Source organism: Carassius carassius, unplaced genomic scaffold (genome assembly GCF_963082965.1).
Source record: "Carassius carassius unplaced genomic scaffold, fCarCar2.1 SCAFFOLD_81, whole genome shotgun sequence".
Taxonomy (NCBI): Eukaryota; Metazoa; Chordata; class Actinopteri; order Cypriniformes; family Cyprinidae; genus Carassius; species Carassius carassius.
In genome coordinates this window covers 160,264-232,352 of record NW_026775057.1, presented here as the reverse complement: position 1 = coordinate 232,352, position 72,089 = coordinate 160,264, and positions in this window count along the sequence as shown.

The following is a 72,089-nucleotide window of genomic DNA, read 5'->3' as shown; positions in this document are numbered from 1 at the left end:
CTCTCTATGAGAGAAAGCTGCTTCATTCAATATTCAGTGCAAATCTTGCCAAACTGAAAGATGCTTATGCCTTATGAAAGACAATGTTTTTGCAATGCTGTAAAACAGTTTTTAATGTGTTTGTAGTTATATGCACAAAAACTTATGTTAGACCTTCAATGCTCAAGATTGTCAGTTTACAGGTTTCTGAGACCAGTAATGTTGAAATAGTGCTTCTGTTCAAATGAAGTGAAATCTAGCCCAAATCTGCATAAAAGCTTCTATCTCCATGCAAAAGCTGCTTCATTCAATGTTTAGTGCAAAACTTCCCAAACTGAAAGATGCTTATGTCTAATGAAATAAAATGTTTTCTGCAATGCTGTAAGACAGTTTTTAATGTGTTAGAAGTTATATGCACAAAAACATATGTCAGGACTTCAATGCTCAAGATTGTCAGTTTACAGGTTTCTGAGACCAGTAATGTTGAAATAGTGCTTATGTTCAAATGAAGTGAAATCTAGCCCAAATCTGCCCAAAAGCTTGTCTCTGTATGAGAGAAAGCTGCTTCATTCAATATTCAGTCCAAATCTTGCCAAACTGAAAGATGCTTATGTCTAATGAAATAAAATGTTTTCTGCAATGCAGTGAGACAGTTTTTAATGTGTTAGAAGTTATATGCACAAAAAAATATGTCAGGACTTCAATGCTCAAGATTGTCAGTTTACAGGTTTCTGAGACCAGTTATGTTGAAATAGTGCTTCTGTTCAAATGAAGTGAAATTTAGCCCAAATCTGCTCAAAAGCTTGTTTCTCTATGAGAGAAAGCTTTTTCATTCAATATTCAGTGCAAATCTTGCCAAACTGAAAGAAGCGTATGTCTAATGAAATAAAATGTTTTCTGCAATGCAGTGAGACAGTTTTTAATGTGTTAGAAGTTATATGCACAAAAACTTATGTTAGGACTTTAATGCTCAAGGTTGTCAGTTTACAGGTTTCTGAGACCAGTAATGTTGAAATAGTGCTTATGTTCAAATGAAGTGAAATCTAGCCCAAATCTGCTCAAAAGCTTGTCTTTCTTTGAGAGAAAGCTACTTCATTCAATATTCAGTGCAAATCTTGCCAAACTGAAAGATCCTTATACCTTATGAAATACAATGTTTTTGCAATGCTGTAAGACAGTTTTTAATGTGTTAGAAGTTATATGCACAAACACTTATGTTAGGACTTAAATGCTCAAGATTGTCAGTTTACAGGTTTCTGAGACCAGTAATGTTGAAATAGTGCTTCTGTTCAAATGAAGTGAAATCTAGCCCAAATCTGCTCTAAAGCTTGTCTCTCTATGAGAGAAAGCTGCTTCATTCAATATTCAGTGCAAATCTTGCCAAACTGAAAGATGCTTATGCCTTATGAAATACAATGTTTTTGCAATGCTGTAAGACAGTTTTTAATGTGTTAGAAGTTATATGCACAAAAACATATGTTAGGACTTCAATGCTCAAGATTGTCAGTTTACAGGTTTCTGAGACCAGTAATGTTGAAATAGTGCTTCTGTTCAAATGAAGTGAAATCTAGCCCAAATCTGCTCAAAAGCTTGTCTCTCTATGAGAGAAAGCTGCTTCATTCAATATTCAAGTGCAAATCTTGCCAAACTGAAAGATCCTTATACCTTATGAAATACAATGTTTTTGCAATGCTGTAAGACAGTTTTTAATGTGTTAGAAATTATATGCACAAAAACTTATGTTAGGACTTCAATGCTCAAGATTGTCAGTTTACAGGTTTCTGAAACCAGTAATGTTGAAATAGTGCTTCTGTTCAAATGAAGTGAAATCTAGCCCAAATCTGCTCAAAAACTTGTCTCTCTATGAGAGAAAGCTGCTTCATTCAATATTCAGTGCAAATCTTGCCAAACTGAAAGATCCTTATGCCTTTTGAAGTACAATGATTTTGCAATGCTGTAAGACAGTTTTTAATGTGTTAGAAGTTATATGCACAAAAACATATGTCAGGACTTCAATGCTCAAGATTGTCAGTTTACAGGTTTCTGAGACCAGTAATGTTGAAATAGTGCTTCTGTTCAAATGAAGTGAAATCTAGCCCAAATCTGCCCAAAAGCTTGTCTCTCTATGAGAGAAAGCTGCTTCATTCAATATTCAGTCCAAATCTTGCCAAACTGAAAGATGCTTATGTCTAATGAAATAAAATGTTTTCTGCAATGCAGTGAGACAGTTTTTAATGTATTAGAAGTTATATGCACAAAAACATATGTCAGGACTTCAATGCTCAAGATTGTCAGTTTACAGGTTTCTGAGACCAGTTATGTTGAAATAGTGCTTCTGTTTAAATGAAGTGAAATTTAGCCCAAATCTGCTCAAAAGCTTGTCTCTCTATGAGAGAAAGCTTTTTCATTCAATATTCAGTGCAAATCTTGCCAAACTGAAAGATGCGTATGTCTAATGAAATAAAATGTTTTCTGCAATGCAGTGAGACAGTTTTTAATGTGTTAGAAGTTATATGCACAAAAACTTATGTTAGGACTTTAATGCTCAAGATTGTCAGTTTACAGGTTTCTGAGACCAGTAATGTTGAAATAGTGCTTATGTTCAAATGAAGTGAAATCTAGCCCAAATCTGCTCAAAAGCTTGTCTCTCTTTGAGAGAAAGCTACTTCATTCAATATTCAGTGCAAATCTTGCCAAAACTGAAAGATGCTTATGCCTTATGAAATACAATGTTTTTGCAATGCTGTAAGACAGTTTTTAATGTGTTAGAAGTTATATGCACAAAAACATATGTTAGGACTTCAATGCTCAAGATTGTCAGTTTACAGGTTTCTGAGACTAGTAATGTTCAAATAGTGCTTCTGTTCAAGTGAAGTGAAATCTAGCCCAAATCTGCTCAAAAACTTGTCTCTCTATGAGAGAAAGCTGCTTCATTCAATATTTAGTGCAAATCTTGCCAAACTGAAATATGCTTATGCCTTATGAAATACAATGTTTTTGCAATGCAGTAAGACAGTATTTAATGTGTTAGAAGTTATATGTACAAAAACATATGTTAGGACTTCAATGCTCAAGATTGTCAGTTTACAGATTTCTGAGACCAGTAATGTTGAAATAGTAATTCTGTTCAGATGAAGTGAAATCTAGCCCAAATCTGCTCAAAAACTTGTCTCTCTATGAGAGAAAGCTACTTCATTCAATATTCAGTTCAAATCTGGCCAAACTGAAAGATCCTTATACCTTATGAAATACAATGTTTTTGCAATGCTGTAAGACAGTTTTTAATGTGTTAGAAATTATATGCACAAAAACTTATGTTAGGACTTCAATGCTCAAGATTGTCAGTTTACAGGTTTCTGAAACCAGTAATGTTGAAATAGTGCTTCTGTTCAAATGAAGTGAAATCTAGCCCAAATCTGCTCAAAAACTTGTCTCTCTATGAGAGAAAGCTGCTTCATTCAATATTCAGTGCAAATCTTGCCAAACTGAAAGATCCTTATGCCTTTTGAAGTACAATGATTTTGCAATGCTGTAAGACAGTTTTTAATGTGTTAGAAGTTATATGCACAAAAACATATGTCAGGACTTCAATGCTCAAGATTGTCAGTTTACAGGTTTCTGAGACCAGTAATGTTGAAATAGTGCTTATGTTCAAATGAAGTGAAATCTAGCCCAAATCTGCCCAAAAGCTTGTCTCTCTATGAGAGAAAGCTGCTTCATTCAATATTCAGTGCAAATCTTGCCAAACTGAAAGATGCTTATGTCTAATGAAATAAAATGTTTTCTGCAATGCAGTGAGACAGTTTTTAATGTGTTAGAAGTTATATGCACAAAAACTTATGTTAGGACTTCAATGCTCAAGATTGTCAGTTTACAGGTTTCTGAGACCAGTAATGTTGAAATAGTGCTTCTGTTCAAATGAAGTGAAATCTAGCCCAAATCTGCCCAAAAGCTTGTCTCTCTATGAGAAAAAGCTGCTTCATTCAATATTCAGTCCAAATCTTGCCAAACTGAAAGATGCTTATGTCTAATGAAATAAAATGTTTTCTGCAATGCAGTGAGACAGTTTTTAATGTGTTAGAAGTTATATGCACAAAAATATATGTCAGGACTTCAATGCTCAAGATTGTCAGTTTACAGGTTTCTGAGACCAGTTATGTTGAAATAGTGCTTCTGTTTAAATGAAGTGAAATTTAGCCCAAATCTGCTCAAAAGCTTGTCTCTCTATGAGAGAGAGCTTTTTCATTCAATATTCAGTGCAAATCTTGCCAAACTGAAAGATGCGTATGTCTAATGAAATAAAATGTTTTCTGCAATGCAGTGAGACAGTTTTTAATGTGTTAGAAGTTATATGCACAAAAACATATGTTAGGACTTCAATGCTCAAGATTGTCAGTTTACAGGTTTCTGAGACTAGTAATGTTCAAATAGTGCTTCTGTTCAAGTGAAGTGAAATCTAGCCCAAATCTGCTCAAAAACTTGTCTCTCTATGAGAGAAAGCTGCTTCATTCAATATTTAGTGCAAATCTTGCCAAACTGAAATATGCTTATGCCTTATGAAATACAATGTTTTTGCAATGCTGTAAGACAGTATTTAATGTGTTAGAAGTTATATGTACAAAAACATATGTTAGGACTTCAATGCTCAAGATTGTCAGTTTACAGATTTCTGAGACCAGTAATGTTGAAATAGTAATTCTGTTCAAATGAAGTGAAATATAGCCCAAATCTGCTCAAAAGCTTGTCTCTCTATGAGAGAAAGCTGCTTCATTCAATACTCAGTGCAAATCTTGCCAAACTAAAATATGCTTATGCCTTATGAAATACAATGTTTTTGCAATGCAGTAAGACAGTATTTAATGTGTTAGAAGTTATATGTACAAAAACATATGTTAGGACTTCAATGCTCAAGATTGTCAGTTTACAGATTTCTGAGACCAGTAATGTTGAAATAGTAATTCTGTTCAGATGAAGTGAAATCTAGCCCAAATCTGCTCAAAAACTTGTCTCTCTATGAGAGAAAGCTGCTTCATTCAATATTTAGTGCAAATCTTGCCAAACTGAAAGATCCTTATACCTTATGAAATACAATGTTTTTGCAAAGCTGTAAGACAGTTTTTAATGTGTTAGGAGTTATATGCACAAAAACATATGTCAGGACTTCAATGCTCAAGATTGTCAGTTTACAGGTTTCTGAGACCAGTTATGTTGAAATAGTGCTTATGTTCAAATGAAGTGAAATCCAGCCCAAATCTGCTCAAAAGCTTGTCTCTCTATGAGAGAAAGCTACTTCATTCAATATTCAGTTCAAATCTGGCCAAACTGAAAGATCCTTATACCTTATGAAATACAATGTTTTTGCAATGCTGTAAGACAGTTTTTAATGTGTTAGAAGTTATATGCACAAAAACATATGTTAGGACTTCAATGCTCAAGATTGTCAGTTTACAGGTTTCTGAGACCAGTAATGTTGAAATAGTGCTTCTGTTCAAATGAAGTGAAATCTAGCCCAAATCTGCTCAAAAGCTTGTCTCTCTATGAGAAAAAGCTGCTTCATTCAATATTCAGTGCAAATTTTGCCAAACTGAAAGATGCTTATGCCTTATGAAATAAAATGTTTTCTGCAATGCTGTAAGACAGTTTTTAATGTGTTAGAAGTTATATGCACAAAAACTTATGTTAGAGCTTCCATGCACAAGATTGTCAGTTTACAGGTTTCTGAGACCAGTAATGTTGAAATAGTGCTTCTGTTCAAATGAAGTGAAATCTAGCCCAAATCTGCTTAAAACCTTCTCTCTCTATGAGAGAAAGCTGCTTCATTCAATATTCAGTGCAAATCTTGCCAAACTGAAAGATCCTTATGCCTTTTGAAGTACAATGTTTTTGCAATGCTGTAAGACAGTTTTTAATGTGTTAGAAGTTATATGCACAAAAACTTATGTCAGGACTTCAATGCTCAAGATTGTCAGTTTACAGGTTTCTGAGACCAGTAATGTTGAAATAGTGCTTATGTTCAAATGAAGTGAAATCTAGCCCAAATCTGCCCAAAAGCTTGTCTCTCTATGAGAGAAAGCTGCTTCATTCAATATTCAGTCCAAATCTTGCCAAACTGAAAGATGCTTATGTCTAATGAAATAAAATGTTTTCTGCAATGCAGTGAGACAGTTTTTAATGTGTTAGAAGTTATATGCACAAAAAAATATGTCAGGACTTCAATGCTCAAGATTGTCAGTTTACAGGTTTCTGAGACCAGTTATGTTGAAATAGTGCTTCTGTTCAAATGAAGTGAAATTTAGCCCAAATCTGCTCAAAAGCTTGTTTCTCTATGAGAGAAAGCTTTTTCATTCAATATTCAGTGAAAATCTTGCCAAACTGAAAGATGCGTATGTCTAATGAAATAAAATGTTTTCTGCAATGCAGTGAGACAGTTTTTAATGTGTTAGAAGTTATATGCACAAAAACTTATGTTAGGACTTTATTGCTCAAGATTGTCAGTTTACAGGTTTCTGAGACCAGTAATGTTGAAATAGTGCTTATGTTCAAATGAAGTGAAATCTAGCCCAAATCTGCTTAAAACCTTCTCTCTCTATGAGAGAAAGCTGCTTCATTCAATATTCAGTGCAAATCTTGCCAAACTGAAAGATCCTTATGCCTTTTGAAGTACAATGTTTTTGCAATGCTGTAAGACAGTTTTTAATGTGTTAGAAGTTATATGCACAAAAACATATGTCAGGACTTCTATGCTCAAGATTGTCAGTTTACAGGTTTCTGAGACCAGTAATGTTGAAATAGTGCTTATGTTCAAATGAAGTGAAATCTAGCCCAAATCTGCCCAAAAGCTTGTCTCTATATGAGAGAAAGCTGCTTCATTCAATATTCAGTCCAAATCTTGCCAAACTGAAAGATGCTTATGTCTAATGAAATAAAATGTTTTCTGCAATGCAGTGAGACAGTTTTTAATGTGTTAGAAGTTATATGCACAAAAAAAATATGTCAGGACTTCAAAGCTCAAGATTGTCAGTTTACAGGTTTCTGAGACCAGTTATGTTGAAATAGTGCTTCTGTTCAAATGAAGTGAAATTTAGCCCAAATCTGCTCAAAAGCTTGTTTCTCTATGAGAGAAAGCTTTTTCATTCAATATTCAGTGCAAATCTTGCCAAACTGAAAGATGCGTATGTCTAATGAAATAAAATGTTTTCTGCAATGCAGTGAGACAGTTTTTAATGTGTTAGAAGTTATATGCACAAAAACTTATGTTAGGACTTTAATGCTCAAGATTGTCAGTTTACAGGTTTCTGAGACCAGTAATGTTGAAATAGTGCTTATGTTCAAATGAAGTGAAATCTAGCCCAAATCTGCTCAAAAGCTTGTCTTTCTTTGAGAGAAAGCTACTTCATTCAATATTCAGTGCAAATCTTGCCAAACTGAAAGATCCTTATACCTTATGAAATACAATGTTTTTGCAATGCTGTAAGACAGTTTTTAATGTGTTAGAAGTTATATGCACAAACACTTATGTTAGGACTTAAATGCTCAAGATTGTCAGTTTACAGGTTTCTGAGACCAGTAATGTTGAAATAGTGCTTCTGTTCAAATGAAGTGAAATCTAGCCCAAATCTGCTCTAAAGCTTGTCTCTCTATGAGAGAAAGCTGCTTCATTCAATATTCAGTGCAAATCTTGCCAAACTGAAAGATGCTTATGCCTTATGAAATACAATGTTTTTGCAATGCTGTAAGACAGTTTTTAATGTGTTAGAAGTTATATGCACAAAAACATATGTTAGGACTTCAATGCTCAAGATTGTCAGTTTACAGGTTTCTGAGACCAGTAATGTTGAAATAGTGCTTCTGTTCAAATGAAGTGAAATCTAGCCCAAATCTGCTCAAAAGCTTGTCTCTCTATGAGAGAAAGCTGCTTCATTCAATATTCAGTGCAAATCTTGCCAAACTGAAAGATCCTTATACCTTATGAAATACAATGTTTTTGCAATGCTGTAAGACAGTTTTTAATGTGTTAGAAATTATATGCACAAAAACTTATGTTAGGACTTCAATGCTCAAGATTGTCAGTTTACAGGTTTCTGAGACCAGTAATGTTGAAATAGTGCTTCTGTTCAAATGAAGTGAAATCTAGCCCAAATCTGCTCAAAAACTTGTCTCTCTATGAGAGAAAGCTGCTTCATTCAATATTCAGTGCAAATCTTGCCAAACTGAAAGATCCTTATGCCTTTTGAATTACAATGATTTTGCAATGCTGTAAGACAGTTTTTAATGTGTTAGAAGTTATATGCACAAAAACATATGTCAGGACTTCAATGCTCAAGATTGTCAGTTTACAGGTTTCTGAGACCAGTAATGTTGAAATAGTGCTTCTGTTCAAATGAAGTGAAATCTAGCCCAAATCTGCTCAAAAGCTTGTCTCTCTATGAGAGAAAGCTGCTTCATTCAATATTCAGTGCAAATCTTGCCAAACTGAAAGATCCTTATACCTTATGAAATACAATGTTTTTGCAATGCTGTAAGACAGTTTTTAATGTGTTAGAAATTATATGCACAAAAACTTATGTTAGGGCTTCAATGCTCAAGATTGTCAGTTTACAGGTTTCTGAGACCAGTAATGTTGAAATAGTGCTTCTGTTCAAATGAAGTGAAATCTAGCCCAAATCTGCTCAAAAACTTGTATCTCTATGAGAGAAAGCTGCTTCATTCAATATTCAGTGCAAATCTTGCCAAACTGAAAGATCCTTATGCCTTTTGAAGTACAATGTTTTTGCAATGCTGTAAGACAGTTTTTAATGTGTTAGAAGTTATATGCACAAAAACATATGTCAGGACTTTAATGCTCAAGATTGTCAGTTTACAGGTTTCTGAGACCAGTAATGTTGAAATAGTGCTTATGTTCAAATGAAGTGAAATCTAGCCCAAATCTGCCCAAAAGCTTGTCTCTCTATGAGAGAAAGCTGCTTCATTCAATATTCAGTGCAAATCTTGCCAAACTGAAAGATGCTTATGTCTAATGAAATAAAATGTTTTCTGCAATGCAGTGAGACAGTGTTTAATGTGTTAGAAGTTATATGCACAAAAACTTATGTCAGGACTTCAATGCTCAAGATTGTCAGTTTACAGGTTTCTGAGACCAGTTATGTTGAAATAGTGCTTATGTTCAAATGAAGTGAAATCCAGCCCAAATCTGCTCAAAAGCTTGTCTCTCTATGAGAGAAAGCTACTTCATTCAATATTCAGTTCAAATCTGGCCAAACTGAAAGATCCTTATACCTTATGAAATACAATGTTTTTGCAATGCTGTAAGACAGTTTTTAATGTGTTAGAAGTTATATGCACAAAAACATATGTTAGGACTTCAATGCTCAAGATTGTCAGTTTACAGGTTTCTGAGACCAGTAATGTTGAAATAGTGCTTCTGTTCAAATTAAGTGAAATCTAGCCCAAATCTGCTCAAAAGCTTGTCTCTCTATGAGAGAAAGCTGCTTCATTCAATATTCAGTGCAAATCTTGCCAAACTAAAATATGCTTATGCCTTATGAAATACAATGTTTTTGCAATGCTGTAAGACAGTATTTAATGTGTTAGAAGTTATATGTACAAAAACATATGTTAGGACTTCAATGCTCAAGATTGTCAGTTTACAGATTTCTGAGACCAGTAATGTTGAAATAGTAATTCTGTTCAAATGAAGTGAAATATAGCCCAAATCTGCTCAAAAGCTTGTCTCTCTATGAGAAAAAGCTGCTTCATTCAATATTCAGTGCAAATTTTGCCAAACTGAAAGATGCTTATGCCTTATGAAATACAATGTTTTTGCAATGCTGTTAGACAGTTTTTAATGTGTTAGAAGTTATATGCATAAAAACATATGTTAGGACTTCAATGCTCAAGATTGTCAGTTTACAGGTTTCTGAGACCAGTAATGTTGAAATAGTGCTTCTGTTCAAATGAAGTGAAATCTATCCCAAATCTGCTCAAAAGCTTGTCTCTCTATGAGAGAAAGCTGCTTCATTCAATATTCAGTGCAAATCTTGCCAAACTGAAAGATGCTTATGCCTTATGAAAGACAATGTTTTTGCAATGCTGTAAGACAGTTTTTAATGTGTTTGTAGTTATATGCACAAAAACTTATGTTAGACCTTCAATGCTCAAGATTGTCAGTTTACAGGTTTCTGAGACCAGTAATGTTGAAATAGTGCTTCTGTTCAAATGAAGTGAAATCTAGCCCAAATCTGCATAAAAGCTTCTCTCTCCATGCAAAAGCTGCTTCATTCAATGTTTAGTGCAAAACTTCCCAAACTGAAAGATGCTTATGTCTAATGAAATAAAATGTTTTCTGCAATGCTGTAAGACAGTTTTTAATGTGTTAGAAGTTATATGCACAAAAACTTATGTTAGAGCTTCCATGCACAAGATTGTCAGTTTACAGATTTCTGAGACCAGTAATGTTGAAATAGTAATTCTGTTCAAATGAAGTGAAATATAGCCCAAATCTGCTCAAAAGCTTGTCTCTCTATGAGAAAAAGCTGCTTCATTCAATATTCAGTGCAAATCTTGCCAAACTGAAAGATCCTTATACCTTATGAAATACAATGTTTTTGCAATGCTGTAAGACAGTTTTTAATGTGTTAGAAGTTATATGCACAAAAACATATGTTAGGACTTCAATGCTCAAGATTGTCAGTTTACAGGTTTCTGAGACCAGTAATGTTGAAATAGTGCTTCTGTTCAAATGAAGTGAAATCTAGCCCAAATCTGCTCAAAAGCTTGTCTCTCTATGAGAGAAAGCTGCTTCATTCAAAATTCAGTTCAAATCTTGCCAAACTGAAAGATGCTTATGCCTTATGAAATACAATGTTTTTGCAATGCTGTAAGACAGTTTTTAATGTGTTAGAAGTTATATGCATAAAAACATATGTTAGGACTTCAATGCTCAAGATTGTCAGTTTACAGGTTTCTGAGACCAGTAATGTTGAAATAGTGCTTATGTTCAAATGAAGTGAAATCTAGCCCAAATCTGCTCAAAAGCTTGTCTCTCTATGAGAGAAAGCTGCTTCATTCAATATTCAGTGCAAATCTTGCCAAACTGAAAGATCCTTATACCTTATGAAAGACAATGTTTTTGCAATGCTGTAAGACAGTTTTTAATGTGTTTGTAGTTATATGCACAAAAACTTATGTTAGACCTTCAATGCTCAAGATTGTCAGTTTACAGGTTTCTGAGACCAGTAATGTTGAAATAGTGCTTCTGTTCAAATGAAGTGAAATCTAGCCCAAATCTGCTCAAAAACTTGTCTCTCTATGAGAGAAAGCTGCTTCATTCAATATTTAGTGCAAATCCTGCCAAACTGAAAGATCCTTATACCTTATGAAATACAATGTTTTTGCAAAGCTGTAAGACAGTTTTTAATGTGTTAGGAGTTATATGCACAAAAACATATGTCAGGACTTCAATGCTCAAGATTGTCAGTTTACAGGTTTCTGAGACCAGTTATGTTGAAATAGTGCTTATGTTCAAATGAAGTGAAATCTAGCCCAAATCTGCTCAAAAGCTTGTCTCTCTATGAGAGAAAGCTATTTCATTCAATATTCAGTGCAAATCTGGCCAAACTGAAAGATCCTTATACCTTATGAAATACAATGTTTTTGGAATGCTGTAAGACAGTTTTTAATGTGTTAGAAGTTATATGCACAAAAACATATGTTAGGACTTCAATGCTCAAGATTGTCAGTTTACAGGTTTCTGAGACCAGTAATGTTGAAATAGTGCTTATGTTCAAATGAAGTGAAATCTAGCCCAAATCTGCTCAAAAGCTTGTCTCTCTTTGAGAGAAAGCTACTTCATTCAATATTCAGTGCAAATCTTGCCAAACTGAAAGATGCTTATGCCTTATGAAATACAATGTTTTTGCAATGCTGTAAGACAGTTTTTAATGTGTTAGAAGTTATATGCACAAAAACATATGTTAGGACTTCAATGCTCAAGATTGTCAGTTTACAGATTTCTGAGACCAGTAATGTTGAAATAGTAATTCTGTTCAAATGAAGTGAAATATAGCCCAAATCTGCTCAAAAGCTTGTCTCTCTATGAGAAAAAGCTGCTTCATTCAATATTCAGTGCAAATCTTGCCAAACTGAAAGATCCTTATACCTTATGAAATACAATGTTTTTGCAATGCTGTAAGACAGTTTTTAATGTGTTAGAAGTTATATGCACAAAAACATATGTTAGGACTTCAATGCTCAAGATTGTCAGTTTACAGGTTTCTGAGACCAGTAATGTTGAAATAGTGCTTCTGTTCAAATGAAGTGAAATCTAGCCCAAATCTGCTCAAAAGCTTGTCTCTCTATGAGAGAAAGCTGCTTCATTCAAAATTCAGTTCAAATCTTGCCAAACTGAAAGATGCTTATGCCTTATGAAATACAATGTTTTTGCAATGCTGTAAGACAGTTTTTAATGTGTTAGAAGTTATATGCATAAAAACATATGTTAGGACTTCAATGCTCAAGATTGTCAGTTTACAGGTTTCTGAGACCAGTAATGTTGAAATAGTGCTTATGTTCAAATGAAGTGAAATCTAGCCCAAATCTGCTCAAAAGCTTGTCTCTCTATGAGAGAAAGCTACTTCATTCAATATTCAGTGCAAATCTTGCCAAACTGAAAGATCCTTATACCTTATGAAATACAATGTTTTTGCAATGCTGTAAGACAGTTTTTAATGTGTTAGAAGTTATATGCACAAAAACATATGTTAGGACTTCAATGCTCAAGATTGTCAGTTTACAGGTTTCTGAGACCAGTAATGTTGAAATAGTGCTTCTGTTCAAATGAAGTGAAATCTAGCCCAAATCTGCTCAAAAACTTGTCTCTCTATGAGAGAAAGCTGCTTCATTCAATATTTAGTGCAAATCTTGCCAAACTGAAAGATCCTTATACCTTATGAAATACAATGTTTTTGCAAAGCTGTAAGACAGTTTTTAATGTGTTAGGAGTTATATGCACAAAAACATATGTCAGGACTTCAATGCTCAAGATTGTCAGTTTACAGGTTTCTGAGACCAGTAATGTTGAAATAGTGCTTCTGTTCAAATTAAGTGAAATCTAGCCCAAATCTGCTCAAAAGCTTGTCTCTCTATGAGAGAAAGCTGCTTCATTCAATACTCAGTGCAAATCTTGCCAAACTAAAATATGCTTATGCCTTATGAAATACAATGTTTTTGCAATGCAGTAAGACAGTATTTAATGTGTTAGAAGTTATATGTACAAAAACATATGTTAGGACTTCAATGCTCAAGATTGTCAGTTTACAGATTTCTGAGACCAGTTATGTTGAAATAGTGCTTCTGTTCAAATGAAGTGAAATTTAGCCCAAATCTGCTCAAAAGCTTGTTTCTCTATGAGAGAAAGCTATTTCATTCAATATTCAGTGCAAATCTGGCCAAACTGAAAGATCCTTATACCTTATGAAATACAATGTTTTTGGAATGCTGTAAGACAGTTTTTAATGTGTTAGAAGTTATATGCACAAAAACATATGTTAGGACTTCAATGCTCAAGATTGTCAGTTTACAGGTTTCTGAGACCAGTAATGTTGAAATAGTGCTTATGTTCAAATGAAGTGAAATCTAGCCCAAATCTGCTCAAAAACTTGTCTCTCTTTGAGAGAAAGCTACTTCATTCAATATTCAGTGCAAATCTTGCCAAACTGAAAGATGCTTATGCCTTATGAAATACAATGTTTTTGCAATGCTGTTAGACAGTTTTTAATGTGTTAGAAGTTATATGCACAAAAACATATGTTAGGACTTCAATGCTCAAGATTGTCAGTTTACAGATTTCTGAGACCAGTAATGTTGAAATAGTAATTCTGTTCAAATGAAGTGAAATATAGCCCAAATCTGCTCAAAAGCTTGTCTCTCTATGAGAAAAAGCTGCTTCATTCAATATTCAGTGCAAATCTTGCCAAACTGAAAGATCCTTATACCTTATGAAATACAATGTTTTTGCAATGCTGTAAGACAGTTTTTAATGTGTTAGAAGTTATATGCACAAAAACATATGTTAGGACTTCAATGCTCAAGATGGTCAATTTACAGGTTTGAGACCAGTAATGTTGAGATAGTGCTTCTGTTCAAATGAAGTGAAATCTAGCCCAAATCTGCTCAAAAGCTTGTCTCTCTATGAGAGAAAGCTGCTTCATTCAAAATTCAGTTCAAATCTTGCCAAACTGAAAGATGCTTATGCCTTATGAAATACAATGTTTTTGCAATGCTGTAAGACAGTTTTTAATGTGTTAGAAGTTATATGCATAAAAACATATGTTAGGACTTCAATGCTCAAGATTGTCAGTTTACAGGTTTCTGAGACCAGTAATGTTGAAATAGTGCTTATGTTCAAATGAAGTGAAATCTAGCCCAAATCTGCTCAAAAGCTTGTCTCTCTATGAGAGAAAGCTACTTCATTCAATATTCAGTGCAAATCTTGCCAAACTGAAAGATCCTTATACCTTATGAAATACAATGTTTTTGCAATGCTGTAAGACAGTTTTTAATGTGTTAGAAGTTATATGCACAAAAACATATGTTAGGACTTCAATGCTCAAGATTGTCAGTTTACAGGTTTCTGAGACCAGTAATGTTGAAATAGTGCTTCTGTTCAAATGAAGTGAAATCTAGCCCAAATCTGCTCAAAAGCTTGTCTCTCTATGAGAGAAAGCTACTTCATTCAATATTCAGTGCAAATCTGGCCAAACTGAAAGATCCTTATACCTTATGAAATACAATGTTTTTGCAATGCTGTAAGACAGTTTTTAATGTGTTAGAAGTTGTATGCACAAAAACATATGTTAGGACTTCAATGCTCAAGATTGTCAGTTTACAGGTTTCTGAGACCAGTAATGTTGAAATAGTGCTTCTGTTCAAATTAAGTGAAATCTAGCCCAAATCTGCTCAAAAGCTTGTCTCTCTATGAGAGAAAGCTGCTTCATTCAATATTCAGTGAAAATCTTGCCAAACTAAAATATGCTTATGCCTTATGAAATACAATGTTTTTGCAATGCTGTAAGACAGTATTTAATGTGTTAGAAGTTATATGTACAAAAACATATGTTAGGACTTCAATGCTCAAGATTGTCAGTTTACAGATTTCTGAGACCAGTAATGTTGAAATAGTAATTCTGTTCAGATGAAGTGAAATCTAGCCCAAATCTGCTGAAAAACTTGTCTCTCTATGAGAGAAAGCTGCTTCATTCAATTTTTAGTGCAAATCTTGCCAAACTGAAAGATCCTTATACCTTATGAAATACAATGTTTTTGCAAAGCTGTAAGACAGTTTTTAATGTGTTAGGAGTTATATGCACAAAAACATATGTCAGGACTTCAATGCTCAAGATTGTCAGTTTACAGGTTTCTGAGACCAGTTATGTTGAAATAGTGCTTATGTTCAAATGAAGTGAAATCCAGCCCAAATCTGCTCAAAAGCTTGTCTCTCTATGAGAGAAAGCTACTTCATTCAATATTCAGTTCAAATCTGGCCAAACTGAAAGATCCTTATACCTTATGAAATACAATGTTTTTGCAATGCTGTAAGACAGTTTTTAATGTGTTAGAAGTTATATGCACAAAAACATATGTTAGGACTTCAATGCTCAAGATTGTCAGTTTACAGGTTTCTGAGACCAGTAATGTTGAAATAGTGCTTCTGTTCAAATTAAGTGAAATCTAGCCCAAATCTGCTCAAAAGCTTGTCTCTCTATGAGAGAAAGCTGCTTCATTCAATATTCAGTGCAAATCTTGCCAAACTAAAATATGCTTATGCCTTATGAAATACAATGTTTTTGCAATGCTGTAAGACAGTATTTAATGTGTTAGAAGTTATATGTACAAAAACATATGTTAGGACTTCAATGCTCAAGATTGTCAGTTTACAGATTTCTGAGACCAGTAATGTTGAAATAGTAATTCTGTTCAAATGAAGTGAAATATAGCCCAAATCTGCTCAAAAGCTTGTCTCTCTATGAGAAAAAGCTGCTTCATTCAATATTCAGTGCAAATTTTGCCAAACTGAAAGATGCTTATGCCTTATGAAATACAATGTTTTTGCAATGCTGTTAGACAGTTTTTAATGTGTTAGAAGTTATATGCATAAAAACACATGTTAGGACTTCAATGCTCAAGATTGTCAGTTTACAGGTTTCTGAGACCAGTAATGTTGAAATAGTGCTTCTGTTCAAATGAAGTGAAATCTATCCCAAATCTGCTCAAAAGCTTGTCTCTCTATGAGAGAAAGCTGCTTCATTCAATATTCAGTGCAAATCTTGCCAAACTGAAAGATGCTTATGCCTTATGAAAGACAATGTTTTTGCAATGCTGTAAGACAGTTTTTAATGTGTTTGTAGTTATATGCACAAAAACTTATGTTAGACCTTCAATGCTCAAGATTGTCAGTTTACAGGTTTCTGAGACCAGTAATGTTGAAATAGTGCTTCTGTTCAAATGAAGTGAAATCTAGCCCAAATCTGCATAAAAGCTTCTCTCTCCATGCAAAAGCTGCTTCATTCAATGTTTAGTGCAAAACTTCCCAAACTGAAAGATGCTTATGTCTAATGAAATAAAATGTTTTCTGCAATGCTGTAAGACAGTTTTTAATGTGTTAGAAGTTATATGCACAAAAACTTATGTTAGAGCTTCCATGCACAAGATTGTCAGTTTACAGATTTCTGAGACCAGTAATGTTGAAATAGTAATTCTGTTCAAATGAAGTGAAATATAGCCCAAATCTGCTCAAAAGCTTGTCTCTCTATGAGAAAAAGCTGCTTCATTCAATATTCAGTGCAAATCTTGCCAAACTGAAAGATCCTTATACCTTATGAAATACAATGTTTTTGCAATGCTGTAAGACAGTTTTTAATGTGTTAGAAGTTATATGCACAAAAACATATGTTAGGACTTCAATGCTCAAGATTGTCAGTTTACAGGTTTCTGAGACCAGTAATGTTGAAATAGTGCTTCTGTTCAAATGAAGTGAAATCTAGCCCAAATCTGCTCAAAAGCTTGTCTCTCTATGAGAGAAAGCTGCTTCATTCAAAATTCAGTTCAAATCTTGCCAAACTGAAAGATGCTTATGCCTTATGAAATACAATGTTTTTGCAATGCTGTAAGACAGTTTTTAATGTGTTAGAAGTTATATGCATAAAAACATATGTTAGGACTTCAATGCTCAAGATTGTCAGTTTACAGGTTTCTGAGACCAGTAATGTTGAAATAGTGCTTATGTTCAAATGAAGTGAAATCTAGCCCAAATCTGCTCAAAAGCTTGTCTCTCTATGAGAGAAAGCTGCTTCATTCAATATTCAGTGCAAATCTTGCCAAACTGAAAGATCCTTATACCTTATGAAAGACAATGTTTTTGCAATGCTGTAAGACAGTTTTTAATGTGTTTGTAGTTATATGCACAAAAACTTATGTTAGACCTTCAATGCTCAAGATTGTCAGTTTACAGGTTTCTGAGACCAGTAATGTTGAAATAGTGCTTCTGTTCAAATGAAGTGAAATCTAGCCCAAATCTGCTCAAAAACTTGTCTCTCTATGAGAGAAAGCTGCTTCATTCAATATTTAGTGCAAATCCTGCCAAACTGAAAGATCCTTATACCTTATGAAATACAATGTTTTTGCAAAGCTGTAAGACAGTTTTTAATGTGTTAGGAGTTATATGCACAAAAACATATGTCAGGACTTCAATGCTCAAGATTGTCAGTTTACAGGTTTCTGAGACCAGTTATGTTGAAATAGTGCTTATGTTCAAATGAAGTGAAATCTAGCCCAAATCTGCTCAAAAGCTTGTCTCTCTATGAGAGAAAGCTATTTCATTCAATATTCAGTGCAAATCTGGCCAAACTGAAAGATCCTTATACCTTATGAAATACAATGTTTTTGGAATGCTGTAAGACAGTTTTTAATGTGTTAGAAGTTATATGCACAAAAACATATGTTAGGACTTCAATGCTCAAGATTGTCAGTTTACAGGTTTCTGAGACCAGTAATGTTGAAATAGTGCTTATGTTCAAATGAAGTGAAATCTAGCCCAAATCTGCTCAAAAGCTTGTCTCTCTTTGAGAGAAAGCTACTTCATTCAATATTCAGTGCAAATCTTGCCAAACTGAAAGATGCTTATGCCTTATGAAATACAATGTTTTTGCAATGCTGTAAGACAGTTTTTAATGTGTTAGAAGTTATATGCACAAAAACATATGTTAGGACTTCAATGCTCAAGATTGTCAGTTTACAGATTTCTGAGACCAGTAATGTTGAAATAGTAATTCTGTTCAAATGAAGTGAAATATAGCCCAAATCTGCTCAAAAGCTTGTCTCTCTATGAGAAAAAGCTGCTTCATTCAATATTCAGTGCAAATCTTGCCAAACTGAAAGATCCTTATACCTTATGAAATACAATGTTTTTGCAATGCTGTAAGACAGTTTTTAATGTGTTAGAAGTTATATGCACAAAAACATATGTTAGGACTTCAATGCTCAAGATTGTCAGTTTACAGGTTTCTGAGACCAGTAATGTTGAAATAGTGCTTCTGTTCAAATGAAGTGAAATCTAGCCCAAATCTGCTCAAAAGCTTGTCTCTCTATGAGAGAAAGCTGCTTCATTCAAAATTCAGTTCAAATCTTGCCAAACTGAAAGATGCTTATGCCTTATGAAATACAATGTTTTTGCAATGCTGTAAGACAGTTTTTAATGTGTTAGAAGTTATATGCATAAAAACATATGTTAGGACTTCAATGCTCAAGATTGTCAGTTTACAGGTTTCTGAGACCAGTAATGTTGAAATAGTGCTTATGTTCAAATGAAGTGAAATCTAGCCCAAATCTGCTCAAAAGCTTGTCTCTCTATGAGAGAAAGCTACTTCATTCAATATTCAGTGCAAATCTTGCCAAACTGAAAGATCCTTATACCTTATGAAATACAATGTTTTTGCAATGCTGTAAGACAGTTTTTAATGTGTTAGAAGTTATATGCACAAAAACATATGTTAGGACTTCAATGCTCAAGATTGTCAGTTTACAGGTTTCTGAGACCAGTAATGTTGAAATAGTGCTTCTGTTCAAATGAAGTGAAATCTAGCCCAAATCTGCTCAAAAACTTGTCTCTCTATGAGAGAAAGCTGCTTCATTCAATATTTAGTGCAAATCTTGCCAAACTGAAAGATCCTTATACCTTATGAAATACAATGTTTTTGCAAAGCTGTAAGACAGTTTTTAATGTGTTAGGAGTTATATGCACAAAAACATATGTCAGGACTTCAATGCTCAAGATTGTCAGTTTACAGGTTTCTGAGACCAGTAATGTTGAAATAGTGCTTCTGTTCAAATTAAGTGAAATCTAGCCCAAATCTGCTCAAAAGCTTGTCTCTCTATGAGAGAAAGCTGCTTCATTCAATACTCAGTGCAAATCTTGCCAAACTAAAATATGCTTATGCCTTATGAAATACAATGTTTTTGCAATGCAGTAAGACAGTATTTAATGTGTTAGAAGTTATATGTACAAAAACATATGTTAGGACTTAAATGCTCAAGATTGTCAGTTTACAGATTTCTGAGACCAGTTATGTTGAAATAGTGCTTCTGTTCAAATGAAGTGAAATTTAGCCCAAATCTGCTCAAAAGCTTGTTTCTCTATGAGAGAAAGCTATTTCATTCAATATTCAGTGCAAATCTGGCCAAACTGAAAGATCCTTATACCTTATGAAATACAATGTTTTTGGAATGCTGTAAGACAGTTTTTAATGTGTTAGAAGTTATATGCACAAAAACATATGTTAGGACTTCAATGCTCAAGATTGTCAGTTTACAGGTTTCTGAGACCAGTAATGTTGAAATAGTGCTTATGTTCAAATGAAGTGAAATCTAGCCCAAATCTGCTCAAAAACTTGTCTCTCTTTGAGAGAAAGCTACTTCATTCAATATTCAGTGCAAATCTTGCCAAACTGAAAGATGCTTATGCCTTATGAAATACAATGTTTTTGCAATGCTGTTAGACAGTTTTTAATGTGTTAGAAGTTATATGCACAAAAACATATGTTAGGACTTCAATGCTCAAGATTGTCAGTTTACAGATTTCTGAGACCAGTAATGTTGAAATAGTAATTCTGTTCAAATGAAGTGAAATATAGCCCAAATCTGCTCAAAAGCTTGTCTCTCTATGAGAAAAAGCTGCTTCATTCAATATTCAGTGCAAATCTTGCCAAACTGAAAGATCCTTATACCTTATGAAATACAATGTTTTTGCAATGCTGTAAGACAGTTTTTAATGTGTTAGAAGTTATATGCACAAAAACATATGTTAGGACTTCAATGCTCAAGATGGTCAATTTACAGGTTTGAGACCAGTAATGTTGAGATAGTGCTTCTGTTCAAATGAAGTGAAATCTAGCCCAAATCTGCTCAAAAGCTTGTCTCTCTATGAGAGAAAGCTGCTTCATTCAAAATTCAGTTCAAATCTTGCCAAACTGAAAGATGCTTATGCCTTATGAAATACAATGTTTTTGCAATGCTGTAAGACAGTTTTTAATGTGTTAGAAGTTATATGCATAAAAACATATGTTAGGACTTCAATGCTCAAGATTGTCAGTTTACAGGTTTCTGAGACCAGTAATGTTGAAATAGTGCTTATGTTCAAATGAAGTGAAATCTAGCCCAAATCTGCTCAAAAGCTTGTCTCTCTATGAGAGAAAGCTACTTCATTCAATATTCAGTGCAAATCTTGCCAAACTGAAAGATCCTTATACCTTATGAAATACAATGTTTTTGCAATGCTGTAAGACAGTTTTTAATGTGTTAGAAGTTATATGCACAAAAACATATGTTAGGACTTCAATGCTCAAGATTGTCAGTTTACAGGTTTCTGAGACCAGTAATGTTAAAATAGTGCTTCTGTTCAAATGAAGTGAAATCTAGCCCAAATCTGCTCAAAAGCTTGTCTCTCTATGAGAGAAAGCTACTTCATTCAATATTCAGTGCAAATCTGGCCAAACTGAAAGATCCTTATACCTTATGAAATACAATGTTTTTGCAATGCTGTAAGACAGTTTTTAATGTGTTAGAAGTTGTATGCACAAAAACATATGTTAGGACTTCAATGCTCAAGATTGTCAGTTTACAGGTTTCTGAGACCAGTAATGTTGAAATAGTGCTTCTGTTCAAATTAAGTGAAATCTAGCCCAAATCTGCTCAAAAGCTTGTCTCTCTATGAGAGAAAGCTGCTTCATTCAATATTCAGTGAAAATCTTGCCAAACTAAAATATGCTTATGCCTTATGAAATACAATGTTTTTGCAATGCTGTAAGACAGTATTTAATGTGTTAGAAGTTATATGTACAAAAACTTATGTTAGGACTTCAATGCTCAAGATTGTCAGTTTACAGATTTCTGAGACCAGTAATGTTGAAATAGTAATTCTGTTCAGATGAAGTGAAATCTAGCCCAAATCTGCTGAAAAACTTGTCTCTCTATGAGAGAAAGCTGCTTCATTCAATTTTTAGTGCAAATCTTGCCAAACTGAAAGATCCTTATACCTTATGAAATACAATGTTTTTGCAAAGCTGTAAGACAGTTTTTAATGTGTTAGGAGTTATATGCACAAAAACATATGTCAGGACTTCAATGCTCAAGATTGTCAGTTTACAGGTTTCTGAGACCAGTTATGTTGAAATAGTGCTTATGTTCAAATGAAGTGAAATCCAGCCCAAATCTGCTCAAAAGCTTGTCTCTCTATGAGAGAAAGCTACTTCATTCAATATTCAGTTCAAATCTGGCCAAACTGAAAGATCCTTATACCTTATGAAATACAATGTTTTTGCAATGCTGTAAGACAGTTTTTAATGTGTTAGAAGTTATATGCACAAAAACATATGTTAGGACTTCAATGCTCAAGATTGTCAGTTTACAGGTTTCTGAGACCAGTAATGTTGAAATAGTGCTTCTGTTCAAATTAAGTGAAATCTAGCCCAAATCTGCTCAAAATCTTGTCTCTCTATGAGAGAAAGCTGCTTCATTCAATATTCAGTGCAAATCTTGCCAAACTAAAATATGCTTATGCCTTATGAAATACAATGTTTTTGCAATGCTGTAAGACAGTATTTAATGTGTTAGAAGTTATATGTACAAAAACATATGTTAGGACTTTAATGCTCAAGATTGTCAGTTTACAGATTTCTGAGACCAGTAATGTTGAAATAGTAATTCTGTTCAAATGAAGTGAAATATAGCCCAAATCTGCTCAAAAGCTTGTCTCTCTATGAGAGAAAGCTGCTTCATTCAATATTCAGTGCAAATCTTGCCAAACTGAAAGATGCTTATGCCTTATGAAAGACAATGTTTTTGCAATGCTGTAAGACAGTTTTTAATGTTTTTGTAGTTATATGCACAAAAACTTATGTTAGACCTTCAATGCTCAAGATTGTCAGTTTACAGGTTTCTGAGACCAGTAATGTTGAAATAGTGCTTCTGTTCAAATGAAGTGAAATCTAGCCCAAATCTGCATAAAAGCTTCTCTCTCCATGCAAAAGCTGCTTCATTCAATGTTTAGTGCAAAACTTCCCAAACTGAAAGATGCTTATGTCTAATGAAATAAAATGTTTTCTGCAATGCTGTAAGACAGTTTTTAATGTGTTAGAAGTTATATGCACAAAAACTTATGTTAGAGCTTCCATGCACAAGATTGTCAGTTTACAGGTTTCTGAGACCAGTAATGTTGAAATAGTGCTTCTGTTCAAATGAAGTGAAACCTAGCCCAAATCTGCCCAAAAGCTTGTCTCTCTATGAGAGAAAGCTGCTTCATTCAATATTCAGTCCAAATCTTGCCAAACTGAAAGATGCTTATGTCTAATGAAATAAAATGTTTTCTGCAATGCAGTGAGACAGTTTTTAATGTGTTACAAGTTATATGCACAAAAAAATATGTCAGGACTTCAATGCTCAAGATTGTCAGTTTACAGGTTTCTGAGACCAGTTATGTTGAAATAGTGCTTCTGTTCAAATGAAGTGAAATTTAGCCCAAATCTGCTCAAAAGCTTGTTTCTCTATGAGAGAAAGCTTTTTCATTCAATATTCAGTGCAAATCTTGCCAAACTGAAAGATGCGTATGTCTAATGAAATAAAATGTTTTCTGCAATGCAGTGAGACAGTTTTTAATGTGTTAGAAGTTATATGCACAAAAACTTATGTTAGGACTTCAATGCTCAAGATTGTCAGTTTACAGGTTTCTGAGACCAGTTATGTTGAAATAGTGCTTCTGTTCAAATGAAGTGAAATCTAGCCCAAATCTGCTCAAAAGCTTGTCTCTCTATGAGAGAAAGCTGCTTCATTCAATATTCAGTGCAAATCTTGCCAAACTGAAAGATGCTTATGCCTTATGAAATACAATGTTTTTGCAATGCTGTAAGACAGTTTTTAATGTGTTAGAAGTTATATGCACAAAAACATATGTTAGGACTTCAATGCTCAAGATTGTCAGTTTACAGGTTTCTGAGACCAGTAATGTTGAAATAGTGCTTCTGTTCAAATGAAGTGAAATCTAGCCCAAATCTGCTCAAAAGCTTGTCTCTCTATGAGAGAAAGCTGCTTCATTCAATATTCAGTGCAAATCTTGCCAAACTGAAAGATCCTTATACCTTATGAAATACAATGTTTTTGCAATGCTGTAAGACAGTTTTTAATGTGTTAGAAATTATATGCACAAAAACTTATGTTAGGACTTCAATGCTCAAGATTGTCAGTTTACAGGTTTCTGAGACCAGTAATGTTGAAATAGTGCTTCTGTTCAAATGAAGTGAAATCTAGCCCAAATCTGCTCAAAAGCTTGTCTCTCTATGAGAGAAAGCTGCTTCATTCAAAATTCAGTTCAAATCTTGCCAAACTGAAAGATGCTTATGCCTTATGAAATACAATGTTTTTGCAATGCTGTAAGACAGTTTTTAATGTGTTAGAAGTTATATGCACAAAAACTTATGTTAGACCTTCAATGCTCAAGATTGTCAGTTTACAGGTTTCTGAGACCAGTAATGTTGAAATAGTGCTTCTGTTCAAATGAAGTGAAATCTAGCCCAAATCTGCATAAAAGCTTCTCTCTCAATGCAAAAGCTGCTTCATTCAATGTTTAGTGCAAAATTTCCCAAACTGAAAGATGCTTATGTCTAATGAAATAAAATGTTTTCTGCAATGCTGTAAGACAGTTTTTAATGTGTTAGAAGTTATATGCACAAAAACATATGTTAGGACTTCAATGCTCAAGATTGTCAGTTTACAGGTTTCTGAGACCAGTAATGTTGAAATAGTGCTTCTGTTCAAATGAAGTGAAATCTAGCCCAAATCTGCTCAAAAGCTTGTCTCTCTATGAGAGAAAGCTGCTTCATTCAATATTCAGTGCAAATCTTGCCAAACTGAAAGATCCTTATACCTTATGAAATACAATGTTTTTGCAATGCTGTAAGACAGTTTTTAATGTGTTAGAAATTATATGCACAAAAACTTATGTTAGGACTTCAATGCTCAAGATTGTCAGTTTACAGGTTTCTGAGACCAGTAATGTTGAAATAGTGCTTCTGTTCAAATGAAGTGAAATCTAGCCCAAATCTGCTCAAAAAATTGTCTCTCTATGAGAGAAAGCTGCTTCATTCAATATTCAGTGCAAATCTTGCCAAACTGAAAGATCCTTATGCCTTTTGAAGTACAATGATTTTGCAATGCTGTAAGACAGTTTTTAATGTGTTAGAAGTTATATGCACAAAAACATATGTCAGGACTTCAATGCTCAAGATTGTCAGTTTACAGGTTTCTGAGACCAGTAATGTTGAAATAGTGCTTATGTTCAAATGAAGTGAAATCTAGCCCAAATCTGCCCAAAAGCTTGTCTCTCTATGAGAGAAAGCTGCTTCATTCAATATTCAGTGCAAATCTTGCCAAACTGAAAGATGATTATGTCTAATGAAATAAAATGTTTTCTGCAATGCAGTGAGACAGTTTTTAATGTGTTAGAAGTTATATGCACAAAAACTTATGTTAGGACTCTCTATGAGAGAAAGCTGCTTCATTCAATATTCAGCGCAAATCTTGCCAAACTGAAAGATCCTTATACCTTATAAAAGACAATGTTTTTGCAATGCTGTAAGACAGTTTTTAATGTGTTAGAAATTATATGCACAAAAACTTATGTTAGGACTTCAATGCTCAAGATTGTCAGTTTACAGGTTTCTGAGACCAGTAATGTTGAAATAGTGCTTCTGTTCAAATGAAGTGAAATCTAGCCCAAATCTGCTCAAAAACTTGTCTCTCTATGAGAGAAAGCTGCTTCATTCAATATTCAGTGCAAATCTTGCCAAACTGAAAGATCCTTATGCCTTTTGAAGTACAATGATTTTGCAATGCTGTAAGACAGTTTTTAATGTGTTAGAAGTTATATGCACAAAAACATATGTGAGGACTTCAATGCTCAAGATTGTCAGTTTACAGGTTTCTGAGACCAGTAATGTTGAAATAGTGCTTATGTTCAAATGAAGTGAAATCTAGCCCAAATCTGCCCAAAAGCTTGTCTCTCTATGAGAGAAAGCTGCTTCATTCAATATTCAGTGCAAATCTTGCCAAACTGAAAGATGCTTATGTCTAATGAAATAAAATGTTTTCTGCAATGCAGTGAGACAGTTTTTAATGTGTTAGAAGTTATATGCACAAAAACTTATGTTAGGACTTCAATGCTCAAGATTGTCAGTTTACAGGTTTCTGAGACCAGTAATGTTGAAATAGTGCTTCTGTTCAAATGAAGTGAAATCTAGCCCAAATCTGCCCAAAAGCTTGTCTCTCTATGAGAGAAAGCTGCTTCATTCAATATTCAGTCCAAATCTTGCCAAACTGAAAGATGCTTATGTCTAATGAAATAAAATGTTTTCTGCAATGCAGTGAGACAGTTTTTAATGTGTTAGAAGTTATATGCACAAAAACATATGTCAGGACTTCAATGCTCAAGATTGTCAGTTTACAGGTTTCTGAGACCAGTTATGTTGAAATAGTGCTTCTGTTTAAATGAAGTGAAATTTAGCCCAAATCTGCTCAAAAGCTTGTCTCTCTATGAGAGAAAGCTTTTTCATTCAATATTCAGTGCAAATCTTGCCAAACTGAAAGATGCTTATGCCTTATGAAATACAATGTTTTTGCAATGCTGTAAGACAGTTTTTAATGTGTTAGAAGTTATATGCACAAAAACATATGTTAGGACTTCAATGCTCAAGATTGTCAGTTTACAGGTTTCTGAGACCAGTAATGTTCAAATAGTGCTTCTGTTCAAGTGAAGTGAAATCTAGCCCAAATCTGCTCAAAAACTTGTCTCTCTATGAGAGAAAGCTGCTTCATTCAATATTTAGTGCAAATCTTGCCAAACTGAAATATGCTTATGCCTTATGAAATACAATGTTTTTGCAATGCTGTAAGACAGTATTTAATGTGTTAGAAGTTATATGTACAAAAACATATGTTAGGACTTCAATGCTCAAGATTGTCAGTTTACAGATTTCTGAGACCAGTAATGTTGAAATAGTAATTCTGTTCAAATGAAGTGAAATATAGCCCAAATCTGCTCAAAAGCTTGTCTCTCTATGAGAAAAAGCTGCTTCATTCAATATTCAGTGCAAATCTTGCCAAACTGAAAGATGCTTATGCCTTATGAAATACAATGTTTTTGCAATGCTGTAAGACAGTTTTTAATGTGTTAGTAGTTATATGCACAAAAACTTATGTTAGAGCTTCAATGCTCAAGATTGTCAGTTTACAGGTTTCTGAGACCAGTAATGTTGAAATAGTGCTTCTGTTCAAATGAAGTGAAATCTAGCCCAAATCTGCTCAAAAGCTTGTCTCTCTATGAGAGAAAGCTGCTTCATTCAAAATTCAGTTCAAATCTTGCCAAACTGAAAGATGCTTATGCCTTATGAAATACAATGTTTTTGCAATGCTGTAAGACAGTTTTTAATGTGTTAGAAGTTATATGCATAAAAACATATGTTAGGACTTCAATGCTCAAGATTGTCAGTTTACAGGTTTCTGAGACCAGTAATGTTGAAATAGTGCTTCTGTTCAAATGAAGTGAAATCTAGCCCAAATCTGCTCAAAAGCTTGTCTCTCTATGAGAGAAAGCTGCTTCATTCAATATTCAGTGCAAATCTTGCCAAACTGAAAGATGCTTATGCCTTATGAAAGACAATGTTTTTGCAATGCTGTAAGACAGTTTTTAATGTGTTTGTAGTTATATGCACAAAAACTTATGTTAGACCTTCAATGCTCAAGATTATCAGTTTACAGGTTTCTGAGACCAGTAATGTTGAAATAGTGCTTCTGTTCAAATGAAGTGAAATCTAGCCCAAATCTGCTCAAAAACTTGTCTCTCTATGAGAGAAAGCTGCTTCATTCAATATTTAGTGCAAATCTTGCCAAACTGAAATATGCTTATGCCTTATGAAATACAATGTTTTTGCAATGCTGTAAGACAGTATTTAATGTGTTAGAAGTTATATGTACAAAAACATATGTTAGGACTTCAATGCTCAAGATTGTCAGTTTACAGATTTCTGAGACCAGTAATGTTGAAATAGTAATTCTGTTCAAATGAAGTGAAATATAGCCCAAATCTGCTCAAAAGCTTGTCTCTCTATGAGAAAAAGCTGCTTCATTCAATATTCAGTGCAAATCTTGCCAAACTGAAAGATGCTTATGCCTTATGAAATACAATGTTTTTGCAATGCTGTAAGACAGTTTTTAATGTGTTAGTAGTTATATGCACAAAAACTTATGTTAGAGCTTCAATGCTCAAGATTGTCAGTTTACAGGTTTCTGAGACCAGTAATGTTGAAATAGTGCTTCTGTTCAAATGAAGTGAAATCTAGCCCAAATCTGCTCAAAAGCTTGTCTCTCTATGAGAAAAAGCTGCTTCATTCAATATTCAGTGCAAATCTTGCCAAACTGAAAGATGCTTATGCCTTATGAAATACAATGTTTTTGCAATGCTGTAAGACAGTATTTAATGTGTTAGAAGTTATATGTACAAAAACATATGTTAGGACTTCAATGCTCAAGATTGTCAGTTTACAGATTTCTGAGACCAGTAATGTTGAAATAGTAATTCTGTTCAAATGAAGTGAAATATAGCCCAAATCTGCTCAAAAGCTTGTCTCTCTATGAGAAAAAGCTGCTTCATTCAATATTCAGTGCAAATCTTGCCAAACTGAAAGATGCTTATGCCTTATGAAATACAATGTTTTTGCAATGCTGTAAGACAGTTTTTAATGTGTTAGTAGTTATATGCACAAAAACTTATGTTAGAGCTTCAATGCTCAAGATTGTCAGTTTACAGGTTTCTGAGACCAGTAATGTTGAAATAGTGCTTCTGTTCAAATGAAGTGAAATCTAGCCCAAATCTGCTCAAAAGCTTGTCTCTCTATGAGAGAAAGCTGCTTCATTCAAAATTCAGTTCAAATCTTGCCAAACTGAAAGATGCTTATGACTTATGAAATACAATGTTTTTGCAATGCTGTAAGACAGTTTTTAATGTGTTAGAAGTTATATGCATAAAAACATATGTTAGGACTTCAATGCTCAAGATTGTCAGTTTACAGGTTTCTGAGACCAGTAATGTTGAAATAGTGCTTCTGTTCAAATGAAGTGAAATCTAGCCCAAATCTGCATAAAAGCTTCTCTCTCAATGCAAAAGCTGCTTCATTCAATGTTTAGTGCAAAATTTCCCAAACTGAAAGATGCTTATGTCTAATGAAATAAAATGTTTTCTGCAATGCTGTAAGACAGTTTTTAATGTGTTAGAAGTTATATGCACAAAAACTTATGTTAGAGCTTCCATGCACAAGATTGTCAGTTTACAGGTTTCTGAGACCAGTAATGTTGAAATAGTGCTTCTGTTCAAATGAAGTGAAATCTAGCCCAAATCTGCTTAAAACCTTCTCTCTCTATGAGAGAAAGCTGCTTCATTCAATATTCAGTGCAAATCTTGCCAAACTGAAAGATCCTTATGCCTTTTGAAGTACAATGTTTTTGCAATGCTGTAAGACAGTTTTAAATGTGTTAGAAGTTATATGCACAAAAACATATGTCAGGACTTCAATGCTCAAGATTGTCAGTTTACAGGTTTCTGAGACCAGTAATGTTGAAATAGTGCTTATGTTCAAATGAAGTGAAATCTAGCCCAAATCTGCCCAAAAGCTTGTCTCTCTATGAGAGAAAGCTGCTTCATTCAATATTCAGTCCAAATCTTGTCAAACTGAAAGATGCTTATGTCTAATGAAATAAAATGTTTTCTGCAATGCAGTGAGACAGTTTTTAATGTGTTAGAAGTTATATGCACAAAAACATATGTTAGGACTCTCTATGAGAGAAAGCTGCTTCATTCAATATTCAGTGCAAATCTTGCCAAACTGAAAGATCCTTATACCTTATAAAATACAATGTTTTTGCAATGCTGTAAGACAGTTTTTAATGTGTTAGAAATTATATGCACAAAAACTTATGTTAGGACTTCAATGCTCAAGATTGTCAGTTTACAGGTTTCTGAGACCAGTAATGTTGAAATAGTGCTTATGTTCAAATGAAGTGAAATCTAGCCCAAATCTGCCCAAAAGCTTGTCTCTCTATGAGAGAAAGCTGCTTCATTCAATATTCAGTGCAAATCTTGCCAAACTGAAAGATGCTTATGTCTAATGAAATAAAATGTTTTCTGCAATGCAGTGAGACAGTTTTTAATGTGTTAGAAGTTATATGCACAAAAACTTATGTTAGGACTTCAATGCTCAAGATTGTCAGTTTACAGGTTTCTGAGACCAGTAATGTTGAAATAGTGCTTCTGTTCAAATGAAGTGAAATCTAGCCCAAATCTGCCCAAAAGCTTGTCTCTCTATGAGAGAAAGCTGCTTCATTCAATATTCAGTCCAAATCTTGCCAAACTGAAAGATGCTTATGTCTAATGAAATAAAATGTTTTCTGCAATGCAGTGAGACAGTTTTTAATGTGTTAGAAGTTATATGCACAAAAACATATGTCAGGACTTCAATGCTCAAGATTGTCAGTTTACAGGTTTCTGAGACCAGTTATGTTGAAATAGTGCTTCTGTTTAAATGAAGTGAAATTTAGCCCAAATCTGCTCAAAAGCTTGTCTCTCTATGAGAGAAAGCTTTTTCATTCAATATTCAGTGCAAATCTTGCCAAACTGAAAGATGCTTATGCCTTATGAAATACAATGTTTTTGCAATGCTGTAAGACAGTTTTTAATGTGTTAGAAGTTATATGCACAAAAACATATGTTAGGACTTCAATGCTCAAGATTGTCAGTTTACAGGTTTCTGAGACCAGTAATGTTCAAATAGTGCTTCTGTTCAAGTGAAGTGAAATCTAGCCCAAATCTGCTCAAAAACTTGTCTCTCTATGAGAGAAAGCTGCTTCATTCAATATTTAGTGCAAATCTTGCCAAACTGAAATATGCTTATGCCTTATGAAATACAATGTTTTTGCAATGCTGTAAGACAGTATTTAATGTGTTAGAAGTTATATGTACAAAAACATATGTTAGGACTTCAATGCTCAAGATTGTCAGTTTACAGATTTCTGAGACCAGTAATGTTGAAATAGTAATTCTGTTCAAATGAAGTGATATATAGCCCAAATCTGCTCAAAAGCTTGTCTCTCTATGAGAAAAAGCTGCTTCATTCAATGTTCAGTGCAAATCTTGCCAAACTGAAAGATGCTTATGCCTTATGAAATACAATGTTTTTGCAATGCTGTAAGACAGTTTTTAATGTGTTAGTAGTTATATGCACAAAAACTTATGTTAGAGCTTCAATGCTCAAGATTGTCAGTTTACAGGTTTCTGAGACCAGTAATGTTGAAATAGTGCTTCTGTTCAAATGAAGTGAAATCTAGCCCAAATCTGCTCAAAAGCTTGTCTCTCTATGAGAGAAAGCTGCTTCATTCAAAATTCAGTTCAAATCTTGCCAAACTGAAAGATGCTTATGCCTTATGAAATACAATGTTTTTGCAATGCTGTAAGACAGTTTTTAATGTGTTAGAAGTTATATGCATAAAAACATATGTTAGGACTTCAATGCTCAAGATTGTCAGTTTACAGGTTTCTGAGACCAGTAATGTTGAAATAGTGCTTCTGTTCAAATGAAGTGAAATCTAGCCCAAATCTGCTCAAAACTTGTCTCTCTATGAGAGAAAGCTGCTTCATTCAATATTCAGTGCAAATCTTGCCAAGCTGAAAGATGCTTATGCCTTATGAAAGACAATGTTTTTGCAATGCTGTAAGACAGTTTTTAATGTGTTTGTAGTTATATGCACAAAAACTTATGTTAGACCTTCAATGCTCAAGATTATCAGTTTACAGGTTTCTGAGACCAGTAATGTTGAAATAGTGCTTCTGTTCAAATGAAGTGAAATCTAGCCCAAATCTGCTCAAAAACTTGTCTCTCTATGAGAGAAAGCTGCTTCATTCAATATTTAGTGCAAATCTTGCCAAACTGAAATATGCTTATGCCTTATGAAATACAATGTTTTTGCAATGCTGTAAGACAGTATTTAATGTGTTAGAAGTTATATGTACAAAAACATATGTTAGGACTTCAATGCTCAAGATTGTCAGTTTACAGATTTCTGAGACCAGTAATGTTGAAATAGTAATTCTGTTCAAATGAAGTGAAATATAGCCCAAATCTGCTCAAAAGCTTGTCTCTCTATGAGAAAAAGCTGCTTCATTCAATATTCAGTGCAAATCTTGCCAAACTGAAAGATGCTTATGCCTTATGAAATACAATGTTTTTGCAATGCTGTAAGACAGTTTTTAATGTGTTAGTAGTTATATGCACAAAAACTTATGTTAGAGCTTCAATGCTCAAGATTGTCCGTTTACAGGTTTCTGAGACCAGTAATGTTGAAATAGTGCTTCTGTTCAAATGAAGTGAAATCTAGCCCAAATCTGCTCAAAAGCTTGTCTCTCTATGAGAAAAAGCTGCTTCATTCAATATTCAGTGCAAATCTTGCCAAACTGAAAGATGCTTATGCCTTATGAAATACAATGTTTTTGCAATGCTGTAAGACAGTATTTAATGTGTTAGAAGTTATATGTACAAAAACATATGTTAGGACTTCAATGCTCAAGATTGTCAGTTTACAGATTTCTGAGACCAGTAATGTTGAAATAGTAATTCTGTTCAAATGAAGTGAAATATAGCCCAAATCTGCTCAAAAGCTTGTCTCTCTATGAGAAAAAGCTGCTTCATTCAATATTCAGTGCAAATCTTGCCAAACTGAAAGATGCTTATGCCTTATGAAATACAATGTTTTTGCAATGCTGTAAGACAGTTTTTAATGTGTTAGTAGTTATATGCACAAAAACTTATGTTAGAGCTTCAATGCTCAAGATTGTCAGTTTACAGGTTTCTGAGACCAGTAATGTTGAAATAGTGCTTCTGTTCAAATGAAGTGAAATCTAGCCCAAATCTGCTCAAAAGCTTGTCTCTCTATGAGAGAAAGCTGCTTCATTCAAAATTCAGTTCAAATCTTGCCAAACTGAAAGATGCTTATGACTTATGAAATACAATGTTTTTGCAATGCTGTAAGACAGTTTTTAATGTGTTAGAAGTTATATGCATAAAAACATATGTTAGGACTTCAATGCTCAAGATTGTCAGTTTACAGGTTTCTGAGACCAGTAATGTTGAAATAGTGCTTCTGTTCAAATGAAGTGAAATCTAGCCCAAATCTGCATAAAAGCTTCTCTCTCAATGCAAAAGCTGCTTCATTCAATGTTTAGTGCAAAATTTCCCAAACTGAAAGATGCTTATGTCTAATGAAATAAAATGTTTTCTGCAATGCTGTAAGACAGTTTTTAATGTGTTAGAAGTTATATGCACAAAAACTTATGTTAGAGCTTCCATGCACAAGATTGTCAGTTTACAGGTTTCTGAGACCAGTAATGTTGAAATAGTGCTTCTGTTCAAATGAAGTGAAATCTAGCCCAAATCTGCTTAAAACCTTCTCTCTCTATGAGAGAAAGCTGCTCCATTCAATATTCAGTGCAAATCTTGCCAAACTGAAAGATCCTTATGCCTTTTGAAGTACAATGTTTTTGCAATGCTGTAAGACAGTTTTAAATGTGTTAGAAGTTATATGCACAAAAACATATGTCAGGACTTCAATGCTCAAGATTGTCAGTTTACAGGTTTCTGAGACCAGTAATGTTGAAATAGTGCTTATGTTCAAATGAAGTGAAATCTAGCCCAAATCTGCCCAAAAGCTTGTCTCTCTATGAGAGAAAGCTGCTTCATTCAATATTCAGTCCAAATCTTGCCAAACTGAAAGATGCTTATGTCTAATGAAATAAAATGTTTTCTGCAATGCAGTGAGACAGTTTTTAATGTGTTAGAAGTTATATGCACAAAAACATATGTCAGGACTTCAATGCTCAAGATTGTCAGTTTACAGGTTTCTGAGACCAGTTATGTTGAAATAGTGCTTCTGTTCAAATGAAGTGAAATTTAGCCCAAATCTGCTCAAAAGCTTGTTTCCCTATGAGAGAAAGCTTTTTCATTCAATATTCAGTGCAAATCTTGCCAAACTGAAAGATGCGTATGTCTAATGAAATAAAATGTTTTCTGCAATGCAGTGAGACAGTTTTTAATGTGTTAGAAGTTAAATGCACAAAAACTGATGTTAGGACTTTAATGCTCTAGATTGTCAGTTAACAGGTTTCTGAGACCAGTAATGTTGAAATAGTGCTTATGTTCAAATGAAGTGAAATCTAGCCCAAATCTGCTCTAAAGCTTGTCTCTCTATGAGAGAAAGCTGCTTCATTCAATATTCAGTGCAAATCTTGCCAAACTGAAAGATGCTTATGCCTTATGAAATACAATGTTTTTGCAATGCTGTAAGACAGTTTTTAATGTGTTAGAAGTTATATGCACAAAAACATATGTTAGGACTTCAATGCTCAAGATTGTCAGTTTACAGGTTTCTGAGACCAGTAATGTTGAAATAGTGCTTCTGTTCAAATGAAGTGAAATCTAGCCCAAATCTGCTCAAAAGCTTGTCTCTCTATGAGAGAAAGCTGCTTAATTCAATATTCAGTGCAAATCTTGCCAAACTGAAAGATCCTTATACCTTATGAAATACAATGTTTTTGCAATGCTGTAAGACAGTTTTTAATGTGTTAGAAGTTATATGCACAAAAACTTATGTTAGGACTTCAATGCTCAAGATTGTCAGTTTACAGGTTTCTGAGACCAGTAATGTTGAAATAGTGCTTCTGTTCAAATGAAGTGAAATCTAGCCCAAATCTGCTCAAAAACTTGTCTCTCTATGAGAGAAAGCTGCTTCATTCAATATTCAGTGCAAATCTTGCCAAACTGAAAGATGCTTATGTCTAATGAAATAAAATGTTTTCTGCAATGCAGTGAGACAGTTTTTAATGTGTTAGAAGTTATATGCACAAAAACTTATGTTAGGACTTCAATGCTCAAGATTGTCAGTTTACAGGTTTCTGAGACCAGTTATGTTGAAATAGTGCTTCTGTTACAATGAAGTGAAATTTAGCCCAAATCTGCTCAAAAGCTTGTCTCTCTATGAGAGAAAGCTGCTTCATTCAATATTCAGTGCAAATCTTGCCAAACTGAAAGATGCTTATGCCTTGTGAAATACAATGTTTTTGCAATGCTGTAAGACAGTTTTTAATGTGTTAGAAGTTATATGCACAAAAACATATGTTAGGACTTCAATGCTCAAGATTGTCAATTTACAGGTTTCTGAGATCAGTAATGTTGAAATAGTGCTTCTGTTCAAATGAAGTGAAATCTAGCCCAAATCTGCTCAAAAGCTTGTCTCTCTATGAGAGAAAGCTGCTTCATTCAATATTCAGGGCAAATCTTGCCAAACTGAAAGATCCTTATACCTTATGAAATACAATGTTTTTGCAATGCTGTAAGACAGTTTTTAATGTGTTAGAAGTTATATGCACAAAAACATATGTCAGGACTTCAATGCTCAAGATTGTCAGTTTACAGGTTTCTGAGACCAGTAATGTTGAAATAGTGATTATGTTCAAATGAAGTGAAATCTAGCCCAAATCTGCCCAAAAGCTTGTCTCTCTATGAGAGAAAGCTGCTTGATTCAATATTCAGTGCAAATCTTGCCAAACTGAAAGATGCTTATGTCTAATGAAATAAAATGTTTTCTGCAATGCAGTGAGACAGTTTTTAATGTGTTAGAAGTTATATGCACAAAAACTTATGTTAAGACTTCAATGCTCAAGATTGTCAGTTTACAGGTTTCTGAGACCAGTTATGTTGAATTAGTGCTTCTGTTTAAATGAAGTGAAATTTAACCCAAATCTGCTCAAAAGCTTGTCTCTCTATGAGAGAAAGCTTTTTCATTCAATATTCAGTGCAAATCTTGCCAAACTGAAAGATGCGTATGTCTAATGAAATAAAATGTTTTCTGCAATGCAGTGAGACAGTTTTTAATGTGTTAGAAGTTATATGCACAAAAACTTATGTTAGGACTTTAATGCTCAAGATTGTCAGTTTACAGGTTTCTGAGACCAGTAATGTTGAAATAGTGCTTATGTTCAAATGAAGTGAAATCTAGCCCAAATCTGCTCAAAAGCTTGTCTCTCTTTGAGAGAAAGCTACTTCATTCAATATTCAGTGCAAATCTTGCCAAAACTGAAAGATGCTTATGCCTTATGAAATACAATGTTTTTGCAATGCTGTAATACAGTTTTTAATGTGTTAGAAGTTATTTGCACAAAAACATATGTTAGGACTTCAATGCTCAAGATTGTCAGTTTACAGGTTTCTGAGACCAGTAATGTTGAAATAGTGCTTCTGTTCAAGTGAAGTGAAATCTAGCCCAAATCTGCTCAAAAGCTTGTCTCTCTATGAGAGAAAGCTGCTTCATTCAATATTCAGTGCAAATCTTGCCAAACTGAAAGATCCTTATACCTTATGAAATACAATGTTTTTGCAATGCTGTAAGACAGTTTTTAATGTGTTAGAAGTTATATGCACAAAAACATATGTTAGGACTTCAATGCTCAAGATTGTCAGTTTACAGGTTTCTGAGACCAGTAATGTTGAAATAGTGCTTCTGTTCAAATGAAGTGAAATCTAGCCCAAATCTGCTCAAAAACTTGTCTCTCTATGAGAGAAAGCTGCTTCATTCAATATTTAGTGCAAATCTTGCCAAACTGAAATATGCTTATGCCTTATGAAATACAATGTTTTTGCAATGCTGTAAGACAGTATTTAATGTGTTAGAAGTTATATGCACAAAAACATATGTTAGGACTTCACAATGCTCAAGATTGTCAGTTTACAGATTTCTGAGACCAGTAATGTTGAAATAGTGATTATGTTCAAATGAAGTGAAATATAGCCCAAATCTGCTCAAAAGCTTGTCTCTCTATGAGAAAAAGCTGCTTCATTCAATATTCAGTGCAAATCTTGCCAAACTGAAAGATGCTTATGTCTAATGAAATAAAATGTTTTCTGCAATGCAGTGAGACAGTTTTTAATGTGTTAGAAGTTATATGCACAAAAACTTATGTTAAGACTTCAATGCTCAAGATTGTCAGTTTACAGGTTTCTGAGACCAGTTATGTTGAATTAGTGCTTCTGTTTAAATGAAGTGAAATTTTACCCAAATCTGCTCAAAAGCTTGTCTCTCTATGAGAGAAAGCTTTTTCATTCAATATTCAGTGCAAATCTTGCCAAACTGAAAGATGCGTATGTCTAATGAAATAAAATGTTTTCTGCAATGCAGTGAGACAGTTTTTAATGTGTTAGAAGTTATATGCACAAAAACTTATGTTAGGACTTTAATGCTCAAGATTGTCAGTTTACAGGTTTCTGAGACCAGTAATGTTGAAATAGTGCTTATGTTCAAATGAAGTGAAATCTAGCCCAAATCTGCTCAAAAGCTTGTCTCTCTTTGAGAGAAAGCTACTTCATTCAATATTCAGTGCAAATCTTGCCAAAACTGAAAGATGCTTATGCCTTATGAAATACAATGTTTTTGCAATGCTGTAATACAGTTTTTAATGTGTTAGAAGTTATTTGCACAAAAACATATGTTAGGACTTCAATGCTCAAGATTGTCAGTTTACAGGTTTCTGAGACCAGTAATGTTGAAATAGTGCTTCTGTTCAAGTGAAGTGAAATCTAGCCCAAATCTGCTCAAAAGCTTGTCTCTCTATGAGAGAAAGCTGCTTCATTCAATATTCAGTGCAAATCTTGCCAAACTGAAAGATCCTTATACCTTATGAAATACAATGTTTTTGCAATGCTGTAAGACAGTTTTTAATGTGTTAGAAGTTATATGCACAAAAACATATGTTAGGACTTCAATGCTCAAGATTGTCAGTTTACAGGTTTCTGAGACCAGTAATGTTGAAATAGTGCTTCTGTTCAAATGAAGTGAAATCTAGCCCAAATCTGCTCAAAAACTTGTCTCTCTATGAGAGAAAGCTGCTTCATTCAATATTTAGTGCAAATCTTGCCAAACTGAAATATGCTTATGCCTTATGAAATACAATGTTTTTGCAATGCTGTAAGACAGTATTTAATGTGTTAGAAGTTATATGTACAAAAACATATGTTAGGACTTCAATGCTCAAGATTGTCAGTTTACAGATTTCTGAGACCAGTAATGTTGAAATAGTAATTCTGTTCAAATGAAGTGAAATATAGCCCAAATCTGCTCAAAAGCTTGTCTCTCTATGAGAAAAAGCTGCTTCATTCAATATTCAGTGCAAATCTTGCCAAACTGAAAGATGCTTATGCCTTATGAAATACAATGTTTTTGCAATGCTGTAAGACAGTTTTTAATGTGTTAGTAGTTATATGCACAAAAACTTATGTTAGGACTTCAATGCTCAAGATTGTCAGTTTACAGGTTTCTGAGACCAGTAATGTTGAAATAGTGCTTCTGTTCAAATGAAGTGAAATCTAGCCCAAATCTGCTCAAAAACTTGTCTCTCTATGAGAGAAAGCTGCTTCATTCAATATTCAGTGCAAATCTTGCCAAACTGAAAGATGCTTATGTCTAATGAAATAAAATGTTTTCTGCAATGCAGTGAGACAGTTTTTAATGTGTTAGAAGTTATATGCACAAAAACTTATGTTAGGACTTCAATGCTCAAGATTGTCAGTTTACAGGTTTCTGAGACCAGTTATGTTGAAATAGTGCTTCTGTTACAATGAAGGGAAATTTAGCCCAAATCTGCTCAAAAGCTTGTCTCTCTATGAGAGAAAGCTGCTTCATTCAATATTCAGTGCAAATCTTGCCAAACTGAAAGATGCTTATGCCTTGTGAAATACAATGTTTTTGCAATGCTGTAAGACAGTTTTTAATGTGTTAGAAGTTATATGCACAAAAACATATGTTAGGACTTCAATGCTCAAGATTGTCAATTTACAGGTTTCTGAGATCAGTAATGTTGAAATAGTGCTTCTGTTCAAATGAAGTGAAATCTAGCCCAAATCTGCTCAAAAGCTTGTCTCTCTATGAGAGAAAGCTGCTTCATTCAATATTCAGGGCAAATCTTGCCAAACTGAAAGATCCTTATACCTTATGAAATACAATGTTTTTGCAATGCTGTAAGACAGTTTTTAATGTGTTAGAAGTTATATGCACAAAAACATATGTCAGGACTTCAATGCTCAAGATTGTCAGTTTACAGGTTTCTGAGACCAGTAATGTTGAAATAGTGATTATGTTCAAATGAAGTGAAATCTAGCCCAAATCTGCCCAAAAGCTTGTCTCTCTATGAGAGAAAGCTGCTTGATTCAATATTCAGTGCAAATCTTGCCAAACTGAAAGATGCTTATGTCTAATGAAATAAAATGTTTTCTGCAATGCAGTGAGACAGTTTTTAATGTGTTAGAAGTTATATGCACAAAAACTTATGTTAAGACTTCAATGCTCAAGATTGTCAGTTTACAGGTTTCTGAGACCAGTTATGTTGAATTAGTGCTTCTGTTTAAATGAAGTGAAATTTAACCCAAATCTGCTCAAAAGCTTGTCTCTCTATGAGAGAAAGCTTTTTCATTCAATATTCAGTGCAAATCTTGCCAAACTGAAAGATGCGTATGTCTAATGAAATAAAATGTTTTCTGCAATGCAGTGAGACAGTTTTTAATGTGTTAGAAGTTATATGCACAAAAACTTATGTTAGGACTTTAATGCTCAAGATTGTCAGATTACAGGTTTCTGAGACCAGTAATGTTGAAATAGTGCTTATGTTCAAATGAAGTGAAATCTAGCCCAAATCTGCTCAAAAGCTTGTCTCTCTTTGAGAGAAAGCTACTTCATTCAATATTCAGTGCAAATCTTGCCAAAACTGAAAGATGCTTATGCCTTATGAAATACAATGTTTTTGCAATGCTGTAATACAGTTTTTAATGTGTTAGAAGTTATTTGCACAAAAACATATGTTAGGACTTCAATGCTCAAGATTGTCAGTTTACAGGTTTCTGAGACCAGTAATGTTGAAATAGTGCTTCTGTTCAAGTGAAGTGAAATCTAGCCCAAATCTGCTCAAAAGCTTGTCTCTCTATGAGAGAAAGCTGCTTCATTCAATATTCAGTGCAAATCTTGCCAAACTGAAAGATCCTTATACCTTATGAAATACAATGTTTTTGCAATGCTGTAAGACAGTTTTTAATGTGTTAGAAGTTATATGCACAAAAACATATGTTAGGACTTCAATGCTCAAGATTGTCAGTTTACAGGTTTCTGAGACCAGTAATGTTGAAATAGTGCTTCTGTTCAAATGAAGTGAAATCTAGCCCAAATCTGCTCAAAAACTTGTCTCTCTATGAGAGAAAGCTGCTTCATTCAATATTTAGTGCAAATCTTGCCAAACTGAAATATGCTTATGCCTTATGAAATACAATGTTTTTGCAATGCTGTAAGACAGTATTTAATGTGTTAGAAGTTATATGTACAAAAACATATGTTAGGACTTCAATGCTCAAGATTGTCAGTTTACAGATTTCTGAGACTAGTAATGTTGAAATAGTAATTCTGTTCAAATGAAGTGAAATATAGCCCAAATCTGCTCAAAAGCTTGTCTCTCTATGAGAAAAAGCTGCTTCATTCAATATTCAGTGCAAATCTTGCCAAACTGAAAGATGCTTATGCCTTATGAAATACAATGTTTTTGCAATGCTGTAAGACAGTTTTTAATGTGTTAGTAGTTATATGCACAAAAACTTATGTTAGAGCTTCAATGCTCAAGATTGTCAGTTTACAGGTTTCTGAGACCAGTAATGTTGAAATAGTGCTTCTGTTCAAATGAAGTGAAATCTAGCCCAAATCTGCTCAAAAGCTTGTCTCTCTATGAGAGAAAGCTGCTTCATTCAAAATTCAGTTCAAATCTTGCCAAACTGAAAGATGCTTATGACTTATGAAATACAATGTTTTTGCAATGCTGTAAGACAGTTTTTAATGTGTTAGAAGTTATATGCATAAAAACATATGTTAGGACTTCAATGCTCAAGATTGTCAGTTTACAGGTTTCTGAGACCAGTAATGTTGAAATAGTGCTTCTGTTCAAATGAAGTGAAATCTAGCCCAAATCTGCTCAAAAACTTGTCTCTCTATGAGAGAAAGCTGCTTCATTCAATATTCAGTGCAAATCTTGCCAAACTGAAAGATGCTTATGTCTAATGAAATAAAATGTTTTCTGCAATGCAGTGAGACAGTTTTTAATGTGTTAGAAGTTATATGCACAAAAACTTATGTTAGGACTTCAATGCTCAAGATTGTCAGTTTACAGGTTTCTGAGACCAGTTATGTTGAAATAGTGCTTCTGTTACAATGAAGTGAAATTTAGCCCAAATCTGCTCAAAAGCTTGTCTCTCTATGAGAGAAAGCTGCTTCATTCAATATTCAGTGCAAATCTTGCCAAACTGAAAGATGCTTATGCCTTGTGAAATACAATGTTTTTGCAATGCTGTAAGACAGTTTTTAATGTGTTAGAAGTTATATGCACAAAAACATATGTTAGGACTTCAATGCTCAAGATTGTCAATTTACAGGTTTCTGAGATCAGTAATGTTGAAATAGTGCTTCTGTTCAAATGAAGTGAAATCTAGCCCAAATCTGCTCAAAAGCTTGTCTCTCTATGAGAGAAAGCTGCTTCATTCAATATTCAGGGCAAATCTTGCCAAACTGAAAGATCCTTATACCTTATGAAATACAATGTTTTTGCAATGCTGTAAGACAGTTTTTAATGTGTTAGAAGTTATATGCACAAAAACATATGTCAGGACTTCAATGCTCAAGATTGTCAGTTTACAGGTTTCTGAGACCAGTAATGTTGAAATAGTGATTATGTTCAAATGAAGTGAAATCTAGCCCAAATCTGCCCAAAAGCTTGTCTCTCTATGAGAGAAAGCTGCTTGATTCAATATTCAGTGCAAATCTTGCCAAACTGAAAGATGCTTATGTCTAATGAAATAAAATGTTTTCTGCAATGCAGTGAGACAGTTTTTAATGTGTTAGAAGTTATATGCACAAAAACTTATGTTAAGACTTCAATGCTCAAGATTGTCAGTTTACAGGTTTCTGAGACCAGTTATGTTGAATTAGTGCTTCTGTTTAAATGAAGTGAAATTTAACCCAAATCTGCTCAAAAGCTTGTCTCTCTATGAGAGAAAGCTTTTTCATTCAATATTCAGTGCAAATCTTGCCAAACTGAAAGATGCGTATGTCTAATGAAATAAAATGTTTTCTGCAATGCAGTGAGACAGTTTTTAATGTGTTAGAAGTTATATGCACAAAAACTTATGTTAGGACTTTAATGCTCAAGATTGTCAGTTTACAGGTTTCTGAGACCAGTAATGTTGAAATAGTGCTTATGTTCAAATGAAGTGAAATCTAGCCCAAATCTGCTCAAAAGCTTGTCTCTCTTTGAGAGAAAGCTACTTCATTCAATATTCAGTGCAAATCTTGCCAAAACTGAAAGATGCTTATGCCTTATGAAATACAATGTTTTTGCAATGCTGTAATACAGTTTTTAATGTGTTAGAAGTTATTTGCACAAAAACATATGTTAGGACTTCAATGCTCAAGATTGTCAGTTTACAGGTTTCTGAGACCAGTAATGTTGAAATAGTGCTTCTGTTCAAGTGAAGTGAAATCTAGCCCAAATCTGCTCAAAAGCTTGTCTCTCTATGAGAGAAAGCTGCTTCATTCAATATTCAGTGCAAATCTTGCCAAACTGAAAGATCCTTATACCTTATGAAATACAATGTTTTTGCAATGCTGTAAGACAGTTTTTAATGTGTTAGAAGTTATATGCACAAAAACATATGTTAGGACTTCAATGCTCAAGATTGTCAGTTTACAGGTTTCTGAGACCAGTAATGTTGAAATAGTACTTCTGTTCAAATGAAGTGAAATCTAGCCCAAATCTGCTCAAAAACTTGTCTCTCTATGAGAGAAAGCTGCTTCATTCAATATTTAGTGCAAATCTTGCCAAACTGAAATATGCTTATGCCTTATGAAATACAATGTTTTTGCAATGCTGTAAGACAGTATTTAATGTGTTAGAAGTTATATGTACAAAAACATATGTTAGGACTTCAATGCTCAAGATTGTCAGTTTACAGATTTCTGAGACCAGTAATGTTGAAATAGTAATTCTGTTCAAATGAAGTGAAATATAGCCCAAATCTGCTCAAAAGCTTGTCTCTCTATGAGAAAAAGCTGCTTCATTCAATATTCAGTGCAAATCTTGCCAAACTGAAAGATGCTTATGCCTTATGAAATACAATGTTTTTGCAATGCTGTAAGACAGTTTTTAATGTGTTAGTAGTTATATGCACAAAAACTTATGTTAGAGCTTCAATGCTCAAGATTGTCAGTTTACAGGTTTCTGAGACCAGTAATGTTGAAATAGTGCTTCTGTTCAAATGAAGTGAAATCTAGCCCAAATCTGCTCAAAAGCTTGTCTCTCTATGAGAAAAAGCTGCTTCATTCAATATTCAGTGCAAATCTTGCCAAACTGAAAGATGCTTATGCCTTATGAAATACAATGTTTTTGCAATGCTGTAAGACAGTATTTAATGTGTTAGAAGTTATATGTACAAAAACATATGTTAGGACTTCAATGCTCAAGATTGTCAGTTTACAGATTTCTGAGACTAGTAATGTTGAAATAGTAATTCTGTTCAAATGAAGTGAAATATAGCCCAAATCTGCTCAAAAGCTTGTCTCTCTATGAGAAAAAGCTGCTTCATTCAATATTCAGTGCAAATCTTGCCAAACTGAAAGATGCTTATGCCTTATGAAATACAATGTTTTTGCAATGCTGTAAGACAGTTTTTAATGTGTTAGTAGTTATATGCACAAAAACTTATGTTAGAGCTTCAATGCTCAAGATTGTCAGTTTACAGGTTTCTGAGACCAGTAATGTTGAAATAGTGCTTCTGTTCAAATGAAGTGAAATCTAGCCCAAATCTGCTCAAAAGCTTGTCTCTCTATGAGAGAAAGCTGCTTCATTCAAAATTCAGTTCAAATCTTGCCAAACTGAAAGATGCTTATGACTTATGAAATACAATGTTTTTGCAATGCTGTAAGACAGTTTTTAATGTGTTAGAAGTTATATGCATAAAAACATATGTTAGGACTTCAATGCTCAAGATTGTCAGTTTACAGGTTTCTGAGACCAGTAATGTTGAAATAGTGCTTCTGTTCAAATGAAGTGAAATCTAGCCCAAATCTGCTCAAAAACTTGTCTCTCTATGAGAGAAAGCTGCTTCATTCAATATTCAGTGCAAATCTTGCCAAACTGAAAGATGCTTATGTCTAATGAAATAAAATGTTTTCTGCAATGCAGTGAGACAGTTTTTAATGTGTTAGAAGTTATATGCACAAAAACTTATGTTAGGACTTCAATGCTCAAGATTGTCAGTTTACAGGTTTCTGAGACCAGTTATGTTGAAATAGTGCTTCTGTTACAATGAAGTGAAATTTAGCCCAAATCTGCTCAAAAGCTTGTCTCTCTATGAGAGAAAGCTGCTTCATTCAATATTCAGTGCAAATCTTGCCAAACTGAAAGATGCTTATGCCTTGTGAAATACAATGTTTTTGCAATGCTGTAAGACAGTTTTTAATGTGTTAGAAGTTATATGCACAAAAACATATGTTAGGACTTCAATGCTCAAGATTGTCAATTTACAGGTTTCTGAGATCAGTAATGTTGAAATAGTGCTTCTGTTCAAATGAAGTGAAATCTAGCCCAAATCTGCTCAAAAGCTTGTCTCTCTATGAGAGAAAGCTGCTTCATTCAATATTCAGGGCAAATCTTGCCAAACTGAAAGATCCTTATACCTTATGAAATACAATGTTTTTGCAATGCTGTAAGACAGTTTTTAATGTGTTAGAAGTTATATGCACAAAAACATATGTCAGGACTTCAATGCTCAAGATTGTCAGTTTACAGGTTTCTGAGACCAGTAATGTTGAAATAGTGATTATGTTCAAATGAAGTGAAATCTAGCCCAAATCTGCCCAAAAGCTTGTCTCTCTATGAGAGAAAGCTGCTTGATTCAATATTCAGTGCAAATCTTGCCAAACTGAAAGATGCTTATGTCTAATGAAATAAAATGTTTTCTGCAATGCAGTGAGACAGTTTTTAATGTGTTAGAAGTTATATGCACAAAAACTTATGTTAAGACTTCAATGCTCAAGATTGTCAGTTTACAGGTTTCTGAGACCAGTTATGTTGAATTAGTGCTTCTGTTTAAATGAAGTGAAATTTAACCCAAATCTGCTCAAAAGCTTGTCTCTCTATGAGAGAAAGCTTTTTCATTCAATATTCAGTGCAAATCTTGCCAAACTGAAAGATGCGTATGTCTAATGAAATAAAATGTTTTCTGCAATGCAGTGAGACAGTTTTTAATGTGTTAGAAGTTATATGCACAAAAACTTATGTTAGGACTTTAATGCTCAAGATTGTCAGTTTACAGGTTTCTGAGACCAGTAATGTTGAAATAGTGCTTATGTTCAAATGAAGTGAAATCTAGCCCAAATCTGCTCAAAAGCTTGTCTCTCTTTGAGAGAAAGCTACTTCATTCAATATTCAGTGCAAATCTTGCCAAAACTGAAAGATGCTTATGCCTTATGAAATACAATGTTTTTGCAATGCTGTAATACAGTTTTTAATGTGTTAGAAGTTATTTGCACAAAAACATATGTTAGGACTTCAATGCTCAAGATTGTCAGTTTACAGGTTTCTGAGACCAGTAATGTTGAAATAGTGCTTCTGTTCAAGTGAAGTGAAATCTAGCCCAAATCTGCTCAAAAGCTTGTCTCTCTATGAGAGAAAGCTGCTTCATTCAATATTCAGTGCAAATCTTGCCAAACTGAAAGATCCTTATACCTTATGAAATACAATGTTTTTGCAATGCTGTAAGACAGTTTTTAATGTGTTAGAAGTTATATGCACAAAAACATATGTTAGGACTTCAATGCTCAAGATTGTCAGTTTACAGGTTTCTGAGACCAGTAATGTTGAAATAGTGCTTCTGTTCAAATGAAGTGAAATCTAGCCCAAATCTGCTCAAAAACTTGTCTCTCTATGAGAGAAAGCTGCTTCATTCAATATTTAGTGCAAATCTTGCCAAACTGAAATATGCTTATGCCTTATGAAATACAATGTTTTTGCAATGCTGTAAGACAGTATTTAATGTGTTAGAAGTTATATGTACAAAAACATATGTTAGGACTTCAATGCTCAAGATTGTCAGTTTACAGATTTCTGAGACCAGTAATGTTGAAATAGTAATTCTGTTCAAATGAAGTGAAATATAGCCCAAATCTGCTCAAAAGCTTGTCTCTCTATGAGAAAAAGCTGCTTCATTCAATATTCAGTGCAAATCTTGCCAAACTGAAAGATGCTTATGCCTTATGAAATACAATGTTTTTGCAATGCTGTAAGACAGTTTTTAATGTGTTAGTAGTTATATGCACAAAAACTTATGTTAGAGCTTCAATGCTCAAGATTGTCAGTTTACAGGTTTCTGAGACCAGTAATGTTGAAATAGTGCTTCTGTTCAAATGAAGTGAAATCTAGCCCAAATCTGCTCAAAAGCTTGTCTCTCTATGAGAAAAAGCTGCTTCATTCAATATTCAGTGCAAATCTTGCCAAACTGAAAGATGCTTATGCCTTATGAAATACAATGTTTTTGCAATGCTGTAAGACAGTATTTAATGTGTTAGAAGTTATATGTACAAAAACATATGTTAGGACTTCAATGCTCAAGATTGTCAGTTTACAGATTTCTGAGACTAGTAATGTTGAAATAGTAATTCTGTTCAAATGAAGTGAAATATAGCCCAAATCTGCTCAAAAGCTTGTCTCTCTATGAGAAAAAGCTGCTTCATTCAATATTCAGTGCAAATCTTGCCAAACTGAAAGATGCTTATGCCTTATGAAATACAATGTTTTTGCAATGCTGTAAGACAGTTTTTAATGTGTTAGTAGTTATATGCACAAAAACTTATGTTAGAGCTTCAATGCTCAAGATTGTCAGTTTACAGGTTTCTGAGACCAGTAATGTTGAAATAGTGCTTCTGTTCAAATGAAGTGAAATCTAGCCCAAATCTGCTCAAAAGCTTGTCTCTCTATGAGAGAAAGCTGCTTCATTCAAAATTCAGTTCAAATCTTGCCAAACTGAAAGATGCTTATGACTTATGAAATACAATGTTTTTGCAATGCTGTAAGACAGTTTTTAATGTGTTAGAAGTTATATGCATAAAAACATATGTTAGGACTTCAATGCTCAAGATTGTCAGTTTACAGGTTTCTGAGACCAGTAATGTTGAAATAGTGCTTCTGTTCAAATGAAGTGAAATCTAGCCCAAATCTGCTCAAAAACTTGTCTCTCTATGAGAGAAAGCTGCTTCATTCAATATTCAGTGCAAATCTTGCCAAACTGAAAGATGCTTATGTCTAATGAAATAAAATGTTTTCTGCAATGCAGTGAGACAGTTTTTAATGTGTTAGAAGTTATATGCACAAAAACTTATGTTAGGACTTCAATGCTCAAGATTGTCAGTTTACAGGTTTCTGAGACCAGTTATGTTGAAATAGTGCTTCTGTTACAATGAAGTGAAATTTAGCCCAAATCTGCTCAAAAGCTTGTCTCTCTATGAGAGAAAGCTGCTTCATTCAATATTCAGTGCAAATCTTGCCAAACTGAAAGATGCTTATGCCTTGTGAAATACAATGTTTTTGCAATGCTGTAAGACAGTTTTTAATGTGTTAGAAGTTATATGCACAAAAACATATGTTAGGACTTCAATGCTCAAGATTGTCAATTTACAGGTTTCTGAGATCAGTAATGTTGAAATAGTGCTTCTGTTCAAATGAAGTGAAATCTAGCCCAAATCTGCTCAAAAGCTTGTCTCTCTATGAGAGAAAGCTGCTTCATTCAATATTCAGGGCAAATCTTGCCAAACTGAAAGATCCTTATACCTTATGAAATACAATGTTTTTGCAATGCTGTAAGACAGTTTTTAATGTGTTAGAAGTTATATGCACAAAAACATATGTCAGGACTTCAATGCTCAAGATTGTCAGTTTACAGGTTTCTGAGACCAGTAATGTTGAAATAGTGATTATGTTCAAATGAAGTGAAATCTAGCCCAAATCTGCCCAAAAGCTTGTCTCTCTATGAGAGAAAGCTGCTTGATTCAATATTCAGTGCAAATCTTGCCAAACTGAAAGATGCTTATGTCTAATGAAATAAAATGTTTTCTGCAATGCAGTGAGACAGTTTTTAATGTGTTAGAAGTTATATGCACAAAAACTTATGTTAAGACTTCAATGCTCAAGATTGTCAGTTTACAGGTTTCTGAGACCAGTTATGTTGAATTAGTGCTTCTGTTTAAATGAAGTGAAATTTAACCCAAATCTGCTCAAAAGCTTGTCTCTCTATGAGAGAAAGCTTTTTCATTCAATATTCAGTGCAAATCTTGCCAAACTGAAAGATGCGTATGTCTAATGAAATAAAATGTTTTCTGCAATGCAGTGAGACAGTTTTTAATGTGTTAGAAGTTATATGCACAAAAACTTATGTTAGGACTTTAATGCTCAAGATTGTCAGTTTACAGGTTTCTGAGACCAGTAATGTTGAAATAGTGCTTATGTTCAAATGAAGTGAAATCTAGCCCAAATCTGCTCAAAAGCTTGTCTCTCTTTGAGAGAAAGCTACTTCATTCAATATTCAGTGCAAATCTTGCCAAAACTGAAAGATGCTTATGCCTTATGAAATACAATGTTTTTGCAATGCTGTAATACAGTTTTTAATGTGTTAGAAGTTATTTGCACAAAAACATATGTTAGGACTTCAATGCTCAAGATTGTCAGTTTACAGGTTTCTGAGACCAGTAATGTTGAAATAGTGCTTCTGTTCAAGTGAAGTGAAATCTAGCCCAAATCTGCTCAAAAGCTTGTCTCTCTATGAGAGAAAGCTGCTTCATTCAATATTCAGTGCAAATCTTGCCAAACTGAAAGATCCTTATACCTTATGAAATACAATGTTTTTGCAATGCTGTAAGACAGTTTTTAATGTGTTAGAAGTTATATGCACAAAAACATATGTTAGGACTTCAATGCTCAAGATTGTCAGTTTACAGGTTTCTGAGACCAGTAATGTTGAAATAGTGCTTCTGTTCAAATGAAGTGAAATCTAGCCCAAATCTGCTCAAAAACTTGTCTCTCTATGAGAGAAAGCTGCTTCATTCAATATTTAGTGCAAATCTTGCCAAACTGAAATATGCTTATGCCTTATGAAATACAATGTTTTTGCAATGCTGTAAGACAGTATTTAATGTGTTAGAAGTTATATGTACAAAAACATATGTTAGGACTTCAATGCTCAAGATTGTCAGTTTACAGATTTCTGAGACCAGTAATGTTGAAATAGTGATTATGTTCAAATGAAGTGAAATATAGCCCAAATCTGCTCAAAAGCTTGTCTCTCTATGAGAAAAAGCTGCTTCATTCAATATTCAGTGCAAATCTTGCCAAACTGAAAGATGCTTATGTCTAATGAAATAAAATGTTTTCTGCAATGCAGTGAGACAGTTTTTAATGTGTTAGAAGTTATATGCACAAAAACTTATGTTAAGACTTCAATGCTCAAGATTGTCAGTTTACAGGTTTCTGAGACCAGTTATGTTGAATTAGTGCTTCTGTTTAAATGAAGTGAAATTTAACCCAAATCTGCTCAAAAGCTTGTCTCTCTATGAGAGAAAGCTTTTTCATTCAATATTCAGTGCAAATCTTGCCAAACTGAAAGATGCGTATGTCTAATGAAATAAAATGTTTTCTGCAATGCAGTGAGACAGTTTTTAATGTGTTAGAAGTTATATGCACAAAAACTTATGTTAGGACTTCAATGCTCAAGATTGTCAGTTTACAGGTTTCTGAGACCAGTAATGTTGAAATAGTGCTTCTGTTCAAATGAAGTGAAATCTATCCCAAATCTGCTCAAAAGTTTGTCTCTCTATAAGAGAAAGCTGCTTCATTCAATATTCAGTGCAAATCTTGCCAAACTTAAAGATCCTTATACCTTTTGAAATACAATGTTTTTGCAATGCTGTAAGACAGTTTTTAATGTGTTAGAAGTTATATGCACAAAAACTTATGTTAGGACTTCAATGCTCAAGATTGTCAGTTTACAGGTTTCTGAGACCAGTTATGTTGAAATAGTGCTTCTGTTCAAATGAAGTGAAATTTAGCCCAAATCTGCTCAAAAGCTTGTCTCTCTATGAGAGAAAGCTGCTTCATTCAGTATTCAGTGCAAATCTTGCCAAACTGAAAGATGCTTATGCCTTGTGAAATACAATGTTTTTGCAATGCTGTAAGACAGTTTTTAATGTGTTAGAAGTTATATGCACAAAAACATATGTTAGGACTTCAATGCTCAAGATTGTCAGTTTACAGGTTTCTGAGACCAGTAATGTTGAAATAGTGCTTCTGTTCAAATGAAGTGAAATCTATCCCAAATCTGCTCAAAAGTTTGTCTCTCTATGAGAGAAAGCTGCTTCATTCAATATTCAGTGCAAATCTTGCCAAACTGAAAGATCCTTATACCTTATGAAATACAATGTTTTTGCAAAGCTGTAAGACAGTTTTTAATGTGTTAGGAGTTATATGCACAAAAACATATGTCAGGACTTCAATGCTCAAGATTGTCAGTTTACAGGTTTCTGAGACCAGTAATGTTGAAATAGTGCTTATGTTCAAATGAAGTGAAATCTAGCCCAAATCTGCTCAAAAGCTTCTCTCTCTATGAGAGAAAGCTACTTCATTCAATATTCAGTGCAAATCTTGCCAAACTGAAAGATCCTTATACCTTATGAAATACAATGTTTTTGCAATGCTGTAAGACAGTTTTTAATGTGTTAGAAGTTATATGCACAAAAACTTATGTTAGGACTTCAATGCTCAAGATTGTCAGTTTACAGGTTTCTGAGACCAGTAATGTTGAAATAGTGCTTATGTTCAAATGAAGTGAAATCTAGCCCAAATCTTCTCAAAAGCTTGTCTCTCTATGAGAGAAAGCTACTTCATTCAAAATTCAGTGCAAATCTTGCCAAACTGAAAGATCCTTATACCTTATGAAATACAATGTTTTTGCAATGCTGTAAAGACAGTTTTTAATGTGTTAGGAGTTATATGCACAAAAACATATGTTAGGACTTCAATGCTCAAGATTGTCAGTTTACAGGTTTCTGAGACCAGTAATGTTGAAATAGTGCTTCTGTTCAAATGAAGTGAAATCTAGCCCAAATCTGCTCAAAAGCTTGTCTCTCTATGAGAGAAAGCTACTTCATTCAATATTCAGTGCAAATCTTGCCAAACTGAAAGATACGTATGTCTAATGAAATAAAATGTTTTCTGCAATGCAGTGAGACAGTTTTTAATGTGTTAGAAGTTAAATGCACAAAAACTTATGTTAGGACTTTAATGCTCAAGATTGTCAGTTTACAGGTTTCTGAGACCAGTAATGTTGAAATAGTGCTTCTGTTCAAATGAAGTGAAATCTAGCCCAAATCTGCTCAAAAGCTTGTCTCTCTATGAGAGAAAGCTGCTTCATTCAATAATCAGTGCAAATCTTGCCAAACTGAAAGATGCTTATGTCTAATGAAATAAAATGTTTTCTGCAATGCAGTGAGACAGTTTTTAATGTATTAGAAGTTATACGCACAAAAACTTATGTTAGGACTTTAATGCTCAAGATTGTCAGTTTACAGGTTTCTGAGACCAGTAATGTTGAAATAGTGCTTCTGTTCAAATGAAGTGAAATCTAGCCCAAATCTGCTCAAAAGCTTGTCTCTCTATGAGAGAAAGCTGCTTCATTCAATATTCAGTGCAAATCTTGCCAAACTGAAAGATCCTTATGCCTTTTGAAGTACAATGTTTTTGCAATGCTGTAAGACAGTTTTTAATGTGTTAGAAGTTATATGCACAAAAACATATGTCAGGACTTCAATGCTCAAGATTGTCAGTTTACAGGTTTCTGAGACCAGTTATGTTGAAATAGTGCTTCTGTTCAAATGAAGTGAAATTTAGCCCAAATCTGCTCAAAAGCTTGTCTCTCTATGAGAGAAAGCTGCTTCATTCAGTATTCAGTGCAAATCTTGCCAAACTGAAAGATCCTTATACCTTATGAAATACAATGTTTTTGCAAAGCTGTAAGACAGTTTTTAATGTGTTAGGAGTTATATGCACAAAAACATATGTCAGGACTTCAATGCTCAAGATTGTCAGTTTACAGGTTTCTGAGACCAGTAAAGTTGAAATAGTGCTTATGTTCAAATGAAGTGAAATCTAGCCCAAATCTGCCCAAAAGCTTGTCTCTCTATGAGAGAACGCTGCTTAATTCAATATTCAGTGCAAATCTTGCCAAACTGAAAGATCCTTATACCTTATGAAATACATTGTTTTTGCAATGCTGTAAGACAGTTTTTAATGTGTTAGAAGTTATATGCACAAAAACTTATGTTAGGACTTCAATGCTCAAGATTGTCAGTTTACAGGTTTCTGAGACCATTAATGTTGAAATAGTGCTTATGTTCAAATGAAGTGAAATCTAGCCCAAATCTGCTCAAAAGCTTGTCTCTCTATGAGAGAAAGCTACTTCATTCAATATTCAGTGCAAATCTTGCCAAACTGAAAGATCCTTATACCTTATGAAATACAATGTTTTTGCAATGCTGTAAAGACAGTTTTTAATGTGTTAGGAGTTATATGCACAAAAACATATGTTAGGACTTCAATGCTCAAGATTGTCAGTTTACAGGTTTCTGAGACCAGTAATGTTGAAATAGTGCTTATGTTCAAATGAAGTGAAATCTAGCCCAAATCTGCTCAAAAGCTTCTCTCTCTATGAGAGAAAGCTACTTCATTCAATATTCAGTGCAAATCTTGCCAAACTGAAAGATCCTTATGCCTTTTGAAATACAATGTTTTTGCAATGCTGTAAGACAGTTTTTAATGTGTTAGAAGTTATATAAACAAAAACTTATGTTAGGACTTCAATGCTCAAGATTGTCAGTTTACAGGTTTCTGAGACCAGTAATGTTGAAATAGTGCTTCTGTTCAAATTAAGTGAAATCTAGCCCAAATCTGCTCAAAAGCTTGTCTCTCTATGAGAGAAAGCTGCTTCATTCAATATTCAGTGCAAATCTTGCCAAGCTGAAAGATCTTTATGCCTTTTGAAGTACAATGTTTTTGCAATGCTGTAAGACAGTTTTTAATGTGTTAGAAGTTATATGCACAAAAACATATGTTAGGACTTCAATGCTCAAGATTGTCAGTTTACAGGTTTCTGAGACCAGTAATGTTGAAATAGTGTTTATGTTCAAATGAAGTGAAATCTAGCCCAAATCTGCTCAAAAGCTTGTCTCTCTATGAGAGAAAGCTACTTCATTCAATATTCAGTGCAAATCTTGCCAAACTGAAACATCCTTATACCTTATGAAATACAATGTTTTTGCAATGCTGTAAGACAGTTTTTAATATGTTAGAAGTTATCTGCATAAACACTTATGTTAGGACTTCAATGCTCAAGATTGTCAGTTTACAGGTTTCTGAGACCAGTAATGTTGAAATAGTGCTTATGTTCAAATGAAGTGAAATCTAGCCCAAATCTGCTCAAAAGCTTATCTCTCTATGAGAGAAAGTTGCTTCATTCAATATTCAGTGCAAATCTTGCCAAACTGAAAGATGCTTATGTCTAATGAAATAAAATGTTTTCTGCAATGCAGTGAGACACTTTTTAATGTATTAGAAGTTATACGCACAAAAACTTATGTTAGGACTTTAATGCTCAAGATTGTCAGTTTACAGGTTTCTGAGACCAGTAATGTTGAAATAGTGCTTCTGTTCAAATGAAGTGAAATCTAGCCCAAATCTGCTCAAAAGCTTGTCTCTCTATGAGAGAAAGCTGCTTCATTCAGTATTCAGTGCAAATCTTGCCAAACTGAAAGATCCTTATGCCTTTTGAAGTACAATGTTTTTGCAATGCTGTAAGACAGTTTTTAATGTGTTAGAAGTTATATGCACAAAAACATATGTCAGGACTTCAATGCTCAAGATTGTCAGTTTACAGGTTTTTGAGACCAGTAATGTTGAAATAGTGCTTCTGTTCAAATGAAGTGAAATCTAGCCCAAATCTGCTCAAAAGCTTATCTCTCTATGAGAGAAAGCTGCTTCATTCAATATTCAGTGCAAATCTTGCCAAACTGAAAGATGCTTATGTCTAATGAAATAAAATGTTTTCTGCAATGCAGTAAGACAGTTTTTAATGTATTAGAAGTTATATGCACAAAAACTTATGTTAGGACTTCAATGCTCAAGATTGTCAGTTTACAGGTTTCTGAGACCAGTAATGTTAAAATAGTGCTTCTGTTCAAATGAAGTGAAATTTAGCCCAAATCTGCTCAAAAGCTTGTCTCTCTATGAGAGAAAGCTGCTTCATTCAAAATTCAGTCCAAATCTTGCCAAACTGAAATATGCTTATTCCTTATGAAATACAATGTTTTTGCAATGCTGTAAGACAGTATTTAATGTGTTAGAAGTTATATGCACAAAAACTTATGTTAGGACTTCAATGCTCAAGATTGTCAGTTTACAGGTTTCTGAGACCAGTTATGTTGAAATAGTGCTTCTGTTCAAATGAAGTGAAATCTAGCCCAAATCTGCTCAAAAGCTTGTCTCTCTATGAGAGAAAGCTGCTTCATTCAATATTCAGTGCAAATCTTGCCAAACTGAAATATGCTTATGCCTTATGAAATACAATGTTTTTGCAATGCTGTAAGACAGTTTTTAATGTGTTAGAAGTTATATGCACAAAAACATATGTTAGGACTTCAATGCTCAAGATTGTCAGTTTACAGGTTTCTGAGACCAGTAATGTTGAAATAGTGTTTATGTTCAAATGAAGTGAAATTTAGCCCAAATCTGCTCAAAAGCTTGTCTCTCTATGAGAGAAAGCTACTTCATTCAATATTCAGTGCAAATCTTGCCAAACTGAAAGATCCTTATACCTTATGAAATACAATGTTTTTGCAATGCTGTAAGACAGTTTTTAATATGTTAGAAGTTATATGCACAAACACTTATGTTAGGACTTCAATGCTCAAGATTGTCAGTTTACAGGTTTCTGAGACCAGTAATGTTGAAATAGTGCTTCTGTTCAAATGAAGTTAAATCTAGCCCAAATCTGCCCAAAAGCTTGTCTCTCTATGAGAGAAAGCTGCTTCATTCAAAATTCAGTCCAAATCTTGCCAAACTGAAAGATGCTTATTCCTTATGAAATACAATGTTTTTGCAATGCTGTAAGACAGTATTTAATGTGTTAGAAGTTATATGCACAAAAACTTATGTTAGGACTTCAATGCTCAAGATTGTCAGTTTACAGGTTTCTGAGACCAGTTATGTTGAAATAGTGCTTCTGTTCAAATTAAGTGAAATCTAGCCCAAATCTGCTCAAAAGCTTGTCTCTCTATGAGAGAAAGCTGCTTCATTTAATATTCAGTGCAAATCTTGCCAAACTGAAATATGCTTATGGCTTATGAAATACAATGTTTTTGCAATGCTGTAAGACAGTTTTTAATGTGTTAGAAGTTATATGCACAAAAACATATGTTAGGACATCAATGCTCAAGATTGTCAGTTTACAGGTTTCTGAGACCAGTAATGTTGAAATAGTGTTTATGTTCAAATGAAGTGAAATCTAGCCCAAATCTGCTCAAAAGCTTGTCTCTCTAGGAGAGAAAGCTACTTCATTCAATATTCAGTGCAAATCTTGCCAAACTGAAAGATCCTTATACCTTATGAAATACAATGTTTTTGCAATGCTGTAAGACAGTTTTTAATATGTTAGAAGTTATATGCACAAACACTTATGTTAGGACTTCAATGCTCAAGATTGTCAGTTTACAGGTTTCTGAGACCAGTAATGTTGAAATAGTGCTTCTGTTCAAATGAAGTTAAATCTAGCCCAAATCTGCCCAAAAGCTTGTCTCTCTATGAGAGAAAGCTGCTTCATTCAATATTCAGTGCAAATCTTGCCAAACTGAAGGATCCTTATGCCTTTTGAAGTACAATGTGTTCTGCAATGCAGTGAGACAGTTTTTAATGTTTTAGAAGTTATATGCACAAAAACTTATGTTAGGACTTCAATGCTCAAGATTGTCAGTTTACAGGTTTCTGAGACCAGTTATGTTGAAATAGTGCTTCTGTTCAAATGAAGTGAAATTTAGCCCAAATCTGCTCAAAAGCTTGTCTCTCTATGAGAGAAAGCTGCTTCATTCAATATTCAGTGCAAATCTTGCCAAACTGAAAGATCCTTATGCCTTTTGAAATACAATGTTTTTGCAATGCTGTAAGACAGTTTTTAATGTGTTAGAAGTTATATAAACAAAAACTTATGTTAGGACTTCAATGCTCAAGATTGTCAGTTTACAGGTTTCTGAGACCAGTAATGTTGAAATAGTGCTTCTGTTCAAATTAAGTGAAATCTAGCCCAAATCTGCTCAAAAGCTTGTCTCTCTATGAGAGAAAGCTGCTTCATTCAATATTCAGTGCAAATCTTGCCAAGCTGAAAGATCTTTATGCCTTTTGAAGTACAATGTTTTTGCAATGCTGTAAGACAGTTTTTAATGTGTTAGAAGTTATATGCACAAAAACATATGTCAGGACTTCAATGCTCAAGATTGTCAGTTTACAGGTTTCTGAGACCAGTAATGTTGAAATAGTGCTTATGTTCAAATGAAGTGAAATCTAGCCCAAATCTGCTCAAAAGCTTGTCTCTCAATGAGAGAAAGCTACTTCATTCAATATTCAGTGCAAATCTTGCCAAACTGAAACATCCTTATACCTTATGAAATACAATGTTTTTGCAATGCTGTAAGACAGTTTTTAATATGTTAGAAGTTATATGCATAAACACTTATGTTAGGACTTCAATGCTCAAGATTGTCAGTTTACAGGTTTCTGAGACCAGTAATGTTGAAATAGTGATTCTGTTCAAATAAAGTGAAATCTAGCCAAAATCTGCTCAAAAGCTTGTCTCTCTATGAGAGAAAGCTGCTTCATTCAATATTCAGTGCAAATCTTGCCAAACTGAAATATGCTTATGCCTTATGAAATACAATGTTTTTGCAATGCTGTAAGACAGTATTTAATGTGTTAGAAGTTATATGCACAAAAACTTATGTTAGGACTTCAATGCTCAAGATTGTCAGTTTACAGGTTTCTGAGACCAGTTATGTTGAAATAGTGCTTCTGTTCAAATTAAGTGAAATCTAGCCCAAATCTGCTAAAAAGCTTGTCTCTCTATGAGAGAAAGCTGCTTCATTCAATATTCAGTGCAAATCTTGCCAAACTGAAATATGCTTATGCCTTATGAAATACAATGTTTTTGCAATGCTGTAAGACAGTTTTTAATGTGTTAGAAGTTATATGCACAAAAACATATGTTAGGACTTCAATGCTCAAGATTGTCAGTTTACAGGTTTCTGAGACCAGTAATGTTGAAATAGTGTTTATGTTCAAATGAAGTGAAATCTAGCCCAAATCTGCTCAAAAGCTTGTCTCTCTATGAGAGAAAGCTACTTCATTCAATATTCAGTGCAAATCTTGCCAAACTGAAAGATCCTTATGCCTTTTGAAGTACAATGTTTTCTGCAATGCAGTGAGACAGTTTTTAATGTTTTAGAAGTTATATGCACAAAAACTTATGTTAGGACTTCAATGTTCAAGATTGTCAGTTTACAGGTTTCTGAGACCAGTTAGGTTGAAATAGTGCTTCTGTTCAAATGAAGTGAAATTTAGCCCAAATCTGCTCAAAAGCTTGTCTCTCTATGAGAGAAAGCTGCTTCATTCAATATTCAGTGCAATTCTTGCCAAACTGAAAGATCCTTATGCCTTTTGAAATACAATGTTTTTGCAATGCTGTAAGACAGTTTTTAATGTGTTAGAAGTTATATAAACAAAAACTTATGTTAGGACTTCAATGCTCAAGATTGTCAGTTTACAGGTTTCTGAGACCAGTAATGTTGAAATAGTGCTTCTGTTCAAATTAAGTGAAATCTAGCCCAAATCTGCTCAAAAGCTTGTCTCTCTATGAGAGAAAGCTGCTTCATTCAATATTCAGTGCAAATCTTGCCAAGCTGAAAGATCTTTATGCCTTTTGAAGTACAATGTTTTTGCAATGCTGTAAGACAGTTTTTAATGTGTTAGAAGTTATATGCACAAAAACATATGTCAGGACTTCAATGCTCAAGATTGTCAGTTTACAGGTTTCTGAGACCAGTTATGTTGAAATAGTGCTTCTGTTCAAATGAAGTGAAATTTAGCCCAAATCTGCTCAAAAGCTTGTCTCTCTATGAGAGAAAGCTGCTTCATTCAGTATTCAGTGCAAATCTTGCCAAACTGAAAGATCCTTATACCTTATGAAATACAATGTTTTTGCAAAGCTGTAAGACAGTTTTTAATGTGTTAGGAGTTATATGCACAAAAACATATGTCAGGACTTCAATGCTCAAGATTGTCAGTTTACAGGTTTCTGAGACCAGTAAAGTTGAAATAGTGCTTATGTTCAAATGAAGTGAAATCTAGCCCAAATCTGCTCAAAAGCTTGTCTCTCTATGAGAGAAAGCTGCTTAATTCAATATTCAGTGCAAATCTTGCCAAACTGAAAGATCCTTATACCTTATGAAATACATTGTTTTTGCAATGCTGTAAGACAGTTTTTAATGTGTTAGAAGTTATATGCACAAAAACTTATGTTAGGACTTCAATGCTCAAGATTGTCAGTTTACAGGTTTCTGAGACCATTAATGTTGAAATAGTGCTTATGTTCAAATGAAGTGAAATCTAGCCCAAATCTGCTCAAAAGCTTGTCTCTCTATGAGAGAAAGCTACTTCATTCAATATTCAGTGCAAATCTTGCCAAACTGAAAGATCCTTATACCTTATGAAATACAATGTTTTTGCAATGCTGTAAAGACAGTTTTTAATGTGTTAGGAGTTATATGCACAAAAACATATGTTAGGACTTCAATGCTCAAGATTGTCAGTTTACAGGTTTCTGAGACCAGTAATGTTGAAATAGTGCTTATGTTCAAATGAAGTGAAATCTAGCCCAAATCTGCTCAAAAGCTTCTCTCTCTATGAGAGAAAGCTACTTCATTCAATATTCAGTGCAAATCTTGCCAAACTGAAAGATCCTTATGCCTTTTGAAATGCAATGTTTTTGCAATGCTGTAAGACAGTTTTTAATGTGTTAGAAGTTATATAAACAAAAACTTATGTTAGGACTTTAATGCTCAAGATTGTCAGTTTACAGGTTTCTGAGACCAGTAATGTTGAAATAGTGCTTCTGTTCAAATGAAGTGAAATCTAGCCCAAATCTGCTCAAAAGCTTGTCTCTCTATGAGAGAAAGCTGCTTCATTCAATATTCAGTGCAAATCTTGCCAAACTGAAAGATCCTTATGCCTTTTGAAGTACAATGTTTTTGCAATGCTGTAAGACAGTTTTTAATGTGTTAGAAGTTATATGCACAAAAACATATGTCAGGACTTCAATGCTCAAGATTGTCAGTTTACAGGTTTCTGAGACCAGTTATGTTGAAATAGTGCTTCTGTTCAAATGAAGTGAAATTTAGCCCAAATCTGCTCAAAAGCTTGTCTCTCTATGAGAGAAAGCTGCTTCATTCAGTATTCAGTGCAAATCTTGCCAAACTGAAAGATCCTTATACCTTATGAAATACAATGTTTTTGCAAAGCTGTAAGACAGTTTTTAATGTGTTAGGAGTTATATGCACAAAAACATATGTCAGGACTTCAATGCTCAAGATTGTCAGTTTACAGGTTTCTGAGACCAGTAAAGTTGAAATAGTGCTTATGTTCAAATGAAGTGAAATCTAGCCCAAATCTGCCCAAAAGCTTGTCTCTCTATGAGAGAACGCTGCTTAATTCAATATTCAGTGCAAATCTTGCCAAACTGAAAGATCCTTATACCTTATGAAATACATTGTTTTTGCAATGCTGTAAGACAGTTTTTAATGTGTTAGAAGTTATATGCACAAAAACATATGTCAGGACTTCAATTCTCAAGATTGTCAGTTTACAGGTTTCTGAGACCAGTAATGTTGAAATAGTGCTTATGTTCAAATGAAGTGAAATCTAGCCCAAATCTGCTCAAAAGCTTGTCTCTCAATGAGAGAAAGCTACTTCATTCAATATTCAGTGCAAATCTTGCCAAACTGAAACATCCTTATACCTTATGAAATACAATGTTTTTGCAATGCTGTAAGACAGTTTTTAATATGTTAGAAGTTATCTGCATAAACACTTATGTTAGGACTTCAATGCTCAAGATTGTCAGTTTACAGGTTTCTGAGACCAGTAATGTTGAAATAGTGCTTATGTTCAAATGAAGTGAAATCTAGCCCAAATCTGCTCAAAAGCTTATCTCTCTATGAGAGAAAGTTGCTTCATTCAATATTCAGTGCAAATCTTGCCAAACTGAAAGATGCTTATGTCTAATGAAATAAAATGTTTTCTGCAATGCAGTGAGACACTTTTTAATGTATTAGAAGTTATACGCACAAAAACTTATGTTAGGACTTTAATGCTCAAGATTGTCAGTTTACAGGTTTCTGAGACCAGTAATGTTGAAATAGTGCTTCTGTTCAAATGAAGTGAAATCTAGCCCAAATCTGCTCAAAAGCTTGTCTCTCTATGAGAGAAAGCTGCTTCATTCAATATTCAGTGCAAATCTTGCCAAACTGAAATATGCTTATGCCTTTTGAAGTACAATGTTTTTGCAATGCTGTAAGACAGTTTTTAATGTGTTAGAAGTTATATGCACAAAAACATATGTCAGGACTTCAATGCTCAAGATTGTCAGTTTACAGGTTTTTGAGACCAGTAATGTTGAAATAGTGCTTCTGTTCAAATGAAGTGAAATCTAGCCCAAATCTGCTCAAAAGCTTATCTCTCTATGAGAGAAAGCTGCTTCATTCAATATTCAGTGCAAATCTTGCCAAACTGAAAGATGCTTATGTCTAATGAAATAAAATGTTTTCTGCAATGCAGTAAGACAGTTTTTAATGTATTAGAAGTTATATGCACAAAAACTTATGTTAGGACTTCAATGCTCAAGATTGTCAGTTTACAGGTTTCTGAGACCAGTAATGTTAAAATAGTGCTTCTGTTCAAATGAAGTGAAATTTAGCCCAAATCTGCTCAAAAGCTTGTCTCTCTATGAGAGAAAGCTGCTTCATTCAAAATTCAGTCCAAATCTTGCCAAACTGAAATATGCTTATTCCTTATGAAATACAATGTTTTTGCAATGCTGTAAGACAGTATTTAATGTGTTAGAAGTTATATGCACAAAAACTTATGTTAGGACTTCAATGCTCAAGATTGTCAGTTTACAGGTTTCTGAGACCAGTTATGTTGAAATAGTGCTTCTGTTCAAATGAAGTGAAATCTAGCCCAAATCTGCTCAAAAGCTTGTCTCTCTATGAGAGAAAGCTGCTTCATTCAATATTCAGTGCAAATCTTGCCAAACTGAAATATGCTTATGCCTTATGAAATACAATGTTTTTGCAATGCTGTAAGACAGTTTTTAATGTGTTAGAAGTTATATGCACAAAAACATATGTTAGGACTTCAATGCTCAAGATTGTCAGTTTACAGGTTTCTGAGACCAGTAATGTTGAAATAGTGTTTATGTTCAAATGAAGTGAAATTTAGCCCAAATCTGCTCAAAAGCTTGTCTCTCTATGAGAGAAAGCTACTTCATTCAATATTCAGTGCAAATCTTGCCAAACTGAAAGATCCTTATACCTTATGAAATACAATGTTTTTGCAATGCTGTAAGACAGTTTTTAATATGTTAGAAGTTATATGCACAAACACTTATGTTAGGACTTCAATGCTCAAGATTGTCAGTTTACAGGTTTCTGAGACCAGTAATGTTGAAATAGTGCTTCTGTTCAAATGAAGTTAAATCTAGCCCAAATCTGCCCAAAAGCTTGTCTCTCTATGAGAGAAAGCTGCTTCATTCAAAATTCAGTCCAAATCTTGCCAAACTGAAAGATGCTTATTCCTTATGAAATACAATGTTTTTGCAATGCTGTAAGACAGTATTTAATGTGTTAGAAGTTATATGCACAAAAACTTATGTTAGGACTTCAATGCTCAAGATTGTCAGTTTACAGGTTTCTGAGACCAGTTATGTTGAAATAGTGCTTCTGTTCAAATTAAGTGAAATCTAGCCCAAATCTGCTCAAAAGCTTGTCTCTCTATGAGAGAAAGCTGCTTCATTCAATATTCAGTGCAAATCTTGCCAAACTGAAGGATCCTTATGCCTTTTGAAGTACAATGTTTTCTGCAATGCAGTGAGACAGTTTTTAATGTTTTAGAAGTTATATGCACAAAAACTTATGTTAGGACTTCAATGCTCAAGATTGTCAGTTTACAGGTTTCTGAGACCAGTTATGTTGAAATAGTGCTTCTGTTCAAATGAAGTGAAATTTAGCCCAAATCTGCTCAAAAGCTTGTCTCTCTATGAGAGAAAGCTGCTTCATTCAATATTCAGTGCAAATCTTGCCAAACTGAAAGATCCTTATGCCTTTTGAAATACAATGTTTTTGCAATGCTGTAAGACAGTTTTTAATGTGTTAGAAGTTATATAAACAAAAACTTATGTTAGGACTTCAATGCTCAAGATTGTCAGTTTACAGGTTTCTGAGACCAGTAATGTTGAAATAGTGCTTCTGTTCAAATTAAGTGAAATCTAGCCCAAATCTGCTCAAAAGCTTGTCTCTCTATGAGAGAAAGCTGCTTCATTCAATATTCAGTGCAAATCTTGCCAAGCTGAAAGATCTTTATGCCTTTTGAAGTACAATGTTTTTGCAATGCTGTAAGACAGTTTTTAATGTGTTAGAAGTTATATGCACAAAAACATATGTCAGGACTTCAATGCTCAAGATTGTCAGTTTACAGGTTTCTGAGACCAGTAATGTTGAAATAGTGCTTATGTTCAAATGAAGTGAAATCTAGCCCAAATCTGCTCAAAAGCTTGTCTCTCAATGAGAGAAAGCTACTTCATTCAATATTCAGTGCAAATCTTGCCAAACTGAAACATCCTTATACCTTATGAAATACAATGTTTTTGCAATGCTGTAAGACAGTTTTTAATATGTTAGAAGTTATATGCATAAACACTTATGTTAGGACTTCAATGCTCAAGATTGTCAGTTTACAGGTTTCTGAGACCAGTAATGTTGAAATAGTGATTCTGTTCAAATAAAGTGAAATCTAGCCAAAATCTGCTCAAAAGCTTGTCTCTCTATGAGAGAAAGCTGCTTCATTCAATATTCAGTGCAAATCTTGCCAAACTGAAATATGCTTATGCCTTATGAAATACAATGTTTTTGCAATGCTGTAAGACAGTTTTTAATATGTTAGAAGTTATATGCACAAACACTTATGTTAGGACTTCAATGCTCAAGATTGTCAGTTTACAGGTTTCTGAGACCAGTAATGTTGAAATAGTGCTTCTGTTCAAATGAAGTTAAATCTAGCCCAAATCTGCCCAAAAGCTTGTCTCTCTATGAGAGAAAGCTGCTTCATTCAAAATTCAGTCCAAATCTTGCCAAACTGAAAGATGCTTATTCCTTATGAAATACAATGTTTTTGCAATGCTGTAAGACAGTATTTAATGTGTTAGAAGTTATATGCACAAAAACTTATGTTAGGACTTCAATGCTCAAGATTGTCAGTTTACAGGTTTCTGAGACCAGTTATGTTGAAATAGTGCTTCTGTTCAAATTAAGTGAAATCTAGCCCAAATCTGCTCAAAAGCTTGTCTTTCTATGAGAGAAAGCTGCTTCATTCAATATTCAGTGCAAATCTTGCCAAACTGAAGGATCCTTATGCCTTTTGAAGTACAATGTTTTCTGCAATGCAGTGAGACAGTTTTTAATGTTTTAGAAGTTATATGCACAAAAACTTATGTTAGGACTTCAATGCTCAAGATTGTCAGTTTACAGGTTTCTGAGACCAGTTATGTTGAAATAGTGCTTCTGTTCAAATGAAGTGAAATTTAGCCCAAATCTGCTCAAAAGCTTGTCTCTCTATGAGAGAAAGCTGCTTCATTCAATATTCAGTGCAAATCTTGCCAAACTGAAAGATCCTTATGCCTTTTGAAATACAATGTTTTTGCAATGCTGTAAGACAGTTTTTAATGTGTTAGAAGTTATATAAACAAAAACTTATGTTAGGACTTCAATGCTCAAGATTGTCAGTTTACAGGTTTCTGAGACCAGTAATGTTGAAATAGTGCTTCTGTTCAAATTAAGTGAAATCTAGCCCAAATCTGCTCAAAAGCTTGTCTCTCAATGAGAGAAAGCTACTTCATTCAATATTCAGTGCAAATCTTGCCAAACTGAAACATCCTTATACCTTATGAAATACAATGTTTTTGCAATGCTGTAAGACAGTTTTTAATATGTTAGAAGTTATCTGCATAAACACTTATGTTAGGACTTCAATGCTCAAGATTGTCAGTTTACAGGTTTCTGAGACCAGTAATGTTGAAATAGTGCTTATGTTCAAATGAAGTGAAATCTAGCCCAAATCTGCTCAAAAGCTTATCTCTCTATGAGAGAAAGTTGCTTCATTCAATATTCAGTGCAAATCTTGCCAAACTGAAAGATGCTTATGTCTAATGAAATAAAATGTTTTCTGCAATGCAGTGAGACACTTTTTAATGTATTAGAAGTTATACGCACAAACACTTATGTTAGGACTTCAATGCTCAAGATTGTCAGTTTACAGGTTTCTGAGACCAGTAATGTTGAAATAGTGCTTCTGTTCAAATGAAGTTAAATCTAGCCCAAATCTGCCCAAAAGCTTGTCTCTCTATGAGAGAAAGCTGCTTCATTCAAAATTCAGTCCAAATCTTGCCAAACTGAAAGATGCTTATTCCTTATGAAATACAATGTTTTTGCAATGCTGTAAGACAGTATTTAATGTGTTAGAAGTTATATGCACAAAAACTTATGTTAGGACTTCAATGCTCAAGATTGTCAGTTTACAGGTTTCTGAGACCAGTTATGTTGAAATAGTGCTTCTGTTCAAATTAAGTGAAATCTAGCCCAAATCTGCTCAAAAGCTTGTCTCTCTATGAGAGAAAGCTGCTTCATTCAATATTCAGTGCAAATCTTGCCAAACTGAAATATGCTTATGGCTTATGAAATACAATGTTTTTGCAATGCTGTAAGACAGTTTTTAATGTGTTAGAAGTTATATGCACAAAAACATATGTTAGGACATCAATGCTCAAGATTGTCAGTTTACAGGTTTCTGAGACCAGTAATGTTGAAATAGTGTTTATGTTCAAATGAAGTGAAATCTAGCCCAAATCTGCTCAAAAGCTTGTCTCTCTAGGAGAGAAAGCTACTTCATTCAATATTCAGTGCAAATCTTGCCAAACTGAAAGATCCTTATACCTTATGAAATACAATGTTTTTGCAATGCTGTAAGACAGTTTTTAATATGTTAGAAGTTATATGCACAAACACTTATGTTAGGACTTCAATGCTCAAGATTGTCAGTTTACAGGTTTCTGAGACCAGTAATGTTGAAATAGTGCTTCTGTTCAAATGAAGTTAAATCTAGCCCAAATCTGCCCAAAAGCTTGTCTCTCTATGAGAGAAAGCTGCTTCATTCAATATTCAGTGCAAATCTTGCCAAGCTGAAAGATCTTTATGCCTTTTGAAGTACAATGTTTTTGCAATGCTGTAAGACAGTTTTTAATGTGTTAGAAGTTATATGCACAAAAACATATGTCAGGACTTCAATTCTCAAGATTGTCAGTTTACAGGTTTCTGAGACCAGTAATGTTGAAATAGTGCTTATGTTCAAATGAAGTGAAATCTAGCCCAAATCTGCTCAAAAGCTTGTCTCTCAATGAGAGAAAGCTACTTCATTCAATATTCAGTGCAAATCTTGCCAAACTGAAACATCCTTATACCTTATGAAATACAATGTTTTTGCAATGCTGTAAGACAGTTTTTAATATGTTAGAAGTTATCTGCATAAACACTTATGTTAGGACTTCAATGCTCAAGATTGTCAGTTTACAGGTTTCTGAGACCAGTAATGTTGAAATAGTGCTTATGTTCAAATGAAGTGAAATCTAGCCCAAATCTGCTCAAAAGCTTATCTCTCTATGAGAGAAAGTTGCTTCATTCAATATTCAGTGCAAATCTTGCCAAACTGAAAGATGCTTATGTCTAATGAAATAAAATGTTTTCTGCAATGCAGTGAGACACTTTTTAATGTATTAGAAGTTATACGCACAAAAACTTATGTTAGGACTTTAATGCTCAAGATTGTCAGTTTACAGGTTTCTGAGACCAGTAATGTTGAAATAGTGCTTCTGTTCAAATGAAGTGAAATCTAGCCCAAATCTGCTCAAAAGCTTGTCTCTCTATGAGAGAAAGCTGCTTCATTCAGTATTCAGTGCAAATCTTGCCAAACTGAAAGATCCTTATGCCTTTTGAAGTACAATGTTTTTGCAATGCTGTAAGACAGTTTTTAATGTGTTAGAAGTTATATGCACAAAAACATATGTCAGGACTTCAATGCTCAAGATTGTCAGTTTACAGGTTTTTGAGACCAGTAATGTTGAAATAGTGCTTCTGTTCAAATGAAGTGAAATCTAGCCCAAATCTGCTCAAAAGCTTATCTCTCTATGAGAGAAAGCTGCTTCATTCAATATTCAGTGCAAATCTTGCCAAACTGAAAGATGCTTATGTCTAATGAAATAAAATGTTTTCTGCAATGCAGTAAGACAGTTTTTAATGTATTAGAAGTTATATGCACAAAAACTTATGTTAGGACTTCAATGCTCAAGATTGTCAGTTTACAGGTTTCTGAGACCAGTAATGTTAAAATAGTGCTTCTGTTCAAATGATGTGAAATTTAGCCCAAATCTGCTCAAAAGCTTGTCTCTCTATGAGAGAAAGCTGCTTCATTCAAAATTCAGTCCAAATCTTGCCAAACTGAAATATGCTTATTCCTTATGAAATACAATGTTTTTGCAATGCTGTAAGACAGTATTTAATGTGTTAGAAGTTATATGCACAAAAACTTATGTTAGGACTTCAATGCTCAAGATTGTCAGTTTACAGGTTTCTGAGACCAGTTATGTTGAAATAGTGCTTCTGTTCAAATGAAGTGAAATCTAGCCCAAATCTGCTCAAAAGCTTGTCTCTCTATGAGAGAAAGCTGCTTCATTCAATATTCAGTGCAAATCTTGCCAAACTGAAATATGCTTATGCCTTATGAAATACAATGTTTTTGCAATGCTGTAAGACAGTTTTTAATGTGTTAGAAGTTATATGCACAAAAACATATGTTAGGACTTCAATGCTCAAGATTGTCAGTTTACAGGTTTCTGAGACCAGTAATGTTGAAATAGTGTTTATGTTCAAATGAAGTGAAATTTAGCCCAAATCTGCTCAAAAGCTTGTCTCTCTATGAGAGAAAGCTACTTCATTCAATATTCAGTGCAAATCTTGCCAAACTGAAAGATCCTTATACCTTATGAAATACAATGTTTTTGCAATGCTGTAAGACAGTTTTTAATATGTTAGAAGTTATATGCACAAACACTTATGTTAGGACTTCAATGCTCAAGATTGTCAGTTTACAGGTTTCTGAGACCAGTAATGTTGAAATAGTGCTTCTGTTCAAATGAAGTTAAATCTAGCCCAAATCTGCCCAAAAGCTTGTCTCTCTATGAGAGAAAGCTGCTTCATTCAAAATTCAGTCCAAATCTTGCCAAACTGAAAGATGCTTATTCCTTATGAAATACAATGTTTTTGCAATGCTGTAAGACAGTATTTAATGTGTTAGAAGTTATATGCACAAAAACTTATGTTAGGACTTCAATGCTCAAGATTGTCAGTTTACAGGTTTCTGAGACCAGTTATGTTGAAATAGTGCTTCTGTTCAAATTAAGTGAAATCTAGCCCAAATCTGCTCAAAAGCTTGTCTCTCTATGAGAGAAAGCTGCTTCATTCAATATTCAGTGCAAATCTTGCCAAACTGAAGGATCCTTATGCCTTTTGAAGTACAATGTTTTCTGCAATGCAGTGAGACAGTTTTTAATGTTTTAGAAGTTATATGCACAAAAACTTATGTTAGGACTTCAATGCTCAAGATTGTCAGTTTACAGGTTTCTGAGACCAGTTATGTTGAAATAGTGCTTCTGTTCAAATGAAGTGAAATTTAGCCCAAATCTGCTCAAAAGCTTGTCTCTCTATGAGAGAAAGCTGCTTCATTCAATATTCAGTGCAAATCTTGCCAAACTGAAAGATCCTTATGCCTTTTGAAATACAATGTTTTTGCAATGCTGTAAGACAGTTTTTAATGTGTTAGAAGTTATATAAACAAAAACTTATGTTAGGACTTCAATGCTCAAGATTGTCAGTTTACAGGTTTCTGAGACCAGTAATGTTGAAATAGTGCTTCTGTTCAAATTAAGTGAAATCTAGCCCAAATCTGCTCAAAAGCTTGTCTCTCTATGAGAGAAACCTGCTTCATTCAATATTCAGTGCAAATCTTGCCAAGCTGAAAGATCTTTATGCCTTTTGAAGTACAATGTTTTTGCAATGCTGTAAGACAGTTTTTAATGTGTTAGAAGTTATATGCACAAAAACATATGTCAGGACTTCAATGCTCAAGATTGTCAGTTTACAGGTTTCTGAGACCAGTAATGTTGAAATAGTGCTTATGTTCAAATGAAGTGAAATCTAGCCCAAATCTGCTCAAAAGCTTGTCTCTCAATGAGAGAAAGCTACTTCATTCAATATTCAGTGCAAATCTTGCCAAACTGAAACATCCTTATACCTTATGAAATACAATGTTTTTGCAATGCTGTAAGACAGTTTTTAATATGTTAGAAGTTATATGCATAAACACTTATGTTAGGACTTCAATGCTCAAGATTGTCAGTTTACAGGTTTCTGAGACCAGTAATGTTGAAATAGGGATTCTGTTCAAATAAAGTTAAATCTAGCCAAAATCTGCTCAAAAGCTTGTCTCTCTATGAGAGAAAGCTGCTTCATTCAATATTCAGTGCAAATCTTGCCAAACTGAAATATGCTTATGCCTTATGAAATACAATGTTTTTGCAATGCTGTAAGACAGTATTTAATGTGTTAGAAGTTATATGCACAAAAACTTATGTTAGGACTTCAATGCTCAAGATTGTCAGTTTACAGGTTTCTGAGACCAGTTATGTTGAAATAGTGCTTCTGTTCAAATTAAGTGAAATCTAGCCCAAATCTGCTAAAAAGCTTGTCTCTCTATGAGAGAAAGCTGCTTCATTCAATATTCAGTGCAAATCTTGGCAAACTGAAATATGCTTATGCCTTATGAAATACAATGTTTTTGCAATGCTGTAAGACAGTTTTTAATGTGTTAGAAGTTATATGCACAAAAACATATGTTAGGACTTCAATGCTCAAGATTGTCAGTTTACAGGTTTCTGAGACCAGTAATGTTGAAATAGTGTTTATGTTCAAATTAAGTGAAATCTAGCCCAAATCTGCTCAAAAGCTTGTCTCTCTATGAGAGAAAGCTGCTTCATTCAATATTCAGTGCAAATCTTGCCAAACTGAAGGATCCTTATGCCTTTTGAAGTACAATGTTTTCTGCAATGCAGTGAGACAGTTTTTAATGTTTTAGAAGTTATATGCACAAAAACTTATGTTAGGACTTCAAAGCTCAAGATTGTCAGTTTACAGGTTTCTGAGACCAGTTATGTTGAAATAGTGCTTCTGTTCAAATGAAGTGAAATTTAGCCCAAATCTGCTCAAAAGCTTGTCTCTCTATGAGAGAAAGCTGCTTCATTCAATATTCAGTGCAAATCTTGCCAAACTGAAAGATCCTTATGCCTTTTGAAATACAATGTTTTTGCAATGCTGTAAGACAGTTTTTAATGTGTTAGAAGTTATATAAACAAAAACTTATGTTAGGACTTCAATGCTCAAGATTGTCAGTTTACAGGTTTCTGAGACCAGTAATGTTGAAATAGTGCTTCTGTTCAAATTAAGTGAAATCTAGCCCAAATCTGCTCAAAAGCTTGTCTCTCTATGAGAGAAAGCTGCTTCATTCAATATTCAGTGCAAATCTTGCCAAGCTGAAAGATCTTTATGCCTTTTGAAGTACAATGTTTTTGCAATGCTGTAAGACAGTTTTTAATGTGTTAGAAGTTATATGCACAAAAACATATGTCAGGACTTCAATGCTCAAGATTGTCAGTTTACAGGTTTCTGAGACCAGTAATGTTGAAATAGTGCTTATGTTCAAATGAAGTGAAATCTAGCCCAAATCTGCTCAAAAGCTTGTCTCTCAATGAGAGAAAGCTACTTCATTCAATATTCAGTGCAAATCTTGCCAAACTGAAACATCCTTATACCTTATGAAATACAATGTTTTTGCAATGCTGTAAGACAGTTTTTAATATGTTAGAAGTTATATGCATAAACACTTATGTTAGGACTTCAATGCTCAAGATTGTCAGTTTACAGGTTTCTGAGACCAGTAATGTTGAAATAGTGATTCTGTTCAAATAAAGTGAAATCTAGCCAAAATCTGCTCAAAAGCTTGTCTCTCTATGAGAGAAAGCTGCTTCATTCAATATTCAGTGCAAATCTTGCCAAACTGAAATATGCTTATGCCTTATGAAATACAATGTTTTTGCAATGCTGTAAGACAGTATTTAATGTGTTAGAAGTTATATGCACAAAAACTTATGTTAGGACTTCAATGCTCAAGATTGTCAGTTTACAGGTTTCTGAGACCAGTTATGTTGAAATAGTGCTTCTGTTCAAATTAAGTGAAATCTAGCCCAAATCTGCTAAAAAGCTTGTCTCTCTATGAGAGAAAGCTGCTTCATTCAATATTCAGTGCAAATCTTGGCAAACTGAAATATGCTTATGCCTTATGAAATACAATGTTTTTGCAATGCTGTAAGACAGTTTTTAATGTGTTAGAAGTTATATGCACAAAAACATATGTTAGGACTTTAATGCTCAAGATTGTCAGTTTACAGGTTTCTGAGACCAGTAATGTTGAAATAGTGTTTATGTTCAAATGAAGTGAAATCTAGCCCAAATCTGCTCAAAAGCTTGTCTCTCTATGAGAGAAAGCTACTTCATTCAATATTCAGTGCAAATCTTGCCAAACTGAAAGATCCTTATGCCTTTTGAAGTACAATGTTTTCTGCAATGCAGTGAGACAGTTTTTAATGTTTTAGAAGTTATATGCACAAAAACTTATGTTAGGACTTCAATGTTCAAGATTGTCAGTTTACAGGTTTCTGAGACCAGTTAGGTTGAAATAGTGCTTCTGTTCAAATGAAGTGAAATTTAGCCCAAATCTGCTCAAAAGCTTGTCTCTCTATGAGAGAAAGCTGCTTCATTCAATATTCAGTGCAATTCTTGCCAAACTGAAAGATCCTTATGCCTTTTGAAATACAATGTTTTTGCAATGCTGTAAGACAGTTTTTAATGTGTTAGAAGTTATATAAACAAAAACTTATGTTAGGACTTCAATGCTCAAGATTGTCAGTTTACAGGTTTCTGAGACCAGTAATGTTGAAATAGTGCTTCTGTTCAAATTAAGTGAAATCTAGCCCAAATCTGCTCAAAAGCTTGTCTCTCTATGAGAGAAAGCTGCTTCATTCAATATTCAGTGCAAATCTTGCCAAGCTGAAAGATCTTTATGCCTTTTGAAGTACAATGTTTTTGCAATGCTGTAAGACAGTTTTTAATGTGTTAGAAGTTATATGCACAAAAACATATGTCAGGACTTCAATGCTCAAGATTGTCAGTTTACAGGTTTCTGAGACCAGTAATGTTGAAATAGTGCTTATGTTCAAATGAAGTGAAATCTAGCCCAAATCTGCTCAAAAGCTTATCTCTCTATGAGAGAAAGTTGCTTCATTCAATATTCAGTGCAAATCTTGCCAAACTGAAAGATGCTTATGTCTAATGAAATAAAATGTTTTCTGCAATGCAGTGAGACAGTTTTTAATGTATTAGAAGTTATACGCACAAAAACTTATGTTAGGACTTTAATGCTCAAGATTGTCAGTTTACAGGTTTCTAAGACCAGTAATGTTGAAATAGTGCTTCTGTTCAAATGAAGTGAAATCTAGCCCAAATCTGCTCAAAAGCTTGTCTCTCTATGAGAGAAAGCTGCTTCATTCAGTATTCAGTGCAAATCTTGCCAAACTGAAAGATCCTTATGCCTTTTGAAGTACAATGTTTTTGCAATGCTGTAAGACAGTTTTTAATGTGTTAGAAGTTATATGCACAAAAACATATGTCAGGACTTCAATGCTCAAGATTGTCAGTTTACAGGTTTTTGAGACCAG